General features: G+C 39.7%; 1 protein-coding gene across 1 annotated transcript; it reads left to right on the top strand.

Annotated features, from left to right (window-relative positions):
• Positions 1 to 27,034: 27,034 nt before the first annotated feature.
• On the top strand, positions 27,035 to 50,049 carry LOC149181698 (uncharacterized). Its single transcript, XM_089414294.1, has 4 exons — positions 27,035 to 27,214; positions 27,320 to 27,507; positions 48,521 to 49,321; positions 49,620 to 50,049. Exons 1-4 carry the CDS (start codon positions 27,035 to 27,037, stop codon positions 50,047 to 50,049), a joined length of 1,599 nt encoding a protein of 532 aa, XP_089270420.1.
• The last annotated feature ends 22,040 nt before the right edge of the window (positions 50,050 to 72,089 follow it).

Below are 72,089 nucleotides of genomic sequence, written 5' to 3'. Positions count from 1 at the left end.
GTCCCTCAGTTAATTTTCGATAACAATGGTATGTTCTATGCTTTCAACAATTACTTCAGTGTCCTTTTATTAGCCCAATGACAATTCCACTTTAATTTCTAGTAGCAATAACATAAAGCATTAATTCACATTGACAGTAACTGTAGATAGAACATAAATAATAAATGCAGAAGACAAGCTAAGACAATGAACACAGAGATTTGGCTAAAGCCAAGGAAAAACCCCAGAGGGGGAAACCCTTAATCAATCCTTCTTATTAGTAAATATCAAATGTTCAGCAGAGAGAGAATGTCCAATAGAGTACAATGATGAAATTCAAAGTCAATGTGACTTGACCTTTGCAAAGTATCCAAACCAATTGATGAAAATAAACAATTTTGGAAAGTCAACAAAAGTCAACGTGCCCTAACCAGTCCATAGTGAATGGTCAATGCAATAGTCAAACAACACTTCTTGAGCTTGGTCAAAGTCAAAGATACTCGACCTTCCTTGGTGGTTAAACAAAAACAAAACTAGTCAACAAAATGGTGGTCAAACTTGGTCAAATGATGAAGTCAACCTATGGTCAAAACGATATTCGAAGCTTGCAGTCAAACCTAGTCAAACAACACCTTCTTCCTTCGTTTTTGTGCCAAATAGTGCAGCCTGCTAGGACAGATCCTTCCCTGGTCAAATCACAGTCAAACAGTGCCTCAAAGTCCAAAGTCAACACTGGTCAAAGTCTCCTCGAGAACATAAAGTCAACACAAGTCAAATCAACTCCGAGTGAAACTCGCACTATGGAATGAACAATTGCCTCAGATGTACGAACCAATTAGATGAGGAGAGAGAATGGTGTGCGTGTGATGTGTCAAACGAGGTTGAGGGTCTCCTTTAATTATATGTGCTGGAGGGGGGTCAAGTTGCCTAATTTGACCCCAAGCCGACCTTGACCAAATGTGCACCTGTGGGCTTGACATCAAAAACATCTCTCCTTGTCCACATTTAGTGCTTTCAGGGTCAATTTTGGTCCTCTCGAAAAGAGGAATTTTTTCCAATAATTATCTTCGACCAATGAGCTGCCCAAAGTGGAATTTGACCCTAGTTGCACAATTTAACACCCTCTCCCATGTATAGCTTCTCTTGGGGTTTCCTTGTAAATCCTAGTGAACCACAATAAGAAAATAAGTACAAAAGAGAAGAGTATGATGATGATAGTGATGAGAGGACTCTCTCCTTCCTCTATATACATGGGAGTAAGGGAGGACAACAATATAATGTGATTCCATTTCTCCTCCTAAGCGATGTACTCTTTTGGCTCCATTCCTTACACAAACATTGTTGTAACTTAGGATTCCCTGTGCCAACTCCAAGCCTCTATCCAAGCATCCTAGTTACCTCGTGCTATCTAGGCGTGCTTCCTTTCTCCAAGATGCACAACACTCCCCCAAAATAGGGTGCCCTCCAAGCAAGCAAACCACTCCATGAGGCCATCATGAAGGATGCCACTTAAGACGTCAAGAGAACTTCAACATCCTAGCAAATTTTGATCAATCTATCTCCAATGTGCATCGTGGACCATCTCCCATGTGTCAATCTCAGACCATTCAAGGGTTGAATCTCATTAAGCAAACCCAAACATGCAAACAATTTTGGAGTAACCTAAAAGCTAACAATTACCTTTCCAACTTCTTCTTAAGTCTACAAAACAAAAGGTCTAGTTTGTTAAATAGTATGACAATATCATCTTTTGAGGGCTAAATTTTTATGGGCACCTCCTTGTTAAACACACACATGGAATGGACACAAGATATGAAGGAATAAGCATTAATTGCATTTATTATTCCTAATGATATACATTTATGCATTTTACGTGATTGTTGGATTCGTCTTCCAAGGTCTCTTGGACTCCAATGACTGTTCAACTCCCACACCACAACCCTTAGTAGATTAGGTGTCCAACATTCCCCCCTAATCCTAAGGGGTATATACGAGAAGAGAGCTCTAATACAAAAATACAACAATGCATGACAACAAGAAACTGAATGTGCTCTTTAAGATGATGGCACAAGGTGGGAGAACTCAAGGTTTCAACTAGTGATGGTTTAAGGATGACCACCAACACTAGAACGCTTAGTACAGTTCCTGGAACTCTTCCAAATCTGGCTAGAAGCTGAAGCCTTTTGCTAGAGGAAGCGCTCCCAATTTTTGTGAAAAGGGAGACCTTTGGGTCTCAACCTGGAACGATTAGTGCTATTCCTAAAACTCTTCCAAATCTGGCAAGAACCTGAAGTCTTCTGCTAGAGGAAGTGTCCCTAATGTTTTGAAGAGGGAAACCATCAACCTGGAAAAGGGAGGTCTTCAACCTGCGAAAGAAAGAGAGAACCTCAACCTGAAAAGGGAGGTCTCAACCTGTAGTGGTTTAAGGAAGGCCACCCACCATCGACATGCTCATGGGCTTTTCTGTCTCTGGCTACAACTTTGAATTTGGGTATGGCTGACTCTGGCTCTAGGCTCAGCCAACGGGTTCAGGTTGTGGCTCAGGCTCGCTTGATGTAGCTTTGAAGCTTGTAGATGATCATCAGTTCGCCCCCTATCAGATACAAGGTGAGAAGATGAAGAAAACTCAACTGCAAGACTTTTCAGTACTCCTGAACAAATCTTGTGATATGAGCGAAATATCTTCTTGGTTGCGATCCATCCAAGGTGAATCTTTGTTCTTATAGGAGGCTTTTTTATGAAGCATTTGTTTGAATGATGTGCGTGTTGACCACAATGATCACATGGATGAATATCAAAACTATGATCTTTCACATGGCCAACTCAATCACAATGTTGGCATTTCACAATCTGTTGTGAATGTGGAGGAGGAGCAGAAACATGTGAAGAATTGTCTGGAAGAAATCCATTGCTCTGAAATTTGATGGCCTTTGAATAATCTGGAGTATGAAAGGATACCTCCTTGTCATATCCAAGACCTGATTTGTGCTTGTTTCTGAAAAGCTTTTCCCAAGGTCCGAGGATAGGCTTGGGAAGTGCAGGATGAATTTTTGCATCTGCAGGCAAATCTGTGCTTTCATTGACTTGATTAATTTTTGGTAGTTGAAGGGATTTTGTCTCAAATCTCAAAGAGAGGATTGTTCTGAACAAAAACAAGTTCAGAGTGTTGCTTACGCTGTTGTAACTCATCTCGCTATAACTATGACTCAAGTTGTGAAAATTCAATGTTTTCTTGTGCATTTTGCAGACAAGTTTGAATGTCATGGAGAGTGTCTTTCCTGAATTTGATTGTGTCTGCAACAATAGATAGCATTAGAGTGCTTAATAACTCTAGAAATCCATGAATTTTCGCTATTATTTAAGCAACTAAAATCAACAAATGACCAAAAAATGTACTTGTAAAGACATATAACTAGCAATGCAATATTCTTCAAAATTAAATTTGCCCAATGATAAGAGGGAAATCCACTCAAGAGAAGGATAATCCCATTACTATTTGTAGACTCCCCTTGAATTCAAAGAGCATGAAACAATGTTCACAACAACATAAATTCCACTCTAAGGTTGAACCACAAAATGATAAAAAACAGAATTGGTATCCTGTCCTTCAAGGTCACAACATAATATCAAAGGCTACTTTGACAGTCACTGGGCAAAGAAGAAGAGGCTTCAAAGCAAGGTCCTCAAATTAGAAGCAATCACGTGCTTGTTGTATAGTCTTTTATTTGTGCACGGTACTTCAATTTATTTATCAAAAACTGCAAGTAGAACGTAATTACTTGAAGTTGAAATATTCATAAATCTTCAACCTGGTGACGTTTATTAGTGGGTATCGTTCAGTCCATTGCTACATTTCTTTACATTGTTATATTTGTATTGAGAATGTCGTTGAGCTCTACGCAGTGATGAAATCACATCCTTTAATCTTTTCTTCTCTATTTTTGTAACCTAGTGTTTAAGCTCAGAAGATTCAAATTTCGAATTATTTGCGTTGAACAGTTGGAATATGACAACAACAAACAACATAGGAAACACTTTTAAGTTCAACCATAGCCACTGACTTCAGAAAGCCAACAATTTCTTTAGATGAAATCTCTAACAAAATGAGATCACACATAATCCTTCTGTTTCCATTAAGTCCTTAGTCATTAGAGCAATTAAAGTCATGAAAGTAGGTTGTACACAGGCGTCATTCTATATTTCTAATTTATTCAAGTTCGACCCTGTGTCATCTTCGACAGAAAAATCTTGAAACTTTTCATCTTCCCTCTATTTTATTTCAAATTAGAGCCATTGAAAGTGCATCTTGCACTTATCTTCTTTAAAGTGGATTGTACAAGGTGGCTCACTTGCACCAACAATGCAACTCTGCCATAAAAAAGCACAAGTTTATGGATCAAATAACTGTCCACTTGAATGTTTCGAGCAATGTATTCTTGTGCAAGACAACGAAACCAATGGCTCAAACATCTAATGCAACTTTACAATGCATCCTTCAACACATACAACACAATGATAGTAATTCCAAGCCGTAGAGTTGAGTTCTGTCGAATGCTACTAGAGCATTCTCATGGTTACAATGGACAAAAACATAGTTCATATGCCAAATGTTTGTTTGGGAGCGAAGCTCAAACTAGCAAAGAGGTAGGTGTAATTGATTACGAATGGCAGAGACGCTTATGAGAGGGCAGAGTAGTGCCCAGAGTGGTAGAACTTCACTTCTGCAATGACAAATATTGTTTCTGTACAGAGAACGTTACACGCTGAATTAATTGACAGTAGAAGCAGGGCCCATAATCAAATAACCATGTGTGGCCAACCAATTACGACTATGGGGAGCAGAGCATATAACTGAGCAGAGAAACAAAAACACTAACAGGTCAGAGTAATTTGTGAGGCAATGGTAATGTGCAACATGGCAGAGTGCTTAGGTGCAGAGTCCAGGGAGGAACAATTGACTGACAAAAGAGAAAGGGTGCGATTTTAGTGAGGGCACCCAGGTAGATGTAGACTAATAGACACTTAGTTAGCACGAATAAGTAGGAACGATTCTGGAAAAAATGATAGAGCTACAATGACAATAAGATAAAGGCAAAGGAGTTATGACTGAGCAGAAAAACCCTGCAGATAGACAACTTGAATTTAGCTTAATAGAGATTCAGGAATGCAAGTCTGATGGAAAAACTCACATATAGAGAAAAGGCCACAAAAACTAGTGGCTCTGATTCCATGTTAAACACACACATGGAATGGACACAAGATATGATAGAATACGCATTAATTGCATTTATTATTCACAATGATATACATTTATACATTTTACATGATCGTTGGATTCGTATTCCAAGGTCTCATGGACTCCAATGACTGTTCAACTTCCACACCATAACCCTTAGCGAATTAGGTGTCCAACACTCCTACTCCTCTCACACTCATGGAGGGAATTTTCATGGACGAACCCTCTTTGAGCCCCCCACTTGATAGTCATTTGTTATGTAATGATAGATAAAACCTCCCTCTATCCCAAATCCTCCTTTTGAGAGTTTTCTATAATGGGTCTTAATCTTTAATAGGCAAATTTTCTCACTTCCACTTCTAGTTCAGATTTCTGCACCTTTTGAGATGAACTACTTGCTACAAGTACAACTGTCATGTCCCTTCTCAAACACATTTGTAATAGGTTATCTCTACACATTTTTGGCTAAGGAAAAGGACCCAGCAGTTTTGACTTAGGGACTTAGGAGAAATTTTGGCTTAATTTGTTTGCTAGTGGAAGGTGGGGGCCACCCACGTGGGAATTCGAACTAGGCCATTCGAATGGCTTGGATGGAATTCAAATTGCTGAATGGAGGGGCCCACATGAGGCAATGAAGGCCCACGAAAACAAAAGGAGGATGAGGATCTCATTTGGATCGTTCATTCACCTTGCAAATCGAATTTACTTGACTGTTCGCTTAGCTGCTTAGCTGAGTCAACTAGTTGTTCAACCACGAATCTCTCAAGCGGGAGATTCAACCTTACCTTTGGGGGACTTTGAGTGACCGCCCTAGGAAGGAAGTTCCACCAACGTTTTCAAGAGATCCAGGAGTTTTCTACAACACCATCATTCAACTGCACTCATGTAATGCGTATTTCTGGGCCACCAGGAGAACTCGCAAAGGGTGATTGAGCCACAGTAGATCAGCCACTTGCCAAAGGAGTCAAGGAATCTGAGGGACAACATTAGGCCAGCATTCCCTGAGTGTTTTGGATCCAAAGAAGCCAACAAATCAACAGTTCTAATTCCAGGCCTGGCAGATAGCGCAGAGGGCTAATCCAGCAATTTTGTGGGTCTTGGGGGCAAGAGCTACAGTCCGGAAGCTCATCCGGGAAGTTAGGAGATTTGTAGGAGGGATCAACCCAACACTTTTGGACACTTTCCAGGAGGTTTTACATCAGAATCCAGCAGGTTGAGTTTGTAGTTGTTGCTGAAGTTGGGCTCCTTGGGGGTCGAATTTCAAAAGTCTGAACCAACTAAAATCCTTCCTAGGTTTTTCTAGGTTTAGGCCAAGGATTCAAGAGCTTGAATCTCATAATTTTCTGAGCATGGGAAGTGGTGTTTCCAGCCATTGGAAGTCAACAGAAAGAGCAGTTTTCCGGGCAACGCAGTGCGGATTGGTGTAACAGTTGTAGCAGCCTTCAGTTCAACTATTTCTCACCTGGGTTTGGTCATGCTTGTCCATTGAGACAAGCTCGAGTGCACCATTCTATTTACTATTGTATTTTGCTCTTGAAGAAGTAATAAAATGGCTTAGCAGTTCCTTATTTCCAACATTTCCATGGGTGCTTAGTGTCTATTTCGTTTTTCTGTTTGCTGAACTGATTGTATGCTTGTATATCACTTGTATTCCTGCATAGGAACATTACAGTGGTATCAGAGCCTAGGTCTTGGCTCAACTGTGGGGATTTTCTCCTATGAGAGAAGGGGACCAACAAAACATAATGTACAAAATGCAGAGGTACCAAAGCAAAGAAAGAGAGCTGGAGATTACTCCAAACACGGAGGACAGAGGGAAAGCAGTAGTAGAAGAGGAGGACATGGTGGAACCCAAGAGCAGGGAAGAGATGGCTTTCGACAGCCTCCTGAGGGCTTTGAATGACTTAGCCAAGGGCCAAAAAGAGATGTTGGAGGAGATAAAGCTGCAAAACAGAGAGAGGACCACTCCTAGAGGGTTTCTATTTGGGGAAACTTCTGGAGCCTCCCAGCCATTCGATCACCCCTCACCAGCAGCACAACACCCATCGGCTAGTGGGCCAACTCGAGCCACACTGCCCTCTTTCATACCTGTGGCACAAATCGAACCAGCAAGGGGTGAAGACCCCACACAGATGGGAGATCATTTCAGAGAGTGGCAATCTATGGATGCAGACTTCAGGGAAGCACTCTCTTTCAGAGATTTCTACAAGCTCAAGCAGAATGAGAAGAGCAAGGGTTATGGAGGATAGGGTACACAAAGCTATGAGCTGCAGAGGACCATAGGGAGGATGTACTTCCCTACATTTGATGGCACTTCCAAGTGCATTGTTAGGTCTTAGGTTGAGAAGATGTACACCTACTTCCAACTCAACTGGATGATAGAACTGGAAGCCATCAAGATGGCCACGCTGCACATGGAGGGGGAAGCCCATGACTGGTGGTTTCATGGCTTGGCCACCCTGGGGCATGCCAATGTGGCTTCTTATGAGGATTTCACCAGGATAATGGTGGAACATTTTGACCAGAGAGATCCGTAGGCCCATTTCAGGGAGCTGACCCAACTGTGCCAAACAGGCAACCTAGAGCAGTATATTTTAGAGTTTCTGCGAGTGTCAGTGATGGTTCCAGATCTATCAGAGGCTCGGAGGGTATACACCTTCATTGAGGGTTTACTTGAGCCCCTGCGTGGATTGGTGAAGTCACGCAGACCCTCCACGCTGCAGGAGGCAGTTTTGTGCACTAGAGATCTATAGGGGGCCATCCCCAAGACTAGAGTGCCTTTTCCTACACGGACCCCTTTCCCACAAAAGGGGCATGACACTAGACCTCCACCTCAGAGAACCACACAGGGGTGGGGGCAGCTGGATGATGAGACACGGAAGGACCTTAGGAGGAGGTTGTGCTTCACTTGCAGGGAGCCCTGGGCACCAGGCCATCGGTGCACTGTTGGCAAAGCACATTATATTGAGGTCTTTTCAGACAGTGACCAGGAGGACGAGTTGGAGCAGGAGTGTGGTGTGGGAGATGGTGAGAGTCTGACAGATAGGGGACCACCACCACCACCTCCACAGGGAGGGGCATCCTTTGCCCCATCCGAGGGAGTCCTTGCTTCTTTATGCAGGGTCCCCAAATTCTTGACATTGAGGATCAGAGGCACCATACAGGGACAAAAGGGTGTCAGTCCTACTTGACAATGGGTCTACCCACAACTTCATAGATGCCAAGTTAGTTCAAAGGAGGGGCCTCATCATGATTGAGTTTGAGGGCTTTTCAGTCCTAGTACCAGGTGACCGTACCATGCAATGCACTTAGTATGTGCATGCCTTGACAGTAGTTATGGGAAACTACTCGATGATGGACCACTTCTTTGTGGTCGATGTGCCAGACACCAACGTAGTGATGGGTGTCCAGTCGTTGTACCCCCTTGGGCGAGTCACTACTAACTAGAAGAAACTAGAGATGGAGTTTACCAGGTCGGATGGAAAATCGGTAGTTCTTAGAGGCATGCACTCCTATCTACCCCAAACAGTCTCAACCCATAAGATGGAGCCAGATCTGCGACATGGGGACACCGCATGGGCAGTGGAGCTGAGGATTTCAGAGCTTGGGGGACAGGCCCAACCACCACCACCAGACATATAGGCCTCACTGGATAGATATGTAGTGGTGTTTGGGGATATTCCACGAGGGTAGCCGCCAGATAGAGGATTCAAGCACACTATTGAGTTGAGGCTAGGTGTGTAGGTGATGATCACTACCCCTTATAGGCATCCTAAGGCCTATAAGGATGAGATTGAGAGGGCCATTCAGGAGTTGTTGGCATTGGGCCATATCAGGCCAAGTTCCAGTCCCTTCGCTTCTTCAGTAGTACTGGTGAAGAAGAAGGATGGGACCTTACGCATGTGCATTGACTATTGGGCCCTCAACCGGAAGACACTGAAGAACATGTACCCCATCCCCCACATATATGAGTTGATGGATGAGCTTAGAGGAGCCAAGTACTTCTCTAAGATCGATCTGCGTTCGGGGTACCACCAAATCAAGGTGAGGGATTAGGACATCCCTAAGACAACTTTCCGGTGCCACTATGGGCACTTCGAGTTCCTGGTCATGCCATTTGGGCTGACCAACGCTTTGGCTACCTTCCAGTCGTGCATGAACCATGTCTTTTGGAGAGAGTTGAGGAGGTTTGTGCTGGTTTTCTTCGATGATATTTTGATTTATAGCCGGACGTGGGAGGAGCATCTCCAACACTTGGAGGAGGTGCTACGTATTCTAGAGGAGCAACAGTTTTATGCCAAACTATCCAAGTGCAAGTTTGGCTTGACAGAGATGCTCTACTTAGGGCATATCATCAGTGCTGATGGGGTGAAGGTCCATGAGGAGAAGATACGGGCTATTCATGACTAGCTAGTGCCCTGAGATGTGACAACGCTGAGGGGTTTCTTGGGTATCTGCACCTACTACAGGAAGTTTATCAAGGAGTTTTCATAGCTAGCAGCACCCTTGATAGATTTGACCAAGAGAGGGGCTTTCGCATGGATTGATGGAGCACATGTAGCCTTTGATTGCCTCAAGGAGGTGATGAGCAGTTGCCCGGTCTTGGCACTTCCAGATTTTTCCCAGCCATTCACTGTGGAGTGTGATGCATCTGGGGTGGGATTTGGAGCAGTTCTTTCACAAGATGGGCATCCCATTGCTTTCGAGAGTTGGAAGCTCCTACCACATCAGTGTCCAGTGGTCATATTCCATATATGACAAAGAGATGTTGGCCATCATGCATAATGCATTGGCCAAATTTCGACAGTACCTGGTAGGCAACAAGTTTTGGGTGAAGATTGATCACAACAGCCTTCGTCACTTCATGGGGTAGCAGGGTCTCAACGACATGCAACAAAGATGGCTCAGTAAGGTGCAGGCTTATGACTTCGATATAGAGTATGTGTGAGGAAAGCACAATGTGGTGACCGATGCTCTTTCTCGGATTCCCGCTGGTCTATCACTCATGAGCATCTGCCATGATTAGTAGGATCAACTACTGGTGGAGTACTCCAAGGGCAGGAGGGCATGGGAGATCTTGGAGGGTACCCATGCAGATGAGCACTATCGAGTGATGGATGAGGTCATCTATTACAAGGGGTGCATTTTTTTGGTGCCCAACTCATACTTGAGGGAGAGAGTGCTCCAGGCAACACATGACTCACCATTATTCGGGTATCGGGGGTTTCAGAAGACATATATGGCAGTCAGGGAGAGATTCACATGGAAGGGCCTCAAGGGGGATGTGTTGAAGCACGTATAGGAGTTTGAGACATGCCAGCGTAACAAGGGGGAGTTGATTCACCCTGCAGGATTACTACAGCCGCTTCCCATCCTCGAGGGGAAATGGGAAAGCATATCTATGGATTTCATCACAGGGCTCCCCACAGTGCAGGGCAAGGACTGCATTTATGTAGTGGTCGACTGGTTGACCAAATATGCCCACTTTTTCGCCATCTCCACCAGGTATTCAACTGCACAGGTTGTAGAGATGTTCTTCAAGGAGATTTTCCGGTTACACGGGCTTCCTAAGAACATTGTGATTGCAGGGACAACAGGTTCATGGAAGGTTTTTGGCAAGATCTTTTCAGATTGGTCGGTATTGAGTTCATTCCTATCACGAGCTCCCACCTCCAGACAGATGGCCAGACAGAGCGAGTTAATCAATGGCTGGAGGGGTATTTGAGGAACTACGTGATAGGACTGCAGAGGGCTTGGATCCGGTGGTTGCATTTGGGTGAATACTGCTACAATACCACCCACCACATGTCCATTGGTATAACTCCTTTCCGTGCCTTATATGGATATGATGCATTATCTTTTGCTGATGTTGTTTTTGGAGACAGCCGGGCCCCATAGGCCAAATATTGGGTCCAAGAGAGCCAAGACATTCTCAAGGCTCTCAAGGATAACTTGGTTACAACACAAAACCAGCAGAAGGTGTACGCAAACTGACGCCAGACAGAGAGGCATTTTGAGGAGGGGGACTTGGTGTACCTCCGGTTACAGCAGTACAAACAGTCCCCATTGAAGCAGAAGGGGGTCGAGAAGCTACAACCCCTCTTCTATGGGCCATACCGGGTGATTAGACGATTTGGGGAGGTAGCCTATGAGCTGGAGTTGCCTACGGGGAGCAGGATTCACAATGTATTTTGTGTCTCGTGCCTTAAAAAGGTGCTAGGGCAACATGTGACAGCAGAAGTAGAGTTACCTCCATTGGATGATGAGGGTCACTTGGTTTTGGAGCTTGATACCATCTTGGAGAGAAGGGAGAGAAAGTTGCGGAGCAGGACCATCAAGGAGTTCTTGGTACGCTGGAAGAACTTGCCAGATGAGGACGCCACCTAGGAGGGTGAGCACATTTTGGAGCACCCAACTCTGAGGTTGCTTGAGGACAAGAAACATTTGGGAGGGGAGGATTGGCATGTCCCTTCTCAAACACATTTGTAACAGGTTATCTCTACACATTTTTGCACATTTTTGGCTAAGGAAAAGGACCCAACAATTTCGACTTAGGGACTCAGGAGAAATTTCAGCTTAATTTGGTTGCTAGTGGAAGGTTGGGGTCACCCACGTGGGAATTCAAACTAGGCCATTTGAATGGCTTGGAGGGAATTGAAATTGCTAAATGGAGGGGCCCACATGAGGCAAGGAAGGCCCACTAGGACAAAAGGAGGAGAAGGCTCTCATTTGGGTCATTCATTCACCTTGCAAATCGAATTTACTTGACTATTCGCTCAGCTGCTTAGCCGAGTCAACTGGTTGTTCAGCCACAAATCTCTCAAGCGGGAGATTCAACCTTACCTTTGGGGGACCTTGAGTGCCCACCCTAGGAGGGCAGTTCCACCAACGTTTTTAGGAGATCCGAGAGTTTTCTACAGCACCATCATTCAGCTACACTTAGGAAATGCGTATTTTTGGGCCACTAGGAGAACACACAGATGGAGATTGAGCCACAATAGATCAACCACTTGTTGGAGAGGTCAAGGAATCTAAAGGAAAACATTAGGCCAACATCCCTTGAGAGTTTTGGAGTCAAAGAAGCCAACAATGCAACAGTTCGAATTCTAGGTCGGGAGACAGTGCAGAGGGCGAGTCCAACAATTTTGTGGGTCTTGGGGGTAAGAGCTACAGTCCGGAAACTCATTCGGGAAGTCAGGATATTTGTAGGGGGATCAACCCAACACTTTTGGACACTTTCCAGGAGGTTTTACAGTCAGAATCCAACAGGCCAAGTTTGTAGTTGCAGTTAAAGTTGGGATCCTTGGGGGTTGAATTTCAGAAGTCTGAACCAACTGAAATCCTTCGCGGTTTTTCTTGGGTTTAGACCAAGGAGTCAGGAGCTCGAATCTCATAAGTTTCTGAGCACGGGAAGTGGTGTTTCCAGCCTTTCGAAGTCAGCGGAAAGAGCAGTTTTCTAGGCAACGCAGTGCAGATTGGTGCAGTAGTTGTAGTAGCCTTCAGTTCAGCTATTGCTCACTTGGGTTTGGTCATGTTTGTCCATTGAGACAAGCCCGGGTGCACCATTCTATTTACTATCGTATTTTTTCTTGAATAAGTAATAAAATGGCTCAACAGTTCCTTATTTCCAGCATTTCCATGGGTGCTTAGTGTCTATTTCGTTTTTCTGTTTGTTGAACTGATTGTATGCTTGTATATCACTTGTATACCTACATAGGAACACTACAAAAACTTTGGGATCCTATCTCCTGTGGGGTTTGTTTATCAAGGAAAATCTTACAAATCTTTAAGGTTTTTGAGGACTTCAAAATTTCCTATGGAGTTTGCGTTTTTAGCCATAAAGGAACTAGGTGTGGTGAGGTCCTTTGAAAGGTTTTCTACTAAATGATCCAACTTTATTCATGACTTGGAATATGGATTTGGATTATTTTTCAACATACCTTTTTTTGTCAAACCACTTGATGTTTCCCTCATTGGACTTTTGCTTTTGCACTTAACGTCTGTGACATCGTGTTCTTGCTATTTTTTTCTAGGTAATATATCCCAAGGAAAATTGTCATTCACTTTCCCTCATTTTGAGTATGGTACCTATCATAGCAAATTCTCACACTTATTGAGGTAAAGTTTGAAATCTCAAGTTTGAAACCAATTTCACCTCAAAGGGGGCCACTATCACCTCACCAACTCTCTTCTTGCTTCTAGGTAGCTCTTATTTGACTCAACGAGGGTTCTCCTTGGTATAGGATATTTAGGGCTTTGTAGTTCCATGTTCTAGGCTCAAAAGTTCCTATGGTTGAATCTAATGTCACGTGGTTTAGGTTCAAATTTGATTTTGGCTCCATTTATGTTCGATGTGAATTCAATTTTTTAGATGAAGTTCATATGAGGTTCACCATTAAGTTCATTCATATACATATTCAAAATTTTGGAAATCTATAAAAAAATATTTAAAATTATATATATCTTTTATATTAATTTATAATTTATATCACATATTATATTAATAAATTTATAATTTTATATAAATATAAGTTATATTAATTTAAAATATTTATAATAATAAAATTTATAATAACAATACCCTAATTCCTTAAATTATACATAATTTAAAACATATTAAAAGTGATTATTTTAATTATATATAATTTAAAATATGTTAATTTATATTTATATATAATAATTTTATAAATAAAATAGGTTCTAAACTATTCACAATGTTATTACCTATAAATTACATGCTGCCATTTTAGACCTGTAATCGCCATTTTGAAGGGCCACATTGTAAAGGGTCAAGTTGACGTAGAACCAATAAACGTGCCAGTTTAGAAATTTCATGCTAGTGGAAGTAGAGTAAGCATGTTGATCCCAACAACAGAGATAAACAAAATCATCATAGCGGCAAGAGAGGGACGTTACAAAATATGAACGCAAAAAACTTGAAGCCAAACTTGCTTGAACCTAAACGAATTTTAATAATTTTTTTGAAATTCGTCTAAATCCGAACCTCAACATTTAGGTATGGCGAATCTTGTGACATAGGTTGAATCTAAAAGCTAGTTGAACCAATAGAGTTTCAAATAAGCCCTTGAACACCCAAAATCAAGGAATTACTAAATGGTCTTTTTCCTTTTTTTTAAGATATAAAAAAAATGGGTGATAGAGGATAGAAGATCAGTGCCTTAGTTTGTCAATATCTACATATATTTTGGTGGAGCATATGGAGTCAAGGAATCAAACAATTAGGGTCCTTTATACATCCTTGTGCATCTCAACTTCTCCTCAAGATACATCTTCCATTGCTCAGAAGATCCTTCGTACAACGTAGCAAGTGCTTCCCACATTTGTTGGGCAGTATCTTTGCCAGTTATCTGAGATACCACGTGATCTCGAACCCCATCGAGGATCAACCTCTTTGCCTCTACCATCTCCTTCTTATAGGCCTTAAGTGAATCTGCATCTGCAGGTACAACTACCATACAATTGATATAAGTCTTGAGATCATGTTCATCTAGAAGGCAGGAAATTCTAGCCTTCCAGATCACATAGTTGGAGGCTCCCTCCAATCGATCTTGATCTCTCAACCCTGTTGATGCCATCTCTCTAAAAATGTTGAATTCCTCCTCTTCTCCTCTGTGCAGTTGCTGCCCAGCTATTCACACTCCCTTTTGGAGTGAGAAACTCTACACACAACTACTACTGCTCTGCTAGGAAAATTCAAACTTCTTGGCTAGAAGTCCCCTGAGGAAAGAATTCCCTTAGTGTGTGCTCTTCTTTCCTCCTGACGCTATTTGCATTAGCAAATTGTTGTGAAATCTACGTCCCAGCTGAAGATCTGCTCTGCAAGGAAACTGCTGCTACTCCCTCTGCCTCTGGTACTCTTCAATCTGGAAAATTTTATTCTCTGTCGACTCACTCAGAGAAGTAAAATTTCCACGAAAAATTGACCCTCCTGGCCAAGGAAATACGTTGCCCTAGAGGATTTCGAATTGCGGCATACACAAGAATTCAAACCTCCTTCTCCTCTTCTGCTACTGAGCTCTCCAGCTTCTATCTATGCTTTGATACCATGTGAAAATTTGGTGACCCCGAATCCCATTGCAGCAACTGATAATATTTCTCTTATTTGTTAAATTACGTAAACAAATTATTTGCAGTTTTCTACAGAAAATATCAAAATACATACACTGTAGCCTTCACAAATGAAAAATATTGCGGAAGAAAAAATAACGTTGAAGAATGGATGCACACACACGTATACATAGTTATTTTTGGACAAAAGTCCCCGGAAAAAACCCAACTTGGGAAAACCAGTGCAACAACCAAGGGTTTGATTATAATGCAATAGTAAATTTGAGTACAAGACTATGGATGCTCAAATCTAGCAATCCATGTAGAGAAAATAACTGAGAAACGTCTAGTGAGAAAAATCTCACTTCCACCAGTTATCCGACACTAACCTTAGCTCAAGATGAGCTGCCCCTAGCTGCCTCTGCGTTAGCCCACGCAAATCTGTGTCAGTCTACTGGGACCAATGTCTCTCTGACTCTGCTAATCAGCTGTTGTTTTGGAAATTCGATCTTCTTGCTCTCCGGGCTCTCACTTCACCTCTTGCCTATGAAAATCAACTTCTCCTCAGCAAATACAAATCTCCCTCTGAAGCTCTGTGCTGCCTCTCTGCACTGCGTCAGCCTCTCTGTAGAGAATGTTGTATCTCTACTATGCAATCATTGGACTGGAAAAACTTCCGTTCGACCTTACTATCCCTTCCCCCCTCTCATTGCTTCGAAACTACTGAATCACCTCCGACAACTCACAATTGCTACTTTGGAGTTCGTTTTCCTAGCAATATCGAATTCTTGGTGGCTCCAAGTGGGTTCTCCAACCCCCATCAAATATTTTTCTTATAATATCTCGATGAGGCTTCAATGGCCAAGATTAAAACATAATAGATGGCTAAGCTTAACTAGAAATCGATCCATGTCTTCTTCTAGAAGAATCTCACCATGACTTAATTAATACCCTTTAATTAACCAGATTTCCTAAGTTTAGACATAGAAATCATTAAAAAAAGTTAATTATTTTAATTAAGTCGTTTCTAGGTGGTTTTTCCAAAAATGATTTCTAGGTTTTGGAGAATACATGTATTCTAGCCTCTCCACTAAATTTCGTGGCTAAAACACATCCGATGCTACAAAAATCAACAAGGAATAAGAAGATCTTGAATCTTTCTAAGTGCAAAATCTTCATCAAAAGTGACATCATGACTTAATTCCACTTCCCTTTGACCAGGTACATAGATTCTATATGCCTTCGAAGTTTCACTATAGCCCATGAATGTTCTTTTCTTCCTAGATGCACCTAGTTTGTTTCTTTTCTCTTTCAGCACATGAAAGTATACGGGACAACCGAAAATTCTAAACTGAGAAATATCAGGTTTGTTACTGGTGAATACTTCTTTGGGTGCCTTGAAGTCCAAAGTTTGATGCAGGCATCAGTTTTGGACATACACAACGGTGTTGGCAGCTTCTCCCCATAAGAACTTTGAAAGACCTTGATCATGAAGCATAACCCGGGTGGCTTCAATGATAGTACGATTCTTCCTTTCAGTAACACCATTTTGTTCAGGAGTATTTGTTGTGGTAATCTTCCTCTTAATGCCAACTTCTCTACAATAGTTTTTGAATTCATTAGACTCATATTCAGTCCCATTATCGGTCCTTAGAATTTTGATCTTCTTCCTTGTTTGATTCTCGACCAAGGCTTTGAAGGAGAGGAACCATTTGAATACTTTGTTCTTCTTCTTTAAGAAATAGATCCATGTCTTGCGAGAGAAGTCATCCACAAAAATAACATAATATAAATATCTACCCAAAGATGTCACAGGCAACATACCTGATAGATCAAAATGGACCAATTGAAGAATATCAGTGGTTTGAGTTTCACTTGAGGGGAATGGTCCCCTTGTATGTTTTCCAGCTTCACATCCCTGACAAACACCTTCATGATTTAAGTTGAATTCAGGCATCCCTGTGACCATCTTCCTTACATCGGGTAAGGCTTTGAAATGAAGGTGAGCAAATCTTCAGTGCCATAATTCGGATTGAAGAGAGGTGTCACAAATCATTGCTCCCAACAAACTTCCTCCAACTTGATAGAGACCTTCAACCTTGAATCCTAAGTGAATTCATCTCTTGGATTCCTTTGCCAAAAACGAACCTTCCCATCAATGAATGACATCTTAGAACCTTTGTCTTCCATCGCAGAGATAGAAACCAAGTTCTTTTTCAAGTCAGGTACATATAGCACTTCTTCTAGGTGAAGGGTTTGACTTTGATTTAAATGAAGAGTAATGGTCCCAATTCCTTTCACGAGATAAGTGGTATTATCCCCAAGTATAATCTCCATAATTGTCTTCCTTTAAGCCAAGTTTGAGAGAGCTTCTTTGTACCCAGTGAAGGGCCTTGAGGCACCACTATCAATCAACCAATGGTCCAATGTATCCAGAGGAGAGGCGGTGGAGAGGGCAGAATTAACATAAAATTCTTTTTGCTTCACAACATTAACTTCATCATGCCTGGAGTTTCTCGACTTCTTAGGAGGACGACCACCTCCATTTCGATTAGCAGGAGCATTCCTCTTTCCTTTCTTATTGAACCTGTTGTTCCTTCAATTTCCATTGCCCTTGAAGTTGTTGTTGTTATTGTTGTCATCATCTCTTGGAGTATCCTTCTTGTGAGGACACTCTCTAGCAAAGTGGCCAAACCTGTTACAATTGAAGCACCTTCCTTTTCTTCCTTCTTTGAATCTCGACTTGAACCCTTGTCCTTGATTCCTTGGACCAACATTGTTCCTTCTTTTAGAATGAGCGGAGAAGGCAATAGGATTGTTTCCATTTGAGGGCTTGTCTCTTTCCATCATCCTTATTTCTTCTTGAGTGCATCTGGCTAATAGTTCCTCAAATCCCGGAATCTTGTCATTATTGAGGATGGTAGTGTTGAACACATACCATTCTCTTGTAAGGCTTTCAAGTGCAATAAGAGTAAGCTCCCTGTCACCAATGACTTCTCCAATGGATAGGAGATCATTCTTGATCTCGGTGATCCTCATGAAGTAGGATTGGATGGATTTTCCTCTATCCATCTTGACGTCTTTCAACTTGTTTTTGAGAAAGAGAATTTGATTTGCATTGTTCACTTTGAACATCCCAACTAGCCTTTCATACATCTACTTAGATGTTCCAAATCAGAAATATATATGCAACCAAAGACTTATGAATGCAATCAATAATAACCTTCTTAGCTTTACCTCACCTTTCTTGTACTTGGTTTGAGCAGCAGTGGATGCATTTGAAGGAGGTTCTGCTATTCTTCCTTTGACATAGTCCATGGCATCATTCTCTTCCAAAGTCATCTTCCATGGATGATAGTTGGACTTGTCCTCGGATTTGAAGAAAGATGTAGTCTTCATTGGGACTAGTTCCAAGTCCTTGTCCAACAACTTCCTCTAGTGATTGCTTTGCTTCACGCTTGCTTGGGCTTTGTCTACACTTCAACTCTGATACCATGTTAATTTTAGATAACAACAGTATGTTTTATGCTTAAGACAATTTACTTCAATGTTCCTTTAGCAGCCCAATGACAAATTCCACTTATATCCAGTAGCAATCACGTTAACTTATAACCATTGACAACAAATGCAGATAGAACATAAAATCGTATGCAAAAAACAAGCCAAGACAAGAGGACATAAGATGTGGTGGATGCTAGGGACAAACCCCAATGTGGGGAAACCCTTTGATCAAATCTTCTTATTATTCTTCAATAGTTCAGCAGAGAGAGAGAGTACAATTATTATAAATGTAAGTCCAAAACAGATCTGGAAAATCAGTAGACAAACTAGCAGTGAATGCAGCCCTAACCAGAAAGTCAACGGTGGTCAAAGTTGCCCCAAAATGTCCTCCAATCAGCTCCGTCAACAACAGTCCAATTCGTCCTTCCAGGGAATCAAAATCAACGCAAAACAAGTCGCTCAAACCCAATCAAATGAGACAGAAACACTGTTGTATTTTTCAGCAATCAAATTTGAAGTCAACGCTGGTCAACATGTCCAAACTTCTCGTTTTATGTTCCAATAAATGTGGCCTAGAGAAATTAAAATTTTGGACAAAAAATGAGGTCAACATTGATCAAATCACCCTAAGTCAATGCCCTGAAAACTTTGACTTGTTTTACCCAGAAAAACTCAGCATCTTGCCACACGTGTGAAGAAGAGAGAGAGAGAGTTGGCTGCGACATATGCGAAGAAGAGAGACAGACCTCCAAGTTGTATGAACCAATCAAGAGAGAGAAGATGATGTGATGAGATGATGTCCAAATGATGAGAAGGTCACCTCTATTTATACAATTTGTTGAGGGTGAGGAGACCCATCTATTGGGCTTCATGAGCCTACATTTGACTGTGGCCGACCTATTGAAGAAAAGTGTAACTAGGTTTGGTTTTCATCACAATTTGTAATTATAAAGAAGAAACAAATATTTATATTATTCCTTGCATCATGGGTTTTGTTGTAGCATCCATTGTTGTTTAAATTTCATTTTCAATTTTATCGCAAAAAGTAAAAAAATATCAAATATTATGTTCTAACAAAATTAAAAGAGAATGTGAAAGTTCGAAAGTAGTGATTTATTTTATATTATTGATGGCTTTCGAATCTGATATAAGGTGGGGCCCCGACCCATGTGTTAAAGTTCGGGCGGTATCTCAAGATTTAAGAAAATGTGGGTTCGTGAAGCAAGTAAAGTGCTTGCGGTGAGATTACTGCGGGGGTTCAAGCTCGATGAACATCCCGTACACTCCCTACCCCCGCAGTGGGCCACCACATCGCTCCACTCCATCTCATCTCCTCCACGTCATCCACCACCCTCATTCATTACCGTCCACCTCATTCACCGTACCCCATCACCTCATCTGCCACTTCATTGATTAGTTGCATTAATTACAGGTTTTCTCCCCTATTTGATTATTATATGTATAAAGGACAAGAAAAACCCCGTCGCATTAGTCTTTTGTTTAGTACTAAGCAACCTTGCAGCCAGTTCAGCAAATCTGAGTCAGCAACCGTCTCGGCAACTATCATCAGCGATTGTCACCAGCAAACTGTCACCTACAGTCACCATGGCCAAACAAGCATGTAGAGATCGGGATTTCCCTTTTGAATGGATGGAGGGATCAGCCGGAAGCGAGCGCAATTGGTTCACAGGAGATAGAGGAAGATTGAGAACTATCTTCTATAGTGGAGGATGTAGGCTTTTTCTCAACTTCCTAAAGGATTGTAAAGAGACAGTGAGGGTGAAAGAACGGTGGAGATTAAGTCGCATCGTTGAAAATGGAAGATCGACAACGTAGAAAGAATTAAAACGGCAAAGAAAGAATTAAAACAGCAAAGAATGGGAACTATCGGATCGGCCAGATCGACGGATAATAACAATGGAAGAGGAATGGCAGAGGAAACATCATAGTCGTCCGATGGAAGAAGATCCATGGTGATCGCGTGGAAACTTGCAAGCAAGTTACCTCGGCTAGCGGACCCGAGAAAATCATTTAAAGGAGTTTAAGGTTTCGAAGGATCAGACCGTCCGTTGAATGGGTGATCGGACGCATATCGCGTGCTAACAAGCGCGGACGTTAATTCAAAAAACGGACGTGATAAGGTTTTATACAATGGGCTTAAAACCTCGTTGAGTTTTGACCATCGAGACTGTTCGTTGATTGAATGATCGGACGGTAATCGCGCTCAAATGTGCACGTGGGTTAACATTTCTGGCGGACCCGATATGTTATGAACTAGGGTTTATTTCCTTTTGGGTTCCGGCCATAAACATTTAAGGAAGGACCGACGGTGATTGGTCGGGTTTCTTTGTGATTCCGCCAATTAGAACGCTTCCGATATATACGTGGGCCCATAACCCACAGGTCCACGCACGGAATTTTGTAAAGATGCAACTTTGCTGCATTAAAGCACTTTAGCTGTCATCAGAACATGTACAGGAATACTGTTGGGAAGAAGATAAATGAAATGAAGGAAGTAGTTTCAAAGTTTAATATCTTGTTTGATAAAAGGGTTAGGGCTGGACTTCCTTCTTGCTGGGATCTACAGGGAAACTTGCTGCCATGGAAAACATATGAGACTTTTCTGGCTGAGGCAAAAAGCAAAGTTGATAACACTCATGAAAAAACAACAGTATTAAAAGGAGCCACCATTGTGAACTACCTAGCAAAGATTTTAAGCTTCTCTAGTTGGTGAAGACTCTATTCACTGACAAGCCTACTTATGGTAGGATTACAATTTGCAGAGTAACACTTGACAAATTAGAGGAAGCACCCAAGTCAAATGTACCAGAGAAAGTGCAAGGAATGGATGATAGGGTGTACCAAAGATGCATCAACAAGACCACCTACTCAAGCCACAAATTCGAACAGCGAACAACAATCACCAATCATACTCTGATTTCTGTTACTTCTTGTTATCTTATTTTCTTGAGAAGAATGAGGTGTCTTTTACCCTCCAATGTAATATTTTGTAATGACTTTTACTTTAGACAGTTAGAAGGTAGTTAAGCAATTTTGACAGTTTTGGTAGTTACAAACTGTCTCATAATGTATAAGAAGAGGCAAAATTATAGAAAAAAGATCCGAATATGAAGAACCTGGGGACTATGCTATTGTATTTTTGATAAACTGATGATTAATGAAAGAATCAGGATTTTTCCACACATTGTTGGGTATGATTTTGTAATTTCTCTATTATGTGTCATCATGTGTATTCCTTTCTTTAAGTATGGTAATGAAGTTGCAGGACTTTGTTTACTTAATTGAATGAAGTTAAAATTCCTTAAAAGAGCGCTCCTATATTTAAAGTTCCTACTTCTACATTTCTTCTAAGTTACAGATAATAGTTTTCGTGAAAAACAACATATTGTCTCTAACTTCTCAAAGCATTCTTTACTTAGCATTTATATTCAGCATCCCGTCGCATTTTGAGACTTTCATATCAGCTAAATATTAAGGGTTAAAATTCAGGTCCTTCAGGCCCTTCATTTGAGGATACATCATACAAATAAGTGACATGAACAAATAAAAGTAATGTCTTAAGCACAATTTCTACATAGCCAAGAAATTGGCTTCTTAAGGGACAACAAGTTTCATGAGCAAGATGTGTTTACCATAGGTCAAAGACTTCTTGATGTCTTTAGGATTTATTAATATAATTACAAAGTCATGTTACACATGTCAAACCCCTACTCCAAGACGTCACTATCTCTCTTACAGTTAGCTCAACAAACACATCTATCTTCATAAGGATATGTCGGCTCAATTCAAGGACCTCATGTCGGCCTACTGGACATGCATAAGTCACTATAAGTATGAACATGATCTCACCTCATAATGACAAGAAGGCTCTCGGGTATCTTTGTAATTTACATACGAATCTCAGCGAGGAAGATAAGTCTGAAATACATCCATCACAGTTTCGTACTAAGGTTATCTCTGTCTCATATATATCCATCAAGGTTTCGAATCAAGGCTATCTCAGTCTCATCGTTTGTGCGAAGAACCAGTCACTGTCCTAGGATAGGACTCATACAACAAGAAGCCATGTTAAGCTTGGGTCCGAGATAGAGAAGAATCAAAGATAGAGGAGTTATCTTGTCATGCGAAGAAGATTATCAGTAGCCCTGGACTGTGGACTGTATTGCGAGGAAGGAGACAAAGACTCTCCTTAAGGACTGTGTCAAGGTAACGAAAGGAGACCGAGACTCTCCTTACAACAGTGCTACAACAGTAAGAAAGAAGAAGAATCTCAGAGACATGTGAAGAAGGATGACTGTGAATGAATGAGATAGTGACAAGTCTTGAAAGTAAGTTTGAGTCAAGGAATTTTGTCAAGGGTCTTGGTATTCGTCAAATAGATATCTATAAGAAGAGATTGAAGGGTTTTCCTCTCAAGAGGAGAGGTTTTGCCCTGGCTTGGAGCCTACATCTTGTGCACTTGTATTTTGTTGATTTTCTTGTTTTGATAAGCTGTTTGATGATTGAAGAACACACTAACATAAATAAGTTAATTCTAATAAGAATACATCACAAGCAATTATCTCAGAAAGAAGAATCATTAATGTTAAAATTGTCGTAGATTCATTAACACGACCTTGACAATTTGTCCATAAGAGAAATAAATTCATAATTCCATTTCTGCTTGTCAGAATGAGATGATCTTTATATCAAAGTTGTACCTCTCCAAAAGAGGAATCCAATGCAATAATCATCTCCATCATATGAGTTGTCATAAGGTGGAAGTTTTCCCTTGTTGCCAATTTTAACACAGGTGCAGGTTTCAGAGGAGTAGGTATAAGTTCTAGATAAGAAGGTGCAGATTCCAGAGGCTTAGAAGGAGTCAATATCTAGAGGGAGTTTGCAGGGTCAAAGGGAGATTGTGCAATCCAAGAAGAGCGCGTGGTCAGTGGGAACAAGGGTGCTTCTACAACTACCAAGAAGGAATCACAAAGAGATTGGAAACCAATTCAAGAGAAGAAGTAGGAGGCTTCCAATGATTTTGACACTTCCGAGAGAGCGTAGTCCATGCTATAAGGATTGTTGCAGTCATGGGCGCTGGGAGTTGGGAGAGTGTTGTGAGCAGTGATAATGATGATGACGAGTTACTTCCTAGTCTTGGAAGTACCTCCCTCACTAAGAGGGAGTGTTGATTTTTGGTAGCTTGGGAGGTACTCCAAGCCCTAGGGTTCGGGGTTTGGAGGTTGGAGCACCACAAAAGTGATTTGTGGGCTTGGAACCCAAGGTGTGGGCTTTGCACCCAAGCTTGTGGGTGTGAAACCACTAGTGGATTTTGACGTGATGATTTGAGATGATAGAGGACCTCGAGAAGAGAAAGAGGTAATGAAAATCACTCAAATTTGAGGTGTATATCATGATATATTAATTTTTCTATGTTGTTGGTGGGTTTTGTGGTACATAAGTTAGGTAAGCTTGGTGTGTTAGTGTGCCATAAGACATGTTTATTGACACCACATGCTAGAGTATAAATATGAGAGAGTTGTGAGGCATTTTGATCATCCAAGTGCATCGATTCATAGAGAATACATCTATGAGGTAGCCGAGTTAGAGAAGGAGGCTAGACAAGTTTGTTTGGGACTGTTTGTATGTGTTTTTGGTGTCTCTTATAGGGCCAAGTAGCTATAAGAGGCTGCTGCATTTGTTGAGGGTGGATTGGATGGTGTCTTGGGGCAGATTTTGGGTGGTTTCTCTTCCTATCAGCAGGACGCATCCTTGGGAGGCTGCTACAAGTAGGCCGCAGGCCTAGATCACCTTGGACAGGGGGCCGAGAGGCTGGAAGGAGGCTGCAAGCCTTGGTTCTCTTGCACAGGGAGGTTGTGGCACATGTTTGAGGGCTGGTATTAAGCCTAGGACAACAACGAGTTGACGCCAAAGTGTTTGGAGGGAGGCTTCCAAAGACATTTTTTATATTGAAATTATTTATAGTTTAGAAAGTGATAAATTAACTATGGCACCAATTGGAGTTGGAGTTGGACAAGTAAAAATAATCCTTTGGGCAAGAGCCATCTATTGGTCCAACAGGTAATTCTTTTCACTCTAATCAACGTCTTGCATTTTTGTTTTTCCATTGATATATAATTGTTAGACCAAGTTTGTCTCTGGTTAAGGAATTCCACAAGCATTTGCTCAAAGCCCTCTTCAATGACTATTGAAGAAACTCCCAACTATCAACAAAGCACGAACAACAAGATAAATCTACACTCCCTCTTACAACAACACAATTCATTGGGGTACTCACTCTTAAAACAATGCAGTTCATTGGGGTTGAGTACACCTATTAGCTCTGTAGCCAATGGGGTTAATTTCAAAGCCTTTTCATGTATCAATGCTTACTCCATCCAACCCCTCTGACTTCTTAGTATATTGCACAATTTCCACATTTGAAATGCCATGTGAAGTGGCACAGAGAGAGAGAGGCGAGTTATAGCAGAGTCTAAATCTACAATCTAGAGAGGTGAAATATCCTTTCCCAAAGTCATGTTTTGGGAAGGTTTTTAAAAGTCCATCCATGCTAGTGAAAGCACCTGGATGATGTGCATTGTAAGTATTTACCCCACACCCCAAACTCTCACACACACAAAACAAGTATGCACTAGAACTAAGTGTTTGATTATTGCTTAGAATGATGGACCTTGATGCTGAAAATAGTAGCGAGAGAAGGTCCTTCTTTGACTTATGCCCTAGTCAAAGAGACCTCAAGCATTCTTGTGTTTAGCATGCACAAGTTCCTATAAGTTAGGAAAAATTCATATAAGTTAGGATGAGTTCCTATAATTTAGGATGAGTTCCTAAAAGTTAGGACGAGTTCATGAAACAATTTAACTCATGCAAACAGTTAGAGGTTCAGTTGTTTGTCTCTTAGGGCAAGTTAGAAGTCTCAATAGTTATTTGTGGCTAGGACGAGTTACATGAGTCAGTTAGACTCAATTAACTAGTCAAACACAAGACTGAGTTCCAAAAATAAAATTGCCAGATTTAGCATGAGCGAAAACCTTATAAAGAGGATGAAGGCACAAAATTGATTCATTGTTTTGTGAGCATGAGTTGGTGAGACAAGACAATAGAGAGCAAGAGTTTGTGTGGAGAGGGCATACTAAGGAGAAGCTTGTGCGGAAAATAGAATTCCTTGGGATTTGTGCTAGGATTTAGGAATTAATTCCTAGATAATAGGATCTTCATATGTGCAAAGATTTAGTAAGAAAATCAGGGTTCTTGCAAAGTGTTTCAAGCTTAGGACAAGCAGAAGGAGAACAAGATTGTTTTTTGATTGAAACAATTGTATTGTAAGAGATCTATTGCTCAAATTTCTATCAATAAAATTCTCAAACAAGTAGAGGGGTTTCCTAGTTGGGTTCCCTAGAAAATTCAGTGTTATTGTATTGTATAAATGTGTTTTTAGTAATGTTCTATTCCGCAGCAAAAGAGTGGAGAAATTTTGTGTCCTTGTGCTACAATTTAATTTCAGAATTGTTGACTACAACAATGTAGATTTATCAAGCAAATTCTACATGGTATCAAAGCAAGGAATAGAATAAAGACTAACATAAGTTGATCCATATATCACAAGAAGCAACACAATCGTAGGAGAAGAACTTATAAAGCAGTCGCAGCCTGATCAAAGGAAGGAGGAGCCGAGTTTCTTATGTATTTTTTCTGTGATTGGTAGAGGTCGAGTTTGGGTAGTTGGTGGATGAAGCTGAGGGCAGTTTTGTGCGCTTTTGTAGTGTAATTCTTTGTGCATTAGGCCACATATTTTTGTGCTTGTTATAGGAGGGCTGAAGCCCTATATGGGAGTTGGACGGAGGTAGATAACCTTGGAACAATAACATGTATTAGGCCGAGTTACAACGTAGTGAAGGAAGGCTTGAAGAGGAAGGGTTACATAGGTTTTGAAAGAGGTTTAGAAGCTGAGATCTAGGCTAGTGTATTGTTGTACAAGTGCCCTAACCAGAGGGTCAAAACCTCAAGATTGGGTGCACAAGTCGAGGAGATTTAAGGCAATGGAAGTCATCCATTGCTGAGGTATGCATTGCTAGGTGGTGAGGTCCTTTGAGACAGATTTGGTTGGAAGTTCGTGTACAGGTTGAAGGACTGTTAATGAGGCGCCAGAAGTGCCCTAACTACGACTTCTTGTAAAGGACTACAAGGTTGTTAGGGGGAAAGTGTTGGAGAGCTCTTTGAGAAAGCAGGATGGTGTACCAAGGATTGAGAGTAGATTACTGTTTAAAGGGAGCATTGAACTTCATTCCATGGAAAGGGATGATCATGATAGTTTTGCAGGATAATGGGTTTGGAGAATTTGTGAAGCAGACCATACCACCATCACAAGATCCCCAACAGTTGATCCATCATACTAAGAATGATATCAAGGTAAGGAGGATTATTCTAGAAGGGGTCATTGATCATATAGTTCTTCATATCGATGAGAAGAAGACAACTTATGAGATGTTCAAAACTATTTTAGAACTATATTAGAGTACCGGTGATACCAAGAAGCTTTCTCTTAAGGAGAAGTTGAGGAGTATTCAAGTGAGTAAGGATGAACCCATCGTCGCATATTTGTCAAGGTTCACTCAGGTACGAGATGAGTTGGGTGGTGTGGGCGTGACTGTACCAGAGAATGACCTTGTGAATTTTGCTCTTCTAGGACTTCACAAGTCTTGGTATGGTTTCAAAGATGTAGTAAGTGGCAGAGAAAATTTTCCCAGTTGGGAAAGGCTATGGACTAACTGCGTTTAGGAAGAGATTGGGAGAGGGGCCGCAGGTGGTAGATTGATGAAGACAAAGGACAGGGAGAACTTTGCACTAGCAGGCAAGTGCAACAAGGGGGAAAGGAGTGCCAAGGAGTGGCCAAGTCCAGTTAGAAGGGCAAGAAGAAGGATCTAAGCAAGATCAAGTGCTTCCATTTCCATGAGTTTGGACACTATGTTACTAAGTGTCCTAAGCGGAAGGAGTCCAGTAAGGATCATGTAGCTGCATCAACGGAGGTAGATGCATTTTCTGCCTAGTTCGAGAAAGATTTCTCATTGATTGCTTGCATGACAAACTCAATAGATAACAATATATGGTATATTGATTCAGGAGCATCCTTCCACATGACCGCGAAAAAGAAGAGTTTCAACCACCTAAGGAGAAGGATGTTAATTTGTGGTAGCATCGGATGTGCTCTAGCCACGAAAATTGGTGGAGAGGCTAAGGCACATGGGATCTCCAATAACCGGGAAGGCTTGAGGGTCACTTGGAGAACACACCGGGAGATCAAGATTTTGACTTTCTGGGGCTGGGTTTGCTGAGAAAGTTGAGAGAGTGATCAGAGTTGCAGCTGAGGGGCAGTGAATACAGAAGCAGAGACACAGAGATAGCACCGGGAGGATCAATGCAGTAGCCGGAGAGAGGGACGCAAAAGTAGCCAAGGGTTCACGCTGAGGCAGCCAGGGCTCACGTAGAGGAATCCAGGAGCTGCGCAGTGCCTCAGAGGGCCAGCGTGGGTGACGCAGAGGGCCAGAGGATTGACGCACTGCCTCCTGAGGCTGACGCAAGCCAAGTCAGAGTGATGCTGGGCTAACGCTGGGCCAGAGAGAGGCTGATGTAGTCCTTAGAGGTTGACACTGGGGTTTCGTGGGGAAGATTAGAGCTGTGGAGCTGCCGGAGTGTTGATCTAGGTGGATGTTGGTGGCCACCCACCTATCCCACTTGGACCCCCACAACTGTCTCTTTCAATGTTTCAGTTTCCTTAATTGTAGCACAATTTACTATTTTTAGTAGTTTTTTCGGGTCTTCAACTTCCAGAGCCATTTTGAGGCCCTAAATGATGTTTTTTTTGGGAAAACTGGGAGCAACATAGGACCTATGTTTCTCATCCCAAAGTTGTAGTCCTCGGATAGATCTTTCTAACGAGGTATTGTGCGTGTCAAACGGAGATCGTATGCCAAAGTTACGACCCCGGGAAGTTGATGTACCAATTTACCCAAAACGGGGCCCATAGTTTGGCGTTTCATCTCCTAGGGTTAGGTTTTTGGATGTTTAGGATTTTCCATTGTTTCTCAACAATAAATAGGCCTTCGAGCCTCATTGTAAGACAGTTCAGAGGCATGTAGCCACCACATCTCTTCTCAGAGATAAGCTACCATCACCCTAGCTGGTTTATTTCCATTTATGTTTGTAAGCATATTTCAGTGTTTTACATCAATGAAATGAAGTATTATTTCTGCTGCATCTCTGTATTTATGGTTATATCTATAATTTGTTTTGTTCTTGTTTAAATCCGGATCAGTGGTATCAAAGCGGTACTCTTTCTCTTTTGTTTTTGCATGTCCCCAACGAGGTCGGGATATAAGGAGTTAGGGCTTGAACTAGTCGAACCTTTGCATGACCAGCCTCACAAATCCCGACGGCCTCCCATGGCGGATGAAAAGAAAGACGAGGGGGCAGGAGATCCTATCAAAATCTTGCTCGAAGAGGCCCTCGAGCAACAAAGGAACGCGATGATGGATAACTTTGCCCAAATCCTTTAGCGGTTGTGCAGGGGCGACACATCTACTTCCAGCAGCTACTCTGGAAGTGCCACACCCTTTAAGGTACAAGTTAATTTTGACATTCCCATATTTGAGGGTCAGATAGATGTAGACGCCGTAGATAAATGGTTAAATCTGCTAGAAGGGTATTTTTCTGTTCATGATTTTTCCGGACGGGAAAAGATTACTTTCGCTCTTCTCAAAGCTGCCCCCCACGTCAAGGACTGGTGGGAAACCTACTGCGAGCAGAAGGATGAAAGTACGATCTCACTGTTTTCAGCCGCACCCACTTGGAATTCATTCTGGGATGCCATCAAGGAGTAGTACTACCCTATCAAAAGCTATGAAGATAAATACATAAAGTTGACCACGTTGCGGCAAGAAAGGGACCAAGATGTGCCGAAGTTCACAAATATTTTTCATACCCTTCACACAAAGTTGGGTATCAAGGATTTTGAGCTGCATTTGGTACTCAAATACCGTGGCTGCCTACACAGGTACATCCAGGACATGATGGAGTCCCTGAACATCTCCTTGCTCGACACGACATACCGATATGCTGTCAAAATCGAGCAGAAGTTTAAACAAAGGAAGCGAGACTTTGGATCGGCGAATCCGAAGAACAAAGGACAAAGCCAAGGCGGGGTGACCCAAGACAACCTGTCGAAGCCGCAAGAAAATAACAACACCATGAAGTCAAAGAAGGACACAAGAAAGTGGTGAGTTCCATAAGAGCCCCACTCACAACACAAATGAGTGCCGGACCAAGTAGTCGCTAGCAGCCGAGTTGAAGGCTTCATAATCATATGCATGTTCTAACCCTGAGTTAGAAACCAACAAGGGGAATGACAAAGGGAAGCAAATCATTCATGCGGAGCCTAGTGTCACTGTTGCCACTGCCAAGGTCTAGAAGAATGAGCCCGAAGATCCAGAGGAGGGGGAATGTCTTTTCCACTCACAGATGTGGGTGAAGGGTTCGCTGCTGCAATTCATTATTCACTGTGGGAGCCAAAAGAACCTCATTTCAGCAGAGGTCGTGAAGCAGCTGGGACTACCAACCATACCACACCCGCAACCGTACAACATCTGATGGCTTCACCAAGGACGAGATCTCCGAGTCCACCAGTAGTGCCGCCTTCCTTACAACATCAAGCCCTTCGCAGATGAGGTATTGTATGATGTTGCACCGCTTGATGTTTGTGATGTATTATTAGGCCAACCATACTTGTGGAAGCGACATGCTATGTATGAGTCAAGGCCTCGTGCTGTTATTATTTCTTTGTGTAATACATTATACAGGACACTGGGGGTAGCCCCACCTACCGCCACTTCTTTGATCTCTGCTAAGAAAGGTAGTAAGATCATCTCTCAGTCTAGGAAATTTATTTTCTGTCTGGTTCGCTCTCAAAGTAAGGGGAAGACTGTAGCCACATCCATGGCCCCCGTGAAGGGTTCCTCCATGTAGTAGAAGCAGGTGGATACGGTCATGAAAGAATACAGGAACATCCTCTCCTCACCCACAGGGGTACCTTTGCACTGTAAGGTTAAGCATTCGTCAGATATGACTTTCAGAGCACCTCTACCCCATGGGCCAATCTATCGCCACTCCATTCTAGAAAATGCCAAGTACAAACAACGACATGATCAACATTAGGTACCACACAAGTTTCAAGTGGGTGACAAAGTCTGGTTGCATCTGTAGAAAGAACGCCTTACAAGAGTCCATCAGAAGCTCAGACCACTCCGATATGGTCCTTACACTAGTACCAAGACTGTGGGAAACAATGCTTTGGAGCACCACATTCCCCCATTCGTTTGCTTGCACCGAGAGTTCAATGTGGACCGCCCTCGACCAAGCTTACCACCATTACTGGACACATCACAGGTTGCAGAACAACTAACTAGGGACCAAGTTTAGCAAAAGTTTCCTCATCTCATGGAGGAACTCAATGCGATGGGGACCATTGCTTCCTAAGGGGGGAGGAATGATCCAGGTGGATGTTGGTGGCCACCCACCTATCCCATTTGGACGCCCACAACTATCTCTTTCAGTTTTTCAGTTTCCTTAATTGTAGCACAATTTACTATTTTTAGCAGTTTTTCGGGTCTTGAACTTTCGAAGCCGTTTTGAGGCCCCAAAGTTGTAGTCCTCGGATAGATCTTTCTAACGAGGTATGGTCCATGTTAAGTCACAACCCCAGGAAGTTGATGTACCAGTTTACCCAAAACGGGGCCCATAGTTTGGCGCTTCATCTCTTAGGCTTAGATTTTTGGATGTTTAGGGTTTTCCATTGTTTCTCAACAATAAATAGGCCTTCGAGCCTCAGTGTAAGACAGTTCAGAGGCATGTAGCCGCCACATCTCTTCTCAGAGATAAGCTATCATCTTCTTAGCTGGTTTATTTCCATTTCTGTTTGTAAGCATATTTTAGTATTTTACATCAATGAAATGAAGTATTATTTCGGTTGCATCTCTGTATTTATGGTTATATCTGTAATTTGTTGTGTTTCTGTTTAAATCCAGATCAAGTGTTTATCCAGGGTTTTAGCCGGAATATCTGCTTCCGAGTAGAGAGGTACTATTGCATGTTGGGTGAGCCGGATTTGGCACCTAGATTGTATTCTGAAACTGCTTAATAAATCAAACCCTCAAATAGCTACACTGGTTTTCCTGCATTGAGTTTTTTTTTTTTTTTTTTCCCGGGGACATTAGTCCAAAAACGATGGTGTCACTTGTGTGCTTGTTTATGTTTCCTTCAGTTGATGATCTGTAATGTGTTGAGCATGCACTTGTATTTATTTCCAGTATTTACATGGTAAATAACTTGTTAATTAACAGAACAAGTAGGTAGGAATAAATCAGAAAGTACATGAAGGCTTTCTAACGGGTTAGACTTAGAAATTCCAACATGGTATCAGAGCGTGGTTGCAAATCACAAGAGCACTGAGGACATCAGCCGAGCAAAGCAGCAACAGTAGAAAACAATTGTCCTGAGTGACAAAAGTTGTTCGTAGCAGAGATGCAGCAAGGAAGGGGTGACGCAGTGCCTGCGTCATCAAGTTCGAGCCAAGAAGAGGTAGTTTAGAGTCTAACGGAGGCAAAGAGAGACTCACGCAGAGGCCAGGAGGGTTGACGTAGTTGGTTGAGGAAGCTAATTTGCTAGTGCCGGGATTACATAGAGCCTAGGAGCTCTAACCTTCGGTTTGCTGGGGTTTAAAAGGCTGTGGGTAAGTTGCAGAGTGGAGCTGGTGGGGTATTGTAGTCAGAACAATACCTAACAGGGCAAGGCCAAGGAGGAGGGAGTTGCTACCGAGGATTTCTAGTCGAGAAATCTGGATCAGTGGTGCAGCTGCACTAACGATCGGAGTGGGGGCATCTCGACATTCGCAAGAAGGGTTTCCAGGAGGGAAATCGAGGCTCAGAGGGAGTCACACCAAGAACTTCCAGGAGGGAAGTAGAGGAGCAACGAGATGGCAGTGAATGGGGTAAGAGACTAGGACAGACTGGATGGAGCCTCAAACTTCGTAGTCTGGAAGGCCAAAATCCTATCCATTCTAGACAAGAATCATGTCAAGCACTTCGCCTTGAGGACGATAGCTATCCCAGTTGACCCAACTGATAACGACAAGTACGAATAGCTATCCCAGTTGACCCAGCTGATAATGACAAGTACGAGGAGGCAATGACGAGGCCCAAGAGCGTCATTCTTGATGGGATCAAGGACCATGTAGTACCACATATTGCCGAAAAGGACACAACAAATGAGATGTGGGAGGCCCTAAAGAAATTGTACCAACATACTTCTGTGCAGAGAAGGATGTTACTAGAAAATCAATTGCGGTCATACCAGATGTAGAAGGGAGAACAGGTCAACATCTTCCTCGGTCGATTGAAGGAGATCCGGGATCAGCTGACTTCCATAGGGGCCACGCCGGATCAAGAATTGATGGTGAGAGCAACCTGAACGCAATCTTAGAACACTGGGAGGTGTTTGTCCAGAGCATATTGCGTAGAGGTACCCTTCCAGATTGGGAGGAAATGTGGGCAACTCTTTTCCAAGAAGAGAATAGAAGGCTGAGCAAGGCGAGAAGCAGCGGCAAGGGGATCATAATAAAAAAGGAGGAGGAGGTGGATGTTGCCTTAGCATATGAGGGAAAGCAGGAGAAACAGAAGAAGGACCTCTCCAAGGTCAAATGATTCCACTGTGGGGAGTTGGGAGACATCGAGTTGTAATCAGACGGACTACGGGGCAGGATCCTCGAGGTACCTAGCCTCTTAGATTAGACCTTGCTACGGGAGCCCCAAAGAGGAGTAGCAATACTGGCAGATCTCAGTAGAGATGAATGCGGGTGAAGCGATAGAGGGAGCTACAGTGCAGCATTCCTAGGACAACATGAGGTAGCAGTGCGAGAAGCACGAGAGTGTTGCACCAATGCAAGATGGCACAGAGAGGTGTGCAACGGTGTGAGATGCATGGAGTTGTTGCAGTAGCATAGAGGTCAGAGAGGGAGCACTTGTCAGCGACAGATGGAGTTTCAGCATCGAGGGTGTCTCTAGCCTGACAGAGATGTCAGAGTTGGGAGATCAGTTACTTACTTCTTAGTAACTGGGTTGCAATGTAGTAGTTAGCAGTGACAGTGCTATGGGCAGCACGATGCAACAAGATGAGAAGGAGTTGCAGTACGGATGCAGTAGTGGTAGTGGCAGGTTCATGGGTAGCTGTATAGGACGCAGCAGTGCAGATGATGGGCAGCGGGCCTAACATCAGCATAGGGACCGATGCCCGATGATCAGGGTGATACTCAGTGAGGAGTATTGTTAGAGCATAGTCCTCGCTAAGAGGGAGTGTTGATTTGGGGTAGCATCGGATGTGCTTTAGCCATGAAAATTGGTGAAGAGGCTAAGGCACATGAGATCTCCAATACCCGGGAAGGGTTTGGGCAGATTCTAAACAGTTTGGGAGATATTAAAATAATTAATATTTTTAATGGAGTCCCTAAGTCTAAACTTAGGGAAAATAAAATATTAAAGTGAATTAATATAAAACTATGTTAGAATGGTCCAAAAGTCATGGATCAAGCCAGATCTAATCTTAGCCGTTGATTAGGGACTTAATCTCGGTCGTTGATTTGTCAATGAGAAAAGTATAAGAGGAGGCTTGAGGGTATATATCTGGTACTACTGCTGTGGGTCTCTCGGGTGGTCTAGTGGCCTTATGGGATCCCAACTGGATCAATATAAAGGCCTATGAATGCTTCGTTGGTATCTTGCTAGAAGGCAGTGTTCATGGCCTGCCTGACCGTGTTCATGTCTTAAACATATATGCCCCATACAAAGATAGAGGGAATTTTTGGGATTATTTCATATCTTCTGGTTTGATGGACCTGGAGTCGCTTATTATAGCGGGGATCTAAACTGCACTATTTGTCTAGATGAAGTCTGGGGATGTTTCAGGAAAGTTGATCCTCTTGCTAGGAAAATACAGGATGCCATCCTCATGAACAACTTTGTGGACATTTGCCCCACCAAAATTGCCCCTACTTGGGACAATGAGTGTATTAGCTCTACCTACGTCGCAAAGAGACTGGATCGATTTCTGAACCATGAACAATTGCTGGACCGTCTGCGGGATGCCCAGGTAAAGATCATCAGTAACTTCATATCGGATCATAGACCCATCACTCTCAAATGGAGGAAAATGGAGCTTCGCATGGGCATCCCCTTCAAATTCAATAGAACAGTCTTAGAGGACCTTGATTTTAATAAACTGGTGCTCGAAACTTGGGGCAGCTTTGGCTCTGCAGGGACCTCTCCCATGGTCAACATTCTGGAGAAACTTGACTCCCTCCGGGGAACTATCAAACACTGGTAGAAAAAGAAAATTAGGGACAACAAGAAGGGGCTTGTTGATATCCAAAATAGTCTGGACTCTTCCCATTCCTCCATGTCCACTCATTATCTCCCTGCTCACATCCGTTCAAACATTCAATCACTGGAACTCGAGAAGAAGCAGATCCTTACTATGGAAGAATCCATATGGCGATTAAAGAGCAGGGCGCTATGGTTAAAGAAAGGTTATTGCAATACAAAATTCTTTCACATATATGCTAACCATCACCGTAATATAAATACCATATGGGAGATTACGGACTCTAATGGACGCATACACCAGACTCAAGAGGGGATAAGTGATGTTGTTGTACAATTTTTTCAAAATGCTTATGGCATCACTGAAAACATTTCTGCTAAAGACATGGTTTGGGGTATAGATCCATACCCAATCATGTATGATCCGGAGAAAATGATGATTTTTTTATGGAAGTCTCTGAACAAGAAATTTTGAGCGTTCTTAAATTGTTTAAGAGTGAAAAAAGTCCTGGTCCTAATGGATGGACAATCGAACTTTCCACACTCTTTTTTGAATCTCTCAAAGTTGACCTTCTGGGCATGATTGAAGAATCAAGGACCATGGGCTTCATCCACATAAGATAACTTCCACATACATTGCCGTCATTCCTAAAAACAACTCTGCTAATGGTTTCACTGACTTCAGGCCTATTTCTCTGTGCAGCGTCATCTATAAAATCATATCGAAGACTATTGTTGGGCGTATGCGCAGAACTCTCTCACGCTTCATCACCTCAAAACATCATGGTTTTCTTCCGGGCAGACTCATCCATGACGTTGTGGCAAATGCACAGGAAAGTATGCACTCGATTCACACCAAACATCTTGAAGCTGGTATACTACATATTGATCTTCATAAAGCATATGATTGCCTGGACTGGGGATTTCTCATACTCGTCCTTAACAAGATTGGTTTACATCCCAGATATGTTAACTGGATCATGGCCTGTGTGGATAATGTAAACTATGCTATCATTATCAATGGGTACCCAACAAGGTTCTTTCGGGTTGGCCGGGTTCTCTGACAGGGATGTTCGCTATCCCCTCTATTATTTATTCTGGTCATGGACTGCCTAAGTTTGCATATAAAAAAAGTGGTCCCAGAGGATCAATTTCAACCACTAAAGTTGGGAAATAACATCAACATTTCACATAATCTCTTTGTTGATGACATCCTTATAATGGGTATGCTCCACCACTTTTCTTGGTTATATCTATTTCACATTTTCAGTAGATTTTCAAATGCTTTTGGGTTGATCATGAATATTAATAAATGTGGTTTATATTATGGACAATCTTACTTGGAAACAATTGCATATATCAAAGGTTTATTTAGAATCAAGGCAATGCCTATACAAAATGGCATGAAATATCTTGGCTATCATCTCAAACCCACTTGCTACAGAACAGCAGATTGGAAATGGCTTGCTCATAGATTCTACAAAAGAATCTCTGGGTGGGAGTTTAGATGCCTGTCTTTAGGGGGACGGGTTATCGTTACACAAGTTTTTCTGTCACAATTGGGCGTCTATTGGGCTCATCTTTTCCATATCCCTGCCTCCATCATTAATGATATAAACCATCTCATGGAAAACTTCATCTGGGCGGGTAGCCACAGTGGGAAAAAATACCACTTGACCAAATTATCAAATATCACTCTCCCAGAGGGCATGGGTGGTTGGGAAATTATGGACCTTCGTTGTTTTGGTGGGGCAATGCTCATAAAATCCCTCTAGAGGGGCTTATTTGGAGCAGGCACATGGACCAAGATCATCCAGCACAAGTACCTAAAGAATAAAGATTTCAGTGTTTGGTACAGATATGGCTCCATTGGTATCAAACAAGGTTCAGCCATGTGGCTAAGTTTTTTGAAAGTAGACAAGTATTTCATTCACCATCTAGAATGGAAATTTCAGTGTGGCAATAACATTCTTATTGGCATTGACCCAATATTGGGTGCTGGTTCGGATTTCTCTATTTCTGACAGTATCATCCTACACTTGAATGAGCGTGGCATTTTTTTTCTGGGGCCAAGTTATAAATAGGTGGCATGGTTTGATCCTTATATGGAAAAATGCCTAGGATTTGGGGTTCACTTGCCAAAAGGAAGGGGAATGGATTCAAAGTATTTCAATAATGAAGCAGCTTGGCATTTGCTGCATAGGAACACGGGACAAAATTGTATGGTCAGGTAGAATGGCATCTAATAACATTATAGTGGCAAACACATATTATACTCTATCAAATATGGTTGCCAGACAGGGGGATCATCAAACTCTATACGCCTTCTGGAAAACTAAAGCTCCTATAAAAGTTATACTTTTCACATGGCTTGTATATCATAACAGAAATCTAGTATGGGAGAATCTGTAGAAAAGAAATTGTCATGGCCTCGGAATATGCTCCATATGCAAAAATTATATTGAAGATAATGATCACATCTTTTTGCACGCCAATTCACTACTCAGGTATGGAAAAAGATTGCTTCCCTCTTTGGTTTCCCATACATTCAACACACTTGCATTAGGAACTTATTAAAATGGTGCAGCACACAAAACACTGCCTGGAGAGGCATTCCTCTTTCTATCTTCTGGGCAATCTTGAATTGAAGGAACATAAGTATATTCCAAAACTGTAGGGAAGATTTCTCTCTGATTATTGAAAGAATCTCCACCAATCTTTCAATTTTCTTTGTACAGTCATCATGCACTAATTTTAGCCCTCAAATGAAGAATAATTTTCAATTCATATACCCTATGGGGTTTTTTGATGGGGCTGCCCAAGGGAACACCTGTGCATGTGGATTTTGGATTGCCATGACCGCTGATTTGTCATACAGGGTCTACTGGAATTGTGGTAGTGGTACAAATACCAAAGTTGAAGCATCAACACTCTTGGGGCTCCTATGGTTCAAAAATTTCTCTGGGAACCCCACTTTGCACATATATGGAGACTTGAAGATTCATGGGGAGGGCATCCATCAACAACCCCATGCTTCAAGAATGGCTAGAAAGGATCGAATTTCTATGGCAACTACATAGCAACTCCACAATCCAGCACATTGGAAGGAACCTAAACAAGGAAGCGGACATATTATCAAAGAAAGGATTACAGGGATCGATTGGCAAATGGTACTTGGAGATCACTTGGGAGTAGAACAATTTTGATATAGGGGACTTTCCATACCCGGGTTAAAAGCCTCTCTGCATGTTTTCACCCTCTTTTTGTAATTTTGTTATATATGTCTATAATCTTTTCATTTGGTGCACATTGAGAGAATGTGGTTCACAGTCATGATTGTTTATGTTTTAAAGATATAGCCTCTTTAGAGATATAAGTGAATGTCTCCTAAACTGTATTAATCTTTTCAATCCTAGGTTTTGGATGGTAATCAGAACACCATATTTTCATTATCAAGTGACCCGGGAGATTCACTATCAATCTGTAGATGGTTGATTTTATACAATACTAACATTTAACCATATGCAATTTCATGGATGTGAAAGGGTTTATGAAGAGCGGATGGGCACGTGGAAAACTGTTGCACTCTCTGTAAACTAAATATGTCGTACCGAACCTCGAATCGACGAATTAATTCACAAACCGAATCGAACCGCCATATTTTCAAATTTCTTCCTCCAATTCGACCGAATTTGGTAATTATGCTCTAAATTTGGGAACAGGCGCTTTATTGTCTAGCCCAATGGATTTGAGTGACCCACAACCACGATTTGCTAACCATAAAACCAATATAATTATATGCCTTTATTCCTCCATAATCATTTTACAAAATTTGAAATTTACACGCATATACAATCATCAAATGTACATTTTATGATATAAACTTTTATAACTTGAATTTCAATCATTTTACAAAATTTGAAATTTACACGCCTATACAATCATAATCATCAAATGTACATTTTACGAGCTTGAATTTATTTGATGTTTCACACAAATAAAATTAACAACATAAATTACAACTTTATGGAAAAATAACAACCATAACTGCAAATATAATCTGTGAAAAGTTTTAAATAAAACTACGTTCTACAATTCCGATTCATGCGTGGAAACCCATTTTTTACATAAGAAAGTATGGATTCACTAAATCCGCGAAGTGACGCTTTATTGTTTGGACCACAAAGATTTGAGTGAGCCACAACCATTGTTTGCCATGCATGAAACCAATGTAATCAAATGCCTATATTCCCCACTACTCTTACACTCCACCATAACTGTAATCGGGGGAGCATCAATGTAGCATCTGTTCAGAACTACAAAATAACTACACGTATTCTTGATCGGTCATGTTTAACCAAGGCACCCAACTCGTACCCTCTTTCTCGACTTTTGCACCTCCAGCAATAATTTCACCTATATTTCCCCTCCCCTTTGGATCTTTATTTGTATGTCATTCCAAGGTTTTAAATTGTCCACCCACTTTCTTTCCCAAGGAGTATACCTGTCGCCTCCATGAGCGAGGCAGGAAGTCACATATGAAATGCATGATACAGCAGAACTCCAGGCGTGCACATATAAAAGCTCAATGATGTCGGAATAAGCCAATGGATCTTCTCTTCCTTCGTTTGTACAAACACAGCAAACCAGTTTAAAATTTTCAGGAGTTTCTCCTCTGAGACTCACAAGTTGACAGGTAACAGCCAATTATCAGTTAAGCTGACGCTGACATGCTGAGTGTGTAGGATGACAAAACAATTCGCTTCTCTGAAAACTCGATCAGAAAGAAATTGCAGGCGAGAATAAGTTTGGAAAAGTCCAGATGGTCGGAGTAGGCAGCCGACTACACCTTTTATAAGCGCCCCGAGGGGTGTGAGTTTGGTGAACAACTGCCATACACCCAGAAACAGTCGCAACGCCAGGAAGACGTTATTCAAAATCAACTCCAAGTCCTGCGACATCCTTCCTCCACCAATGATGAGCGGAAGCAGCAGACTCAATTCAGCGTGTTAATCGTTCTCCTCCTCCTTCGAGAGAGCAGTCTGCTAATCTTTCTTCTCCTCTGCTGCTTAATAATCTTCATCGTCCATTTTTAAGGAAAAGAAGGCATATTATTCCTTTTAGTCTGATCTAGATACAAAAGTCATCCCTCACCGTTCATCCAATTGCTTGACATGATTGCAATGTCCATGTCATCTTTTCCTTCTGTTTTTTATTCTTTTCTTATGGAAGGTCCAGGATGATGAGATTCTCATGCATCTAAATTACTGTTTGATGGCCATACCTTACTATTGTTTATCTTCTGCTTTCACTTTAAGAGAAAAGAAAAAGATACATTCCGCCTAAGTTGCTTAAATATGATAACACTCTTCATGTCCTTTCTTTACTTTATTATTTTCTTCATCTTGTTGCAGGTCCCATATGAGATTCTGCATGAGACAGGTACGATATGAGATTCTGCATGAGACAGGTTTACATGTGTAGGAAGCAAGGCATTTTCCTTTTTCTAGCATCTTCTTTTTGACCTTTAAATTTTCATCTTTGACCATGGACCACTGGTACGAGATGGACACATCGCCCAATATCCTTTAATTATTATTTTTTCCATTCATCTTCTCGTAGTTCGGGGTCTGAAATGAGGCCGGGTCCGAGTTGAGGCTGTAGTGTAGTTTAATGAGGCTGTTTTTTTTGAAATTTCTTTTATATTTTAAAAATTTTATATTTTGAAAATTTAATACGGATTTTTGTAAATTCTTTTATATTTTAAAAATTTAATACGGATTTTTGTAAATTTAAATTATAATTGTTAAATTTCAAAATTTTTGATAATCTTAAAATTTATTTTAACTCTCAAAAATATAATTCAAACACTATTTTACACCATTTTAAAATTTGAATTTTTAACCATGTAAACAATTCCTCTACTGCATAAACAACTTCCTAAATGACAAAGTTCGATGTACATATGTTTACTTTCCTATTATCTTTTCTTTTCAGCGAATACAAACGCAAAGATAAAGTTCCGTTGAAAGGAATAGATTCACGTTTCAAATAACCAATGCGAAGAGAGAGTAGATTAGTAGATGGAATGTTCAACCCAAAATTGATTTTTTTATTTTTTTTGTCCTGACATAATTTGGTATAAATAAAAAGGTGAAGTTGAGTTGATATATGTGGGATCACATCATTTTCAAAGTGAAGGTAACGCTGAAGAAATTTGGGAACAAGGGTTTCTTACATGGTTTGTTTGACATTGATGATACTAGATTTTAAATAGTTCGATAATAATGATACTAGATTTTAAATCATAAAAGGATTAGTGAAGTTAAGAATCACATCATTTCAAAGTAAAAGTAAAGAAATTCGGGAACAAGGTTGGCCTATTTGGCATGGCAATAATGATAATGGATTTTAAATCATAAAAAGGTTATTCTGACAGTGATGACGATAGCCTGTAATAAAGCATACTTGCATTTGGGAACCAGGTTCTCTCACATGGGTTGATAATAATGATAATGGATTTTAAATCATAAAAGGATTATTGAAGTTGAGAATCACAACATTTCAAAGTAAAAGTAAAGAAATTTGGGAACAAGGTTGGCCTACTTGGCATGGTAATAATGGTAATAATGATAATGGATTTTAAATCATAAAAATATTATTCTTACACTGATTATTCTTAAATCGTTGGCCTAATCAAATCATGTGCATGGTAGTGAATATAATTCGCTATAGTCAAATCATGTGCATGACAATGAATATAATTCGGTTGCGATCCAGATGTATAGTCAAATCATGTGCATGGCAAAGAATATAATTCCGTACAGATCCGGCTGTAAAACATGGCAACTAATATTTACAAGTTTATTGAGTTTTTAATGCACCTTTTAAACACGAAGCTTCAGATGTGAAGCTTGCTCTTGTTGAGTCTCTTCTCTATGATCAATACACGAACCTTTACACAAACCCGTACACGAACCTTTGGACTTTCACACTCTAGCGTCTGACACATGGCTTCCTGCCTTTAACAGACTAGTGTTCCTTAGACCTCGGCGAACCACAAGTGTCACATTCATATCAAAAGTCACAATGGAAGGATCCATAGCAGTCTTGTTGAGGCCAAAATCGTTCCACCATTGTTCAAGCCATTCACCTTGCCGTTGTCTTTGTGTGGTCCCTGTGGCCCCAAATTTTACTCTTGTGTAGTGAGTTTCATTTTTCCATCTACATTCATGATGTCCCACCACAACTTTTTGTAGTCTGAAAAGTTGTAAATGGTATGCGGGAAGATAATGCTTGGATTACCCTATGGCCACATTTCTGGCATGTCGTACCATCCCGGTCCGATTTATGGCAAGATATTTGTGGAAGATTCTCCTATGGTTGCTTCCTTCTGTCCAGATCACAATGATATCTCTAAAATTTTGGCTTAGGGATTCTTCAGCCAAATGTGCGGCCATCATACTCCTCTGATACACCATGTCGTGTATCCATTTTCTACCTTTGGGGTAGACTTTCCTTTCAAGTACTAAGTGTTGAATATCTGAATGAGGTTGCAAATTTGCATCGAGCACTTTTGTGTTTCTTAGCTGCCATGTTGGTTTCCATTTGGAACAATATTCTTCCCAGTTCTGTGTTTCAGAAATACTTCTCAGAGTCTCTATATGTTGGGAAGGGTCCCATTCTGTTACTATCACCATGGCAGTGTCTTTCTGATTTAAATATTCTCTGCTTAGGAAGTCAGGCAGACAATTCTTTTCGCCTTTGATGTGTTCGACTTCAAAGTCGAAATTTGCAAATAGAGCCTGCCACCTTGCAAACTTAGCTTCTCCTGCTTTCTTTATAGCTTTACTAAGGACTTTCTTTAGTGCAGAGGCATCTTTTCTTAAGAGAAACTTTTTGTGTATCAGGTGGATATCAAATTTATCAATGCAGTTCCATGCTGCTTTGACCTCTTTTTCTATAGTAGAATAGTTTTTCTCATGTGAGATCCAAGTCCCTGAGACAAACCGAACTATTTGTTCTTTTCCTTCTTTCTTTTGCTTCAAGGTTCCTCCCCACCCTTCATTGTTGGCATCGGTTTCAACAATTTTGAAAGAATTTTCATCAGCGATATGAAGAATAGGAACAGTTTTTACCTTCAATTTAATTCTTTTGACAGCTTCAGTGTGGGCCTAATACCAAGGTTCTGGATGTTTTTGCAGTCTTCTGTTGAGTAATAATCTATCTTTGGCACAATCTTTGTAAAAGTTTCTTACATAGTTTAAACATCCCAAGAATCTCTGTAATTGAGTTTTGTCAGTGATAATATCTGGAAATTTACCAGCGAATTCCAGAGCATGTTTTTACAGAGTGATCTACCCATTTTTAATTGTATGGCCAAGAAACTTGATACTTGTATGAAATAATTCAATCTTTTTCTTGCTAAGAACCAATCCATTGGTTTTGACAAGTTGTACAAATTTTTGGATATGTTTAAAGTGATCATGGACGTTTTTAGAAAATATAAGTATATCATCAATGTATACTAGTAACCAATCAAAATATGGCTTGAAAATATTATCCATAACCTTTTGGAATTTGGAGGGGGCATGCTTTAGTCCAAAAGGCATGACGTTCCATTCATAGTGTCCTGCTGGGACACTGAAAGCAGTCTTAAACTTATCATCTTCATTAATTTCCACCTGCCAAAATCCTGATTTCACATCAAATTTAGAAAATACTTTAGCCCCTGCTATTCTTGCTAAAAGATTTCCTTTGTGAGGAATGGGGTAAGTATCATCTGAGAGGACAGTATTCAGAGGTTTATAGTTTATTATCAGCCTTGGGATACCTCTTAACTGTTCTGAATGTTTATTAACATAACAACCATAACAGTTCTAAGGACTGCTAGATTCTCTAATTAATCTTCTTTCCAGGAGGCTTTCTATCTCTTTTTGACAGAGATCTCTATATTCTTTGTTCATAGGGATTACTCTGCTCTTGCAGGGTTTCCCTTCATACTTATCTTTATAGGGAAATTCTACACAGTGTACTATAGTAGAAACTCTGGGAGTAGAGACAAAGGGTAACTCGATTGTTTGTAATTTTCCATCTGAGCTTGGTAGATATATAAAATAACCAGCCTTGCAATTTTTCAATCTGGCTAATCCATGTGGCTCCACAGCTACTAAAAATACATTCCCCAAAATACAGTCAACAAGAATGTCTGCAACAACAAATTTTAATTTGATGCAATGCCCTCTAAAGCAAACAGAGGCCTGAGGGACTTCATACAGTAGATCTTTGTTTCCTAACCTAATCACTTGTCTAAAGGATTTTACCCAATACTTTGTAGGTACTATTTTTGAATTTAGAATATTGACATCTGCCCGTGAGTCAATAAGTGTTCTTAGGGAAAACATTTCACCATTTATACAGATATCTAGCATAACATGATGTTGCTAATACTCGATAGCCATTACTCTCATGTCGGTGAATCCTATAGTATCATCCCTTTTTCCTTCAAATATTTCAATATTTGGGTTAGTGTAGTATTCATCATATGCATCCTCAGTTTTCTTCCCTTTTTGTAACTCACAGGCTTGTGCTTTTAGAGAGACAATCTATTTTTTGAGATTATGAATCTCTTGGCTGACTTCTCCTAATGTGAGGGCTCTGGTCTTAGAGTTCTGTTGGCTTCTTTGAAAAGATCTTGTATTTCTTTCAAATGAGGCATCAACGAATAATGCCTTTAGTTTAGTTTTAGAGGCAGTCTTGCTACTGCTCCCCTGATTTTTGTGCATTGTGCTTAGAAAAGTTTCTAGTAACTTTTCCTTCATTTCTCCTTCTCCCAATGTTCTGATCTGGGCAAGTAGCTTTGTTTCTGTATCATCCATGGTTTGTGCCATGAGAACCTTCTCCTTTGGCTGAGAAACATGGTCTTCATCAAATGAGATTTATGATTCAGTGCTTGATTCACACAAACAGTTGTTTGAATCAGTGCAGTCATATTCATTCATGTGCATGTTTAATTCTTCATCAGAGCATTCTGAAGAAGAAATTTCAGAGGATTCAGATGTTGAACAGAGTTTTCGTTGTTGTATCTGTTCTCTAAATGAGATGTTTGGACAATTTTAGATTTGTGATTCTTAGAACCACATTTATAACATAGGGTTGGCACCATGCTTTCTGTTTTTACTATCCTTTTCTTCTTTGTAGCTTCAAAATATTTCTTTCCTCTGTTTCTCTTAGATTCTTCTGATAAAGGACAACGACTGGAGGTATGTCCAGGTTGGCCAAAGAGCAAACAAATCAATTTATTCCACTGATCTTTCTTATGTGTCTGGAGATGAATATACTTGGGTTCATAGTGATGTGTTTTTGGCACATATCTATAATATCCTTTCTTGGTCCCTTTTCTTTTCCTCTGTGGATATTTTCTGTATTCTTGTCTTTTTTCTTTCTTGGCCTTCTTTTTAGCTTTTCTTCTTTTTACTATGGGGTCATCTATGGCAATACCATACCTGTTACAGATGGATTTGTTGTCTGGTAATCTTGACATCTTCTGCAGAGATTTATTAACTTTCATACTAGTGCATAAATTTACCAGAACTTTTGTTATGATGTTGTATATTTCTCCCCAAGTAAAGGATTCAAAAGGCAACTGAAAAGCATCTTGTTGTCTTAGATAATCTACAAATTTTGAAGGCAATACTCCTAAGTAAATTTGTTTCCACAAGAGATTTTTGCTATCTTTAACCTCATATATTCCTTGAATCTAATCTCTATGAAAATCTTCATAATGAGACATTTTATTACATTTAATATTCATGAGAATTATCTCATGCTTATTGGCAAGTTCAAGTTCTCCTCCACACCAATGTTCTAAAATGAATGAAGTTAGTGCCCCAATCATATTGCTTTGTGGATCTCCATTAGAATTATGAATGATATCTCCCACTTCATCTTTCAAGATTTCATTTTCCATTTTTGCCACTATTGTTGGTGATGACTCTGTTTCCCACCATCTCAACAAAGTTCCAGTAAAGCACTGAACAATAGATTTACAAGCTTCTATTTCATTTTTTCCCCTTAAGCACATGAGATTGTATTCTATAAACATAAGATCTATCATTTGTTGAATCTGAGCAACATTGAGATTGTCAATATTCCATTCTCTGTGTGATTCAGGATGGAAGTTATGTGTTTATAGAAGTTTCCCTTTTCCACTAAGATCAGGTGCTGGATACCTGGTATATTGACTTTGGAGAGGCTCATAGATAGGGAACAGATGTGGTTCCGAGCTTTCAGGTTGCTCTACTTCTTTAAATAGTGAAGAGATAGTCATTGGATCAGATTTTTCTTCGGCCATTTCTTTAGGGAAGAGAGAAGGAAATCTATCAACAGGCTTAACAGGATGCTGAATATTTACAGATGCATGGCGTACTATCCTGGGTGATGGAAGTATGCCAGATGTTTCTCATGTGCCTCCTGATCAAATGGGTGTTCGGCATGTACTCCATCATCGTCATTCAAAACATCACTACATAAAAACTGTTCCTCGACCTCCGGCTTTGGCTTTGAACAGTGATACCCTGGCAGACCATATTAACAGTCTCCAAAAATGCGCTTTAGTAGGTAGATGATATTTCTCGGAGATGGAGGACTCTGAAATGTGAAATTGGATAGACAATAAATGGAAGTCTATACTAGGGTACTTGCCTACGGTTGTGAGGCCACTGAAGGGATGGTACAGTTTTCATTTTCTCAGTCAGGAGGACTTGGAGAAAATTAAAGCCATCCGATGGATTCATGGAAAAAGCTTCCTTGCCCTCCATAAATGGTACACTGGGTACAATCCTCTTCAGAATACACCTTCAAAAAAACTGGTATGGGTCAAGTTACCTGGTCTTCCACTTGAATTATGGACCAAACAAGCTCTCTCTGACATTGGCAATGCCATCAACAAATTTATCTATGTTGACCCACACTATCTGGGGGCACAAGACAAGAGGGTTGCCTGGATTCTCATTGAGAAGGATTATCGCGGTGGTTTTCTAGACCACATTGAACTTCAATAGGGTGACGCTTTCCTCCAACAAAGGCTGGACTATTGGGGGGTTCCCTTCAGATGATCTTTCTGCCACAGAATTGGTCATATGTGTGATCAATACTCTTTCCGACCTGGTGGACACTTCCATGGAAAAATATGCTTCAATGGTGCCATGGTGTCTCGCTCTAACATGGGTAGACAGAGTCTCAATGGTAAACGAGCTATGCCACACAATCATCATCCGCATCATCTAGGTATGCATTCACACCAAAATTCCCATCTTCCACTTGCTTTCGGTTCAATAGTTTCATCGCCCATTATCCCCGAATGTCTCCCCCAAATCGGACTTTCCTCTTTCTAACAGTCCACCAACCTTCATATGTCATCCGCCACTTGAGCCTACCACTAGTCAAGACATTCCAAATCCATTTTCAGCCCCGCATCCATATCCGGACATTCCGTCTACCTCGCATGTAGCATACGTTGCCCCTCTGACACCGCCTCACTGTCAGTCAAAAGATAAAGGTCCATGTCTCAGCATTACTACAGCTTCGCCTACAAATTTCGTAGGGAGTGACCTGGACTTCCTCTTACAAAGGAAGACACTTGATCTCCGTACCCTCACTATCCACAAGCCTGGGGGCCAATCATCTCCCCACATCAGCCCTACCTCTGCGGGCAACATTACTGTGTGAAGAAAGAAAAACTATGGCAGTCGTCATTTTCAGGGAGGATCCAATAGAAATCCATTTTCCTCCCCAATGGACCAGTTTCTGGTTGACATCCCCATTTCTGACATCTCCCCCTCACCGGCCCTTAGAGCACAGCTGCCCGAGAAAGATCTTCCATGATGTGCATCATCTCCCTTAATATCCAGGGTGTGGGGACTACCCCAAAATACTTAGCCCTCAAACATTTGTTGTCTTTACAACCTTTCATTATTCTTATTCAAGAAACGTTTCCGAACTGGTATATATCTGCTACTGCTGCTGTGGGTCTCTCGGGTGGTCTAGTGGCCTTATGGGATCCCAGCTGGATCAATATAAAGGTCTATGAATGTTTCGCTGCTATCCTGCTATAAGGCAACATTCATCGTCTGCTTGGCCATGTTCATATCTTAAACATATATGCCCCATACAAAGATAGAGGGAATTTTTGGGACTATTTCATATCTTCTGGTTTGATGGACTTGGAGTCACTTATTATAGCGGGGGATCTAAACTGCACTATATGTCTAGATGAAATTTGGGGATGTTTTAGGAAAGTTGATCCTCTTGCTAGGAAAATACAGGATTCCATCCTCATGAACAACTTTGTGGACATTTGCCCCACCAAAATTGCCCCTACTTGGGACAATGGGCATATTAGATCTACCTACGTTGCAAAGAGACTGGATCGATTTCTGATCCATGAACAATTGTTGGACCGTCTGGGGGATGCCCAGGTAAATATCATCAGTAACTTCATATCGGATCATAGACCCATTACTCTCAAATGGAGGCAAATGGAGCTTCGCATGGGCATCCCCTTCAAATTTAATAGAACAGTCTTGGAGGACTCTGATTTTAATAAATTGGTGCTCGAAACTTGGGGTAGCTTTGGCTCTGCAGGGACCTCTCCCATGGTCAACATTCTAGAGAAACTTGACTCCCTCCGGGGAACTATCAAACACTGGCAGAAAAAGAAAATCAGGGACAACAGAAAGGAGCTTGTTGATATAAAAAATAGTCTGGACTCTTCCCATTCCTCCATGTCCTCTCATTATCTCCCCGCTCACATCTGCTCAAACATTCAACCACTGGAACTCGAGAAGAAGCAGATCCTTACTTTGGAAGAATCCACATGGCGATTAAAGAGCAGGGTGCTATGGTTGAAGGAAGGTGATTGCAATTCAAAATTCCTTCAGATATATGCTAATCATCGTCGTAATATAAATACCATATGGGAGATTATGGACTCTGATGGACGCATACACCAGACTCAAGAGGGGATAAGTGATGCTGTTGTACAATTTTTTCAAAATTCTTATGGAATCACTGAAAAATTTCTGCTAAAGACATGGTTTGGGGTACAGATCCATACCCAATCATGTATGATTCAGAGAAAATGATGATCTTTTTAGGGAAGTCTTTGAAGAAGAAATTTTGAGCGTTCTTAAATCGTTTAAGAGTGACAAAAGTCCTGGTCCTGATGGATGGACAATCAAACTTTTCACACTCTTTTTTGAATCTCTCAAAGTTGACCTTCTGGGCATGATTAAATAATCCAGGACCATGGGCTTCATCCATCATAAGATAACTTCCACATACATCGCCCTCATTCCTAAAAACAACTCTGCTAATGGTTTCACTGACTTCAGGGCTATTTCTCTGTGCAACGTCACCTATAAAATCATATCGAAGACTATTGTTGGGCGTATGCGCAAAACTCTCTCACGCTTCATCACCCCAGAACATCATGGTTTTCTTCCGGGTAGACTCATCCATGATGTTGTGGCAAATGCACAGGAAAGTATGCACTCGATTCACACCAAACATCTTGAAGCTGCTATACTACATATTGATCTTCATAAAGCATATGATTGCCTGGATTGGGGATTTCTTAGACTCGTCCTTAACAAGATTGGTTTACATCCCAGATATGTTAACTTGATCATGGCTTGTGTGGATAATGTAAACTATGCTATCATTATCAATGGGTACCCAACAAGGTTCTTTTGGGCTGGCAGGATCTCTGACAGGGATGTTCGTTATCCCCTCTATTATTTATTCTGGTCATGGACTGCCTAAGTTTGCATATTAAAAAATCGATCTCGGAGTATCAATTTCAACCACTAAAGTTGGGAAATAACATCAACATTTCACATAACCTCTTTGTTGATGACATCCTTATAATGGGTATGTTCTGCTGTTTTTCTTGGTTATATCTATTTCACATTTTTAGTAGATTTGCAAATGCTTTTGGGTTGATCATGAATATTAATAAATGTGGTTTATATTATGGACAATCTGACTTGGAAACAATTGCATATATCAAAGGTTTATTTAGAATTGAGGCAATGCCTATACAAAATGGCATGAAATGTCTTGGCTATCATATCAAACCCACCTGCTACAGAACCGCAGATTGGAAATGGCTTGCTAATAGATTCTACCAAAGAATCTCTGGGTGGGAGTTTAGATGCCTATCTTTAGGGGGACGGGCTATCCTTACACAAGTTGTTCTGTCACAATTGGGCGTCTATTGGGCTTATCTTTTCCATATCCCTGCCTCTATCATTAACGATATAAAATGTCTCATGGAAAACTTCATTTGGGTGGGTAGCCACAGTGGGAAGAAATACCACTTGACCGAATTATCAAATATCACTCTCCCAAAGGGCATGGGTGGTTGGGAAATTATGGACCTTCGTTGTTTTGGTGGGGCAACGCTCATAAAATCCCTATAGAGGGGCTTATTTGGAGCAGGCACATGGAGCAAGATCATCCAGCACAAGTACCTAAAGAATAAAGATTTCAGTGTTTGGTACATATATGGCTCCATTGGTATCAAACAAGGTTCAGCCATCTGGCTAAGTTTTTTGAAAGTAGACAAGTATTTTATTCACCATCTAGCATGGAAATTTCAGTGTGGCAATAACATTCTTATTGGCATTGACCCAATATTGGGTGCTGGTTTGGATTTCTCTATTTCTAACAGTATCATCCTACACTTGAATGAGCGTGGCATTTTTTTTCTGGGGCCAAGTTATAAATGGGTGGCATGGTTTGATCCTTATATGGAAAAATGCCCAGGATTTGGAATTTACTTGCCAAAAGGAAGGGGAATGGATTCAGAGTATTTCAATAATGAAGCAACTTGGCATTTGCCGCACAGGAACATGGGAAAAAATTATATGGTCAGGTAGAATGGCATCTAACATTATAGTGGAAAACACATATTATACTCTATCAAATATGGTTGCCAGACAGGGGGATCATCAAACTCTATACGCCTTCTGGAAAACTAAAGCTCCTATAAAAGTTATACTTTTCACATGGCTTGTATATCATAACAGAAATCTAGTATGGGAGAATCTGCAGAAAATAAATTGGCATGGCCTCAGAATATGCTCCATATGCAAAAATGATATTGAAGATAATGATCACATCTTTATGCACTGCCAATTCACTACTCAGGTATGGAAAAAGATTGCTTCCCTCTTTGGTTTCCCATACATTCAACACACTTGCATTAGGACCTTATTAGAATGGTGCAGCACAGAAAACACTGCCTGGAGAGGCATTCCTCTTTTTATCTTCTAGGCAATCTGGAATTGGAGGAACAGAAGTATATTCCAAAACTGTAGGGAAGATTTCTCTCTGATTATTGAAAGAATCTGCCCCAATCTTTCAATTTTCTTTGTACAGTCATCATGCACTAATTTCAGCCCTCAAATGAAGAATAATTTTCAATTCATATACCCTATGGGGTTTTTTGATGGGGCTGCCCAAGGGAACACCTATGCATGTGGATTTTGGATTGCCATGACTGCTGATTTGTCATACAGGGTCTACTGGAATTGTGGTAGTGGTACAAATACCAAAGTTGAAGCATCAACACTCTTGGGGCTCCTATGGTTCAACAATTTCTTTGGGAACCCCACTTTACACATATATGGAGACTTGAAGACTCATGGGGAGGGCATCCATCAACAACCCCATGCTTCAAGGATGGCTAGAAAGGATCGAATTTCTATGGCAACTACATAGCAGCTCCACAATCCAGCACATTAGAAGGAACCTAAACAAAGAAGCGGACAAATTATCAAAGAAAGGATTACGGGGATCAATTGGCAAATGGTACTTGGAGATCACTTGGGAGTAGAACTTTTTTGATATGGGGGAATTTCCATACCCGGGTTAAAAGCCTCTCTGCATGTTTTCACCCTCTTTTTGTAATTTTATTATATATGTCTATAATCTTTTCATTTGCTGCACATTGAGAGAATGTGGTTCACAGTCATGATTGTTTATGTTTTAAAGATATAGCCTCTTTAGATATATAAGTGAATGTCTCCTACATTGTATTAATCTTTTCAATCCTAGGTTTTGGATGGTAATCAGAACACCATATTTTCATTATCAAGTGACCTGGGAGATTCAGTATCAATCTGTAGATGGTTGATTTTATACAATATTAACATTAAACCATATGCATTTTCATGGATGTGAAGGGGTTTATGAAGAGCGGATGGGCACGTGGAAAACTGTTGCCTCTCTGTAAACTAAATATGCGATAACGAACCTTGAATCGGCGAATTAATTCACAAACCAAATCGAACCGCTGTATTTTCGAATTTCTTCCTCCAATTTGACCGAATTTGGTAATTATGCTCTAAATTTGGGAGCAGACGCTTTATTGTCTAGCCCACTGGATTTGAGTGACCCACAACCACAATTTGCTAAACATAAAACGAATATAATTATATGCCTTTATTCCTCCATAATCATTTTACAAAATTTGAAATTTACACGCATATACAATCATACATTTTATGATATAAAATTTTATAGATTGAATTTCAATCATTTTACAAAATTTGAAATTTACACACATATACAATCATCAAATATACATTTTACGATATAAAATTTTATAACTTGAATTTATATAAAGTTTCACAAAAATAAAATTAACAACATAAATGGCAACTTTTATGGAAAAATAACAACCATAACTGCAAATATAATTTGTGAAAAGTTTTAAATAAGAACTACGTTGTACAATTCCAATTCATACACGGGTGGAAACCCATTTTTGACATAAGAAAGTATGGACTCACTAAATCCGCGAACTGATGCTTTATTGTTTGGACCACAAGATTTGAGTGACACACAACCAATGTTTGCCATGCATGAAACCAATGTAATCAAATGCCTATATTCCTCCTTAATGTAATCAAATACCTGTAACCAATGTAATCGGGGGAGCATCAATGTAGCATCTGTTCAGAACTACAAAAGAAGTACACGTCATGCTGCTTTCGATGGAATTACAAGGAATTTGCTCCTCAATGACACGGCTGCTGTATTCTTGATCGGCCATCTTTAACCAAGGCGCCCAACTCATACCTTACTGTTTGATGGACATACCTTACTTTAGTTTATCTTCTGCTTTAGAATAAAAATATACATTCCGCCTAAGTTGCTTAAATATGATAACACTCTTCATGTCCTGTTTTCAGGAACCTCTCTTTATTATTTCTTCATCTTGTTGCAGGTACGGCATTTTGCTTTTTCTAGCATCTTCTTTTTGACCTTTACATCTTCATCTTTGACCATCTTTGACCGGGTCTCAGTTGAGGATGTAGTGTAGGGAAATTTTTTCCATATTTTGAAAAAATTAGTAGAGATTTTTATAAATCTGAGTTATAGTGGTTAAATTTTAAGATTTTTGATGATCCTGAAATTATTTTAACTCTCAAAAATATAATTCACAATACTGTTTTTACTAACAATTTTAAATTTTTTTCCAAATTCCGACTATTTTTAACATCTAAACAATTCCTCTACTGCATAAACAACTTCCTAAATGACAAAGTTCGATGTACATAGGTTTACTTTCCTATTATCTTTTCCTTTCAGCGAATACAAACGCAAAGATAAAGTTCCATTGAAAGGAGTAGATTCACGTTTCAAATAACCAATGCGAAGAGAGAGTAGATTAGTAGATGGAATGTTGGACCCAAAATTGATTTTTTTTTGTCATGATATAATTTGGTATAAATAAAATGGTGAAGTTGAGTTGACTTATGTAGAATCACATCATTTTCAAAATGAAGGTAACCTTGAAGAAATTTGGGAATAAGGGTCTCCTATATGGTTTGATAATAATGACACTGGATTTTAAATCATAAAAAGATTAGTGAAGTTGAAAATCATACCATTTCAAAATAAAAGTAAAGAAATTTGGAAACAAGGTTGGCCTACTTGGCATGGTAATAATGATAATGGATTTTAAATCATAAAAAGGTTATTCTTACAATGATGACTATAGCCTGTAATAAAGCATACTCAGGTTCTCTTACATGGCTTGATAATAATGATAATGGATTTTAAATCATAAAAGGATTATTGAAGTTGAGAATCACAACATTTCAAAGTAAAAGTAAAGAAATTTGGGTACAAGGTTGGCCTACTTGGCATGGTAATAATGGTAATAATGATAATGGATTGATTATTCTTACACCGATTATTCTTAAATCGTTGGCCTAATCAAATCATGTGCACGACAATGAATATAATTCGCTATAGTCAAATCATGTCGTTGGCCTATTCAAATCATGTGCATGACAGTGAATATAATTTTCTATAGTCAAATCATGTGCACGACAGTGAATATAATTCGGTACCGATCCGGATGTATATTCAAATCATGTCCATGGCAGAGAATATAATTTCGTACACATCCGGCTATAAAACATGACAACTAATATTTACAAGTTTATTGAGTTTTAAATGCACCTTGTAAAACATGGCAACTAATATTTACAAGTTTATTGAGTTTTTAATGCACCTTTTAAACATGAAGCTTCAGACGCGAAGCTTGTTCTCGTTGAGTCTCTTCTCTGTGATCAATACACGAACCTTTACACGAACCCATACACGAACCTTTGGACTTTCACACTCTAGCGTCTGACACACGGCTTCCTGCCTTTAACGGACTGGTGTTCCTCAAACCTCGGTGAACCTCAAGCGAACCTCTTGTCTCACAGATACTACCTCAACGGACAGTTTTAACACATGCAGAAATGAAAAAGTGTACTCAAGCGGAATGTATCATCATCAAAAAATGGATACTCATATATTTATGCAGAAGTTTCTTCACAAATTCAGAGAGAAATTCTGAAGCTCCTTTCCAGAGATAGACTGTTTAGGCATTTATCAGATGTTGCGACTTGTCAAACAAGAAGCTATCTGAAGGCTTCCTGGCCTTTCTTAGACTCTGTCTTAGAACTTGAATTCTTACGAAAACATGCAGACTTCAAAAACCTAAGAATTTGGCCACTATAGGTTCTCACCAGAGCTCTCACTCTAATGCGCAGGTTTCTCAAATCCGACTCTAAAGAGATGGAAGCAAGAACTTCCTCCTCAGACTCAAAAACTCAAAAACATAACCAAAATCACACTCACACCTCGAATGCCCAGAATGAGCCTTACTCATTCCTTATATGGGAAAATGAGGCGACATACATCTGACAATCAGGGAGACAGATTCAATACTATCTTCCGTTAGTCGAAGAGATGTGGCTCAAAGCTCACCAAAAGTCGGAGAAGTGCTCTGAGTCTTGTGACTGAAGAATATTCGTACTAAGTTACACTATGGAAGATTTGAACAAATCCCACGGAAAACATTGTATTGTAAATAACTTTTACATAGTGGATGCTTTTAAATAGAAAAGCCCACGAGAAAACTCGTCACATTCAGTCTTATGACTAGACATCATTATTACACTATGGAAGCTTTAAGGACAAGCCTGCGAGAACCATTAGTCCTCCAAGGGTGTGGCCCCTAGAAATCTTATCTGAGAATATCTACAAGAATCCCAAGCCTTTGTATAAATTCTTCGTACAATCATAGGCTTTCTTAAGACGATTTGGTGTTTAATCTTAGTCATGACTAACCATTCATGGTGTCTTTTCACAAAATAACCAAGAATTTGGCTATCTTAATAATTATTGACATCTCCAACAATTTTACATGGACAATGTTAGCATTCAGTTAAAAATCCACAAGTGTCACATTCATATCAAAAGTCACGATGGAAGAAAAGGGGATCCATAGCAATCTTGTTGAGGCCGAAATCGTTCCACCATTGTTGAAGCCATTCACCTTGCCGTTGTGTTTGTGTTGTCCCTGTGGCCCCAAATTTTACTCTTGTGTAGTGAGTTTCATTTTTTCCATCTACATTCATGATGTCCCACCACAAATTTTTGTAGTCTGGAAAGTTGTAAATGGTATCCAGGAAGATAATGCTTGGATTACCCTGTGGCCACATTTCTGGCATGTCATACCATCCCAACCATCTGGTCCGATTTATGGCAAAATATTTGTGGAAGATTTTCCTCTGGTTACTTCCTTCTGTCCAGATCATAGTGATATCTCTAAAATTTTGGCTTAGGGATTCCTCAACCAAATGTGCGGTCATCATACTCCTCTGATACACCAATGTCATGTATCCATTTGCTACCTTTGGGGTAGACTTTGCTTTCAAGTACTAAGTGCTGAATATCTTAATGAGGTTGCAAATTTGCATCGAGTACTTTTGTATTTCTTACCTGCCATGTTGGTTTCCATTTGGAACAATATTCTTCCCAGTTCCATGTTTCATAAATACTTCTCAGAGTCTTTATATGTTGGGAAGGGTCCCATTCTGTTACTATCACCATGGCAATGTCTTTCCGATTTAAATATTCTCTGCTTAGGAAGTTAGGCAGACAATTCTTTTTTCCTTTGATGTGTTCGACTTCAAAGTCAAAATTTGCAAATAGAGCCTACCACCTTGCGAACTTAGCTTCTCCTGCTTTCTTTATAGATTTACTAAGGACTTTCTTTAGTGCGGATGCATCTGTTCTTAAGAGAAACTTTTTGTGTATCAAGGGATATTAAATTTATCAATGCAGGTCCATGCTGCTTTGACCTCTTTTCCTATAGTAGAATAGTTTTTCTCAGGTGGGCTCCAAGTCCCTGAGACAAACCGAACTATTTGTTCTTTTCCTTCTTTATTTTGCTTCAAGATTCCTCCCCACCCTTCATTGCTGGCATCTGTTTCAACAATTTTGAAAGAATTTTCATCAGCGATATGAAGAATAGGAAGAGTTTTTACCTTCAATTTAATTCTTCTAACAGCTTCAATGTGGGCCCGAGACCAAGGTTCTAGATGTTTTTGCAGTCTTCTTTTGAGTAATAATCTATCTTTGGTGCAATATTTGTAAAAGTTTCTTACATAGTTTAAACATCCCAAGAATCTTTGTAATTGAGTTTTGTCAATGATAATATCTGGAAATTTATCAGCAAATTCCAGAGCATTTTTTTGCAGAGTGATCTACCCATTTTTAGTTGTATGGCCAAGAAACTTGATACTTGTCTGAAATAATTCAATCTTTTTCTTGTTGAGAACCAATCCATTGGTTTTAACAAGTTGTACAAATTTCTGGATATGTTTAAAGTGATCATGGACATTTTTAGAAAATATAAGTATATCATCAATGTATACTAGTAACCAATCAAAATATGGCTTGAAAATATTATCCATAACCTTCTGGAATTTGGAGGGGGCATGCTTTAGTCCGAAAGGCATGACGTTCCATTCATAGTGTCCTGCTGGGACACTGAAAGCAGTCTTAAACTTATCATCTTCATTAATTGCCACCTGCCAAAATCCTGATTTCATATCAAATTTAGAAAATACTTTAGCCCCTGCTATTCTTGCTAAAAGATTTCCTTTGTGAGGAATGGGGTAAGTATCATCTGAGAGGACAATATTTAGAGGTTTATAGTTTATGACCAGTCTTGGGATACCTCTTAACTGTTATGAATGTTTATTAACATAAAAACCATAGCAGTTCCAAGGACTGTTGGATTCTCTAATCAATCTTCTTTCCAGGAGGCTTTCTATCTCTTTTTGACAGAGATCTCTATATTCTTTATTCATATGGATTGCTCTGCTCTTGCAAGGTTTCCCTTCATACTTATCTTTATAGGGCAATTCTACACAGTGTACCATAGTAAACACTTTGGGATTAGAGACAAAGGATAACTTGATTGTTTGTAATTTTCCATATGAGCTTGGTACAGATATAAAATAACCAACCTTGCCATTTTTCAATCTGGCTGATCCATGTGGCTCCACAACTGCTAAAAATACATTCCCCAAAATACAGTCAATGGGAATGTCTGCAACAAAAAAATTTAATTTGATGCAATGCTCTTTAAAGCAAATAGAGGCTCGAGGGACTTCATACAGTAGATCTTTGTTTCCTAACCCAATCACTTGTCTAAAGGATTTTACCTAGTACTTTACAAGTACTATTTTTGAATTCCGAATATTGGCATCTGCCCCGGAGTCAATAAGTGTTCTTAGGGAAAACATTTCACCATTTATACAGATATCTAGCATAACATGACGTTGCTGATACTGGAGAGCCATTACTTTCATGTCAATAAATCCTATAGTATCATCCTTTTTTCCTTAAAATATTTCAATATTTGGGTTAGTGTAGTATTCATCATATGCATCCTCAATTTTCTTCCCTTTTTGTAACTCAGAGACCTGTGCTTTTAGAGAGACAATCTCTTTTTTGAGATGATGAATCTCTTGGCTGACTTCTCCTAATGTGAGGGCTCTGGTCTTAGAGTTCTGTTGGATTCTTTGGAAAGATATTATATTTCTTTCAAATGAGGCATTGATGAATAATGCCTTTGGTTTAGTTTTAGAGGCAGTCTTGCTATTGCTCCCCTGATTTTTGTGAATTGTGCTTAGAAAAGTTTCTAGTAACTTTTCCTTCATTTCTCCTTCTCCCAATGTTCTGATTTGGGCAAGTAGCTTTGTTTCTGCATCTCCATGGTTTGTTCCATGAGAACCTTCTCCTTTGGCTAAGAAACAGTCTTCATCGGATGAGATTTCTGATTCACTAATTGATTCACACTGACAGTTGTCTGAATCAGTTCAGTAACATTCATTCATGTGCATGTTTAATTCTTCATCAGAGCATTCTAAAGAAGAACTTTTAGAGGATTCAGATGTTGAACAGAGTTTTCGTTGTTGTATCTGTTCTCTAAATGAGATGTTTGGACAATTTTCAGATTTGTGATTCTCATAACCACATTTATAGCATAGGGTTGGCACCATGCCTTCTGTTTTTACTATCCTTTTCTTCTTTGCAGCTTCAAAATATTTCTTTCCTCTGTTTCTCTTAGATTCTTCTGATAAAGGACAGCGACTGGAGGTATGTCCAAGTTGGCCACAGAGCCAACAAATCAATTTATTCCACTGATCTTTCTTATGTGTCTGGAGATGAATATCCTTGGGTTCATAGTAATGTGTTTTTGGCACATATCTATAGTATCCCTTCTTGGTCCCTTTTCTTTTCCTTGTGGATATTTCCTGTATTCTTGTATTTTTTCTTTCTTGGCCTTCTTTTTAGCTTTTCTTCTTTTTACTACGGGGTCATCTATAGCAAGACCATACTTGTTACAGATGGATTTGTTGTTTGGTAATCTTGACATCTTCTGCAGAGATTTATTAACTTTCATACTAGTGCGTAAATTTACCATGACTTTTGTTATGATGCTGTATATTTCTCCCGAAGTAAAGGATTCAAAAGGAAACTGAAAAGCATCTTATTGTCTTAGATAATCTACAAAATTTGAAGGCAATACTGCTAAGTAGATTTGTTTCCACAAGATATTTTTGCTATCTTTAACCTCATATATTCATTGAATCCATTCTCTATGAAAATCTTCATAATGAGACATTTTATTACATTTAATATTCATGAGAATTATCTCATGCTCATTGGCAAGTTCAAGTTCTCCTCCACGCCAATGTTCTAAAATGAATGAAGTTAGTGCCCCAATCATATTGCTTTGTGGATCTCCATCAGAATTATGAATGATAACTCCCACTTCATCTTTCAAGATTTCATTTTCCATTTTTGCTACTATTGCTGGTGATGACTCTGTTTCCCACCATCTCAACAAAGTTCCAGTAAAGCACTGAACAATAGATTTACAAGCTTCTATTTCATTTTTTCCCCTTAGGCACATGAGCTTGTATTATGTAAACATAAGATCTATCATTTGTCGAATCTGAGCAACAGTCAGATTGTCAAAATTCCATTCTCTGTATGATTCAAGATGGAATTTATGTGTTTCTGGAAGTTTCCCTTTTCCACTGAGGTCAGGTGCTAGATACCTGGTATATTGACTTTGGAGAGGCTCATAGATAGGGAACAGGCGTGGTTATGAGATTTCAAGTTGCTCTACTTCTTTAAACAGTGAGGAGATAGTCATTGGCTCAGATTTTTCTTCAACCATTTCTTTAGGGAAGAGAGAAGGAAATCTATCAACAGGCTTAACAGGATGCTGAACATTTATAGATCTCTTGAATAAAGAAAAAATAGGAATCGGTTTGTCTTTGGGGGCTATATGAAGTTTATCAAATTTTCCAGACAGTTCTTCTATAGATTCCTGAGTAGATTGTTTTCCCATATCTACTTTCCTTTCAACATCTTCTATCCTTGTTAAGGATTCTTAACAAAACCTTTCAAAATAGTAGTGGAATAGTTCACATCATTCAAAGTTCTATTAATACTATTTACAGAGAGTTGTATACTGTCAAAATCTTTTTTAACTTCAATAGACTTTGCACAATTCATTTCTAGCCCTTTAACTATTGTATTTGTCCAGTTTACCTGTTCACTGGCTTTATGTATCCCACCATCAATGCCAAGGACAGTGTCATCTTTTATGACCAGCGAAATGGATTTAGCATTGTTTTGTGCTTCTCCTAATACAATGCCTTTGTAAGGAGGGACGGTGGTAGGAGTTTCAAGTTTACTGCCATCTATGGCAGTCCAAGAATGTTTTGTTGAGAATGATTCAACATCTGCCATTTGTACATCTGTATTTTCTTGCTTCCTCTTCCATTCATAAAAATACAACTAGACATTGTTCTTTTGCATGTATGTTTTCCATTCATGGGATAATCTGATTTTTTTCTGGGTATGGAGTGGTGAGGTCAAAACTTTCAACCTTAGGATGAGTGTATAAATCTCAATTAAACATATTTTTCATCCATTGATGATCAATTGTATGCTTCCTACATCCTTCCATAACCGAAAAGAACTTGTGCATTTCTAGTTATGACGGCTTCTTACAATCAAAAGGCACAAGTCTTTGTAAATAGTATTAACAGAACTTTGAATGATGTGAACTATTCCACTACTGTATTGAAAGGTTTTGTTAAAGAATCCTTAACAAGGATAGAAGATGTTGAAAGGAAAGTAGATATGGGAAAACAATCTACTCAGGAATCTATTGAAGAACTGTCTGAAAATTTTGATAAACTTCATATAGCCCCCAAAGACAAACCGATTCCTGTTTTTTCTCTATTCAAGAGATCTGTAAATATTCAACATCATATTAATCCTGTTGATAGATTTCCTTCTCTCTTCCCTAAAGAAATGGCCGAAGAAAAATCTGAGCCAATGACTATCTCCTCACTGTTTAAAGAAGTAGAGAAACCTGAAAGCTCAGAACCACATTTGTTCCCTATCTATGAGCCTCTCCAAAGTCAATATACCAGGTATCCAGCACCTGATCTCAGTGGAAAAGGGAAACTTCCAGAAACACATAACTTCCATCCTGAATCACACAGAGAATGGAATATTGACAATTTGAGTGTTGCTCAGATTCGACAAATGATAGATCTTATGTTTATAGAATACAAGCTCATGTTCCTAAGGGGAAAAAATGAAATAGAAGCTTGTAAATCTATTGTTCAGTGCTTTACTGGAACTTTGTTGAGATGGTGGGAAACAAAGTCATCACCAGCAATAGTGGAAAAAATGGAAAATGAAATCTTGAAAGATGAAGCGGGAGATATCATTCATAATTCTGATGGAGATCCACAAAGCAATATGATTGGGGCACTAACTTCATTCATTTTAGAACATTGGTGTGGAGGAGAACTTGAACTTGCCAATAAGCATGAGATAATTCTCATGAATATTAAATGTAATAAAATGTCTCATTATGAAGATTTTCATAGAGACTGGATTCAGAGAATATACGAGGTTAAAGATAGCAAAAATCTCTTGTGGAAACAAATCTACTTAGCAGAATTGCCCTCAAAATTTGTAGATTATCTAAGACAATAATATGCTTTTCAGTTGCCTTTTGAATCCTTTACTTGGGGAGAAATATACATCATCATAACAAAAGTTCTAGTAAATTTATGCACTAGTATGAAAGTTAATAAATCTCTACAGAAGATGTCAAGATTACCAAGCAACAAATCCATCTGTAATAAGTATGTTCTTGCTATATATGACCCCATAGTAAAAAGAACAAAGGCTAAAAAGAAGGCCAAGAAAGAAAAAAGACAAAAATTATATAAAATACCCACAGAGGAAAAGAAAAGGGACCAAGAAAGGATATTATAGATATGTGCCAAAAACACATTACTATGAACCCAAGGATATTCATCTCCAAACACATAAGAAAGATCAATGGAATAAATTGATTTGTTGGCTCTGTGGCCAACCTAGACATACCTCTAGTCGTTGTCCTTTATCAGGAGAATCTAAGAGAAACGGAGGAAAGAAATCCTTTGAAGCTGCAAAGAAAAAAGGACAGTAAAAACAGAAGGCATGGTGCCAACCCTATGTTATAAATGTGGTTTTAAGAATCACAAATCTGAAAATTTTCCAAACATCTCATTTAGGGAACAGATACAACAACGACAGCTCTGTTCAACATCTGAATCCTCTAAAAGTTCTTCTTCAGAATGCTCTGATGAAGAATTAAGCATGCACATGAATGAATGTGACTGCACTAATTTAGACAACTGTCAGTGTGAATCAAGCACTGAATCCGAAATCTCATTTGATGAAGACCATGTTTCTCAGCCAAAGGAGAAGGTTCTCATGGAACAAACCATGGAGATGTAGAAACAAAGATACTTGCACAAATCAGAACATTGGGAGAAGGAGAAATGAAGGAAAAGTTACTAGAAACTTTTCTAAGCACAATACACAAAAATCAAGGGAGCAGTAGCAAGACTGCCTCTAAAACTGAACCAAAGGCATTATTCATCAATGCCTCATTTGAAAGAAATACAATATCTTTCCAAAGAAACCAACAGAACTCTAAGACCAGAGCCCTCACATTAGGAGAAGTCAACCAAGAGATTCATCATCTCAAAAAAGAGATTGTCTCTCTAAAAGCACAAGTCTCTGAGTTACAAAAAGGGAAGAAAACTGAGGATGCATATGATGAATACTACACTAACCCAAATATTGAAATATTTTAAGGAAAAAAGGATGATACTATAGGATTTACCGACATGAGAGTAATGGCTATCCAGTATCAGCAACATCATGTTATGCTAGATATCTGTATAAATGGTGAAATGTTTTCCCTAAGAACACTTATTGACTCCAGGGTAGATGTCAATATTCTGAATTCAAAAATAGTACCTGCAAAGTACTAGGTAAAATCCTTTAGACAAGTGATTGGGTTAGGAAACAAAGATCTACCGTATGAAGTCCCTCGAGCCTCTATTTGCTTTAAAGAACATTGCATCAAATTAAATTTTTTTGTTGCAGACATTCCTATTGACTGTATTTTGGGGAATGTATTTTTAGCAGTTGTGGAGCCACATGGATCAGCCAGATTGAAAAATGGCAAGGTTGGTTATTTTATATCTGTACCAAGCTCATATGGAAAATTACAAACAATCAAGTTACCCTTTGTCTCTACTCCCAAAGTGTCTACTATGGCACAAGCAATGCAGCGGATCAAAAAGGAAAAAAACAAAATTGAAGAGCTCAAGGAGCTAAAGACCACCATACAGATAGGAGACTATCTTCAGACTCCTATAATTAAAAAAAGGATCTCAACTCTGAGATCACAGATAGAAAAAGAATGTTGTGTTGAAGAACCAAATGCGTTTTGGCATAGAAAACAACACTGTGTAGAATTTCCCTACAAAGATAAGTATGAAGGGAAACCCTACCAGAGCATAGCAATCCCTATGAATAAAGAATGTAGAGATCTCTGTCAAAACGAGATAGAAAGCCTCCTGGAAAGAAGATTGATTAGAGAATCCAACAATCCTTGGAACTGCTATGGTTTTTATGTTAATAAACATTCATAACAGTTAAGAGGTATCCCAAGACTGGTCATAAACTATAAAGCTCTGAATATTGTCCTCTCAGATGATACTTACCCCATTCCTCACAAAGGAAATATTTTAGCAAGAATAACAGGGTTTAAAGTATTTTCTAAATTCGATATGAAATCAGGATTTTGGCAGGTGGCAATTAATGAAGATGATAAGTTTAAGACTGCTTTAGTGTCCCAGCAGGACACTATGAATGGAACGTCATGCCTTTTGGACTAAAGCATGCCCCCTCCAAATTCCAGCAGGTTATGGATAATATTTTTCAAGCCATATTTTGATTGGTTACTAGTATACATTGATGATATACTTATATTTTCTAAAAACGTCCATGATCACTTTAAACATATCCATAAATTTGTACAAATTGTCAAAACCAATGGATTGGTTCTTAGCAAGAAAAAGATTGAATTATTTCAGACAAGTATCAAGTTTCTTGTCCATCCAATTAGAAATGGGCAGATCACTCTCCAAAAACATGCTCTGGAATTTGTTAATAAATTTCCATATATTATTATTAACAAAACTCAATTACAGAGACTCTTGGGATGATTAAACTATGTAAGCAGATTTTACAAATATTGTGCCAAAGATAGATTATTACTTAACAGAAAACTGCAAAAACATCCAGAACCTTGGTCTCAGGCCCACACTGAAGCTGTCAGAAGAATTAAAATGAAGGTAAAAACTCTTCCTATTCTTCATATCGCTAATGAATATTCTTTCAAAATTGTTGAAACAGATGCCAGCAATGAAGGGTGGGGAGGAATTTTGAAGCAAAAGAAAGAAGGAAAAGAACAAATAGTTCAGTTTGTCTCAAGGACTTGGAGCCCACCTGAGAAAAACTATTCTACTATAGAAAAAGAGGTCAAAGCAGCATGGAACTGCATTGATAAATTTGATATCCACCTGATACACAAAAAGTTTCTCTTAAGAACAGATGCCTCTGCACTAAAGAAAGTCCTTAGTAAAGCTATAAAGAAAGCAGGAGAAGCTAAGTTCGCAAGGTGGCAAGCTCTATTTGCAAATTTCGACTTTGAAGTCGAACACATCAAAGGCGAAAAGAATTGTTTGCCTGACTTCCTAAGCAGAGAATATTTAAATCAGAAAGACACTGCCATGGTGATAGTAACAGAATGGGACCCTTCCCAACATACAGAGACTCTGAGAAGTATTTCTGAAACACAGAACTGGGAAGAATATTGTTCCAAATGGAAACCAACATGGCAACTAAGAAACAAAAAAGTGCTCGATGCAAATTTGCGACCTCATTCAGATATTCAACACTTAGTACCTGAAAGGAAAGTCTACCCCAAAGGTAGCAAATGGATACACGACATGGTGTATCAGAGGAGTATGATGGCCACACATTTGGCTGAAGAATCCCTAAGCCAAAATTTTAGAGATATCACGGTGATCTGGACAAAAGGAAGCAACCATAGGAGAATCTTCCATAAATATCTTGCCATAAATCGGACCAGATGGCTGGGATGGTATGACATGCTAGAAATGTGGCCACAGGGTAATCCAAGCATTATCTTCCCGGATACCATTTACAACTTTTCGAACTACAAAAAGTTGTGGTGGGACATCATGAATGTAGATGGAAAAAACGAAACTCACTACACAAGAGTAAAATTTGGGGCCACAGGGACCACACAAAGACAACGTCAAGGTGAATGGCTTCAGTCACGAGACTCGGAGCACTTCTCTGACTTCTGGTGAGCTTTGAGCCACATCTCTTCGATTGACGAAAGATAATATTGAATCTGTCTGCCTGATTGTCAGATGTTTGTCCCCTCATTTTCCTATATAAGGAAGGAGTAAGGCTCATTCTGGGCATTCGAGGTGTGAGTGTGATTTTGGTTATGTTTTTAAGTTTTTGAATCCGAGGAGGAAGTTATTGCTTCCATATCTTTAGAGTTGGATCTGAGAAGCCTGCACATGAGAGTGAGAGCTCTAGTGAGAACCTAAAGTGGCCAGATTCTTAGGTTTTTGAATTCTACGTGTTTTTGTAAGAATTCAAGTTCTAAGACAGAGTCTGTGAAAGGCCAGGAAGCCTTTAGATAGCTTCTTGTTTGACAAGTCGCAACATCTGATAAATGCCTAAATAGTCTATCTATGGAAAGGAGCTTCAGACTTTCTCTCTGAATTTGTAAAGAAACTTCTGCATAAATCTATGAGTATCCATTTTCTGAGCATGATACATTCTTCTTGAGTACATTTTTTCATTTCTGTATGTGTTCAAACTATCTATTAAGGTAGTATCTGTGAGACAAGAGGTTCGCCAGAGGTTTGTCGAGGTCTGAGGAACACTAGTCCGTTAAAGGCAGGAAGTTGCGTGTCAGATGCTAGAGTGTGAAAGTCCAAAGGTTTGTGTACGGGTTCGTGTAAAGGTTCATGTATTGATCACATAGAAGAGACTCAACGAGAGAAAGCTTCACATCTGAAGCCCTTACAGCAAATTGGTATTAGATCCAGTAACATCTGGTTCATTACAGTTAGTACTCAATATCTATAAGTCTCTAAAATGCATAATTCTAGAAGATCAGTCTCTTTCAGAGAGCTTGAAGCTGAAGAACAAGCTAAAGAAAACCCATTAAGAGATATGTTTTCTTCATCATCTAAAAGGGTTATAAATTCTGCAGAACTTGAATATTTTGAAAGTCAGCCTACACCTAAGTGGTGTCTGCCTAGTATCTCCTCGTCAGAAGTATATGCTGACTTATCTATGTTCCATCTTAAAGTTGTAACTAGAATATCTATCAAAGAAAGTATTAGTCAAATACAAGAGAACTCAGATTCTATACAAACACTTTCTCTTCTTGACACTAAGAAACTTTAGGCTAAAGCCAAAAGACTGGGAACCAAATATTTGCATCTAGGGTGCATAAGGGTAGGGATCAATCCCTTAGTCCATAGAGGACTGAATACTTTTGTTCTTGTCACAGTCAGAGATCTGACACATAACAAGTATTCAGATTCATTGATAGGAGGAATGGTTGCTCCATTATCAAATGGACCAATATACTTTGATTGTTATCCCAACTTTTCTATATATACATTTGATGAGCACATCAAGGATATTTTACAACTACAGATTCAAACAATAGGGTTTGATATGAAGAAAAAGAGAAATAATATTGCCAGTCAAACTCATGGTTGTTTTAGACACACAAATACCCTCTATCATGTAGTTATCCATGCTCCCGGCAAAGAATTCAAATCTAGTGTGTTTGTTCTAATAGATACCTAGAATCAAAAGATAGAACATCAGATTATTGAATGGGAGGACCTAAGTTACCCAGAACATTGGGTTGTTGATAAACCAAAACCTCGAACATTGCAAAAGATTACTTCTGCTGATATACAAGAAGGACCATCATCTGCTGTAGTATCCTTTCCTAGAAGATCTATAATAGATCGCAGAAGAATCGATTTAGCTTGCAAAGCATCATCCATGTATATTGATCCACAAGTAGTAGATATTAGTTCTTTTACACCATCCGTAAATTTCCCTCATATAGATCTATTTGAATATGCCAAAATTGTAAATTTTTCATCCCTGTAGGTCATTTGCCCAAGATATAATCAAAAGATAAATATCAGTAGCCTTGCTAATTCTGTCATACATCAGAACCACCATCCAAGCACAGGAGTATCTCCTCCTACAATTTTTGTCACTCTGTGTCCAAATCCTAAGTGTTCTGAAATACCTTTCCCTCATGATATTGATCATGTATTAATGATTCATGAGCTTCAATCTTTGGAAAATGAAGACCCCTGCCTCAAAGACATGTCTAGAAAAATGTGTCCTACTGGTATGCCTTGCTATGGTATAGGATATATGGAACAACTTGATGAAATAATCCCTCAATCCATATTTGACAAGTTTGTGCCTTTTGATTGTAAGAAGCCGTTAAAACCAGAAATGCACAAGTTCTTTTCAGTGATGGAAGGATGTAGGAAGCATACAATTGATCGTCAATGGATGAAAAATATGCTTAATTGGGATTTATACACTCATCCACATTCTTTTTATCTGGTGGAAATGATTTGATTTCTCTTGTGCATTCAATGTCACTTTGTCCTCATGATTTCAAACTGCACTTCCGCTTGAAAATTTGAAATGAAATTATAACTTGGGTTCTTTTGGTGCTATGATTTTCTTTCTTGATATCCGAAATTACTTTTTTGATGTTTTTAGTCACTTCTTGGTAATGAATCTTTTCACACTTTATGCCAATGTGCATGCTCTAGCCCTGCTCCCATGTCGGACAATAAGATTTTGCTTTTCTATTTTATTTAAACTAGCATATATCTGTTATACGCACAGATCTAACATGAGCTCAGAGATCAATTTTCTTCACGTGCAAACTTAATTTAGAGTGCAAAAACAATGTGTAATTTTACATTATTTAAATTGTATTTTTGAATACTATAGAGATTATATTACTTAAACTTATAAGTCCAAAAATTCTTTCTTGGATTTCGACAAAAAATGGTATACCCAAAAAAGGATTAAAGTGTAATGAGACCACATCAAATGTTTTAATCAATAAAACTTATTTTTTTCAATATATATATATACATATATACATATAGACATATATATATATATATATATATATATATATATATATATATATATATATATATATATATATATATATATAGATATATATATATATAGATATGTATATGTATATCTACATATATCTACATATACATATACATATACATATACATATATATATCCATATATATATATATATACATATACATATACATATACATATCTATATATATATATATATATATATATATAGTTTTTTAAACAATATATAAAATATTTTACATAACATGTGCACTGAGCCATTTTAACTTTTACATTAAAAAGATTTTTTTTATTAGTATATAATTCATATTAAAATATTTTGTTCATAACCCACATTGGATATTTTATTTATATTAGGTCATATGGAAAACTAATTAAACATGCATTACATCTTGAGTGGGCCTAATGGTTGAGAGCATGTGTTCCCTCTTAAGATGTCACATGTTCAAAACCAGAGGGGGGTTAGAGTATGTATGTCTTCATAGACTTAGTAGTAAAATCATTGCACAGAGGTGGTGAGCCTCTCGCCTCAACAAATGTGGGTCTTTTCAAGATCTTTGAATACTTTAACTAACAATGATAAGGGATAAAAACCCTCGGAAAAATCGTGGAAAAATCTCACAACACGGGCAAAGAAAAACAGTATCATAGGTAATGTTCAAATCTACTCAATGGGATTTTAAAGAAAATTAACGATTTTCCAATAGGAATTATTTCCCAAATTCAGTAGCGAGAAGATAACTCCACATCTGTTAGATTTTGGTATCCACGGTGGCCTCTAAGTTTGATGGGTACATATGTAAAATTAAGCTTATGAATTGATTTTGTTATAGTAAAATTTGAGTATCTAAGCTTATTATTCGAATTGACTCACTCCTTATTACACTCAAATATAGGGAGAGCTGCTTGGTTGGTTTAGGATTTGATTTATCAGAATCACAATAAATTAAATCTTGCTTGTTAAACGTGAAGCCGAATTAAAAAAATAAATCGGTGTTGACCTCACTGTCTTCAATCGTCCGCCGCCCACACCACCAACACCAACCTACTACACCGTCTCAGTGACTCCACTGTGCAGTCATGTATTCCACATGAAAGAATTGGAGAATTCTAGAGCTTCTTCCGTCTATAAATTTGTGATCTCTCCTCTGCCTCCAGTAATGAAAATCTTGTGTTTTATGTGCTTTCGGTTTTCCATTCTTTTTTGTTTTATGTTGCATGTTTGTGAATTTGTGAAGTCTTGTGTTGTCTGTGCTCCTCTGCGCCCATCAACTGGTATCATTGCCTTCTTGATCTTTTACTTATGCTCGATCTCCTCTTTATCTCCTCATTGGCAGAATCCCATCCAGCAACGTCCACCATTGGCATTGTCTACGAGTTGTTCATGATCTAAACCATTTCCATCGCACTAATAATGAAATGGCTGCAAACCGTTGTGCAATAAAGTGGCCTTTTATAAGGTTTGTGTTGGGACTATTCTCAGTTAGCGTCTTGGACTTTTTCATTGGCCAAGGCATCGTTAGCATAGCGAGGACTCTCTCTAGTCCCTTCTATTCGATGACTTCTTTCACACCATGCGACCTCTAATATTTGCGGCCTCTTTCAACACCCACACTCTTCAAGGAGGGTCGATATATCCTATGCATGCCACCTGATGTCACGATGTTGAAGCTCAGCACTGCACCAACGAGCCCTTCTTTGACAAACTTCTGCTATTTGCTAGAGAACTCTGGAAGGCAAAGGCAGTGACCAGTGGAATGGTATGGGATCGCGTATTTTTTTGAGTTGTGGTTGTCGTTGTTTAAACAAACAACATTAAAAACATGGGGTTGAAAGTAATGCAATTTAATTCATTAATTAATTAAAAAGAAGAGTTGTTCCTTTATTAAAAGGGAGGTGCTCTTTTGTTAATAGAGACAGAATTTTTTTTACTCCATACTTATGAATAATATATGGAAATAGAAAATACACTAGTAGATCACGCGGGGACTAGAGAGTGACTGGGAGCGATGGCCTTCGCTGCGTCTTCAACCTGCGAAACCCTCGAAAAGATGATCGCCGGAGGCGGCGTGGGGGGCAAGGACGCAGTCCTCCACAGGGTCGGAATCAAGAAAGCATTGCGGGAGTATTATGGTCCTCCTCAAACCCCTGAAGCAAGCTTGATTAAGTGGCCAAATACCTGGAAGGTACCGGAGATCGTGGGTACAGTGCTTACTATTCACCCATTCCGCCAAATGTATGAAGGACCAAACGATTCCAGGGCCGATATGCAGGAGAAGCAAACAAAATCGCCCGAGACCAGAGATTTGCAGCTGGTCTTCGATTTTGGGCCCAGATTTCAGTTTGGGGGCGGATTTTTATCAGAAATAAGCCTGGAATTTTCCGGATCTGCCAACCCTGGACGCGCATGCAAAGTCGTAGGGTTACATGGGGCAGATCTGACTATGGACCCTTTTGCATGGCCCTTTTCTGGTAGATCCAGGACGGATATCACAAAAATGAACCAGATGCAAGACCTCCAGGAGTTAATTAGGAAGATCGAGGTCCCAAACTGCATCCTTGAACAAGGAAGCCGTCGGGCTGTATGGCGTTTAGGGGCCAGGCTTCGTCAAACTCAGAGCGCATGGAGAAACGGCAGGGGGGGTTTGCATGTTGCAGATCCACTCCCTCCTTCAACGCATGGACCCAAACTTTGTAATTCCGGCTGGGAAGGGCCAGATCTGGAAGTTTGCCTACAGCCAGAGCAGGTAAAAACTTTTTGTTTTCAGATTCTGATTAAACCCCCACAGGGGAAAACTCGTTTAGTATGGGTCCATGCAGGAAGCACCTCCTTGCAGCTGAAACAACAAATATGGGAAGAAATGGGATACCCCGTTCAGATCCAACACCTGGTCAGTGGTAGGCGGTCACTCCAGGACTGTAGATCGATGGAAAGCTATGAGATTGGGCCAGGATCAATCATTACTTTAAATTTCAGAATGAGAGGAGGGGCTCCTCCTCAAGGACAGCAAAGCAGAGACAAGGGGAAAAAACCTGCATCCTACAAAAACATTCTTCAGGGCAGCAGAGACGCAGGGCCCTCTTCAGATCCAGGCAGAAACATACCCAGGCCATACATTGTAGATCAGTCAGATCAAACCCCAGCCTTAAATCTAGATTCTCCAGGGCTTGACGATTTTGTCAAGTCCTATGAAACGCAAGCTCTAATCTGCCGATTCAACAGCTTTTGGCCCAAACCTTTGGATCTATTCCATTGGATTTTC

The sequence above is a fragment of the Pinus tabuliformis genome, chromosome 3_2 (assembly GCF_031772625.1).
Source record: "Pinus tabuliformis cultivar Carrire ecotype Pingquan chromosome 3_2, CPIR1, whole genome shotgun sequence".
Taxonomy (NCBI): Eukaryota; Viridiplantae; Streptophyta; class Pinopsida; order Pinales; family Pinaceae; genus Pinus; species Pinus tabuliformis.
This window is presented reverse-complemented; position numbering and strand designations above follow the sequence as displayed.

Excerpts from the sequence above, each read along its gene's own strand:
- LOC149181698 (XM_089414294.1), top strand. The coding sequence starts at position 27,035 with ATGGTGTACCAAGGATTGAGAGTAGATTACTGTTTAAAGGGAGCATTG. Across the intron at positions 27,215-27,319 it reads ATACTAAGAATGATATCAAG|AGTACCGGTGATACCAAGAA; the intron begins GTAAGGAGGATT and ends GAACTATATTAG. Across the intron at positions 27,508-48,520 it reads CTAGGACTTCACAAGTCTTG|GAAAGTTGATCCTCTTGCTA; the intron begins GTATGGTTTCAA and ends GGGATGTTTTAG.